The following is a 72,089-nucleotide window of genomic DNA, read 5'->3' on the forward strand; positions in this document are numbered from 1 at the left end:
GCTCCATCTTTACCAACGAAACTACTCTTTTAGGAATTACTCCTTTTCAAGTTAAATGGCATAATAAGTCAAGGAGAAGAAAAAACTGGCTTGAGAGTCAAGATGTTGAAAATCACTGTAAGTTGCCTAACCAGGAATACAACAAAAGGAAAGATTATTTTACTAAAACAATGTTTGAAAATATATTTCATGTCTCAAAACAAAACAACATTAGGTGGATGTGTTTCTGGAAACTTGCAACAAGCTTGTATGTAACTGTAAAGTGTAGTAAAATACAATCTAGTTAGGACACAGGTATCCTATCATAATACTTATTTTTGTTCAAACTCAATCGTGACAAAATGACTGTCAGTTATCTCTATTTGGGAAGGTTCTAAAGGCAATCTTTGTGGGCAGGAAGTTGGTGGTGGGATAGAGTCTTGACTTATTGGGAAAGACCCAGTGGGATGTGCGTAACTGATATTCTATTACCAGGATTTGACAGGAGCAGAAGTCTGCTCTGGAGGGTGATGCACACTTCACTCCATCACTCGACTCCTTGTTATAGTTCAAATTCAAATTCCCCAACATCCTATATTTAGACCAATAGTGACAGGTGCAAAGAATTCAGGTAAAGGCAGAATAAAAAGAGGACTAGATGGGGCACCTGGCTGGCTCAGTTTAGGTAGAGCATGTAACTCTTGATCTTGGGGTTGAGCGTTTGAGCTCCACATTGGGTGTAGAGATTACTTGAAAAAAAAAAAAAAAGAGGACTAAAAATAGTTTGTTCAGAGTGCAGTAAGATTCCTGGAGATCTAAACACTTGAAAGAGGTCAATATTACTCTCTTTGTCTATGTTTACTTCATAGTATCAAAATAAGTACACACTCATATTACACTAGCAAATATTGCTACTTCATAGTAATTTTTTTCTTCAACATTGTGCACTTATGGAAGTCAAATGTCTGATGGTGCTTAATTAATATTAATCTTTGTCTCTTGCGGTTTTATTAGGAGCTAGTTTTTTCCTTACCCTTACAAATTTTCTCATTTTCAGTTTCTACTCCGAAGTTCCCATGTTGGGGGAGTATCACAATCAAATTAAACAGGTGTCTCCAAAACCAAAATAGATCACTACAGGAAGCAGTTAGAGACGCTAATCAAGTCTGACCAAGAGGAAGAGTTCATATTAAAGAAGAGAGGAGAAAGAATTTTGAAGTGCAAACATTGACGAAGAGATCTATCGGATGCTTTCCCTTTTTTCTCTTGCTGGTTGAGAATTTATTTCCCAGAATTATCAGATCCAAGAAAGAAAGAGAAAAAGAAAGAGAAAAAAGAAAACCCCGTAAGGCATTAGATCTCCCAGACAAGAGTTTGGATTAGATATCCAATTAGATTTAATTTTTGAAAAAGTAAAGATATAAAGGGAAGTACTGAAGAAGATGAAAAGGAATAGAGAAAGTGGATTGGAACAGGAAAAAAAAAGGAAAAGTAATCTGTGTAGAAAGAGACAGAAGAAAGCTTTTTCAGGAAGAAGAGAATATATTTTATGCATTGTTTTAGAGAGTTAGTTCCAAATGCTATAAACTAAAATTGCACACAGATGTTTGGTTTCCTCTCCAGGGGTCCTCATTGGGAAGATGAACATTGTCTAGTGGCCAGAGGGCCTTGCACAGTTGATTCTTTTTTTTTTTTTTCCCCCTTTTTAAAGTAAGCTCCACACCCATCATGGGGCATGTACTTACAATGGGGAGATCCAGAATTGTATGCTTTACTGACTGAGCCAGCCAGGTGCCCCATCAGTTGATTCTATTTCTGAGGTGAGTTCAGAGTGTTTACAGATTTCTATGCATGTTTCTTACATTTTACCAGATTCCAATTTTTTTTTTTTAAGATTTTATTTATTTATTTGACAGAGAGAGACACAGTGAGAGAGGGAACACAAGCAGGGGGAGTGGGAGAGGGAGAAGCAGGCTTCCCACCTAGCAGGGAGCCTGATGTGGGGCTCCATCCCAGGGTCCTGGGATCATGACCTGAGCGGAAGGCAGACGCTTAACCAACTGAGCCCCCCAGGTGCCCCAACCAGATTCCAATTCTTATATGCTTAATCAAAGAGGAGAGTTGAAACACCACTAGACTCAATGTCAGAGCAATGGGGATTTTTTCAACTAGAATTGTATAGAAGAAAGAGCACTTGATTGAGTATAAGGAGATTCAGGTTTTGATTTTAGCTTTTCCACTAATTAGATGAGTTAGTTTGAGAAAGCTGATTAATCTCTGATTCTCATTTGTAAAATGAGTGGGGTTGAAGTGGATAATTTCTAGTACGTCTTTCCAGTTCTTATTTACCTATCAGACAACGTTTTAAGTTCTTCAACCAAAAGTATACCAATTTGCTAATCTTTAGAGCAACATTAAAAAAAAACTTAACAATGAAAGAATAGTTTAGAAAAAAAAAATAGAAGCAAGACAAACACAACAAAGTCTTTGAGAAGCTGTAACTTTTCTATAAAATAAAAAAAAAGGAAACAATCAGGTTTTTTTAAACCTGCTTTTTAAATTTCTCAGTAATTGCTTCTCCTCTCTCAGCAGTCTCAGATCTAGAGGTGCAGTGTTTTCCAAATCCTAAATCCAGTCTCGCATAGGAGAGGGTTAAGTCACAGTCAATCCCCTACCCTACCCTTAGTTCTCTTAATGAAAAGGAAGACAGCCTAGACTACATCCTCACCTTGGTATGACGATATATGTTTAAAGAGTTGTATGTCTGCATAAGCAGTGTTGGCAAGGAATGGATATTCTAAATTAACTTCATTTACATGCTGTAGAATTTATCAGTGACATTGTCATAAAACTATTCAGAATCATGGAATTATGACTCATGTAATTTCTTTGGGTATTATATGTCATAGGGAAGCTCAAGTGAGCCGGACAGGTAACCTTATCTTAATGGGTTACCACAGACGGATGTGTGGTTTAGATTTCAAGGCCAGGCATTTTTCACAATGGGCTTGTGGAGAATTATTCAGGTTAAACTTCTTGCCTAGGAGCACCTTAGTTGAAAGAGCATGTGACTCTTGAGCTCAAGGTTGTGAGTTTGAGCCCCACGTTGGGTGTAGAGATTACTAAAAAAAAAAAAAAAAAAAAAAAAGCTTAAAAAAATTAAACTTCTCCTTGTCTAGAAGATTTGTACGACTCGATCCGGTAGCCGCTACCCACACTGAGCACTTTAAATGTGGCAAGTCCAATGAGAGGTGCTGTAAGTTTAAAATACACACCAGAGTTTAAAAACAGTATCAAAAGAAAAAAAATAATGTAAAATAGATAATAACTTTATATTGGTTAAATGTTGAAATGATAATACATATTTTGGACATATCAGGTTAAGGAAAATGTATTAAAATCAGTTTAATCTGTTTCTTTTAACTTGTTTATTGTGGCTGGCAGAAATTTTAAAATTACATATATGTCTCCTATTTGGGGCTCAAGTTATATTTCAGTTATGCAGTGCTGGTCTGGACCAATAGCTCCTTTAATACAGGGAACATTCTGGTCTTGATTTGCATGATATCCTTAGCACCTAATGTGAATGGCCAATAAATGTGTTGAATGCATTATTAGTGAATGCCAAACAGAGACTTATAGTCAGGCTATCTCCTCCCCTGAAGGAGAAGAACATTGCTGGAGACCATGACAAATCTTTTGCTTATTCCTCTACTTTTTTATTCCAAACAGACCATTTTTCCCCCGTCCGTTGTTTTAGCATCAATTAGGTTTAGAAGAGCACTGTTTTTCAGTCTCAGATATGCTAATATACCAATGCTTACATACTTTGAAGCTCTAGTTTCTTGAATGGCTTAAACTCTCCTTAATCTCCTTTAGTCAATTGTTATTTTCCGCCCTAGGGTGATATGCTGCATAGTCTCTGGCAACTCAGCATCATCCTTAGCCTCCTCAAAGGCAGCACTATATTTCCCAGAATTTCCTTCCCTGTATGGTTCCAGGTTGGAATCTGTCAGTGAGACTGGTTCAAGATTTAGTTCAAGATTTAGAAGGCAGAAGAGAAGGATGTCATTGTTTTCCAGTTAGTTACAGGAAGATGCATGGACAGATGGAGGTTCAACGCTGCTTACAGATAAACTTCTTGAGGAACTCTAGCATCTATGTTGCTGATTAAGATAGCTGGTATGGGGTGGACACATGTGGACACATGTAAGCTAAGGGAGTTTAGACTTAAGGGGCTTCTTTCTTGCATGGGCCCTTTCAAGACTGCGAGAGCGGCATTAGTAATTTTGTATTCATTATTTTTTTCTTAAAGAGAGGCGTCTAAATTGCATAAGCCTTAAGTCTTCCCAAACGCGGCTGTAGCCCAGAATGGTTGAGTCTCCTAGAGATCCTGTAACTCTAGTGGCTTTGGGAGGGTTCTCAAGAACCACTGGCTGGATTTGTTATCTTCAATGGAGCTTCTTGGATTTTCTCTCTCACCCCCCCCAACCCCCCAGCCTTTCCGGAAGTTGTGGAAGCTCTAAGTCCCTTCATACTAGGAACAGAGTGGCTTTTATTTTCATGATCGAGTCAGTCATTGCTTAAAAATGTTTGCTGCCAACAATTAGATTACAATTCGTTTTTTGTTTGTTCCACTTAATCTCAAATTTAAGAAGTGACATTTTCTTTTCTTTTTTTTTAGAAATGACATTTTCTTACAAAGGAAATGATAGTGAAAAAAATTATTTAACATCACATGAAAAAAAAAAAAACCCAAAAACGTTAGTGCAAACTTCATTTTGGTCCACATTGGGAACTCATAGTGTAGCACTTTGTCTGGTACATAGTGTGTGCTTAGTAAATACATGCTAAGTGAGTGTGTGAATTAATGAGTGAAGGAAGGGAAGACTTTATGTGTATCTGTATCCAAGTTACTCTCTAGTTATGATAAATAAAACAACATAGATCTCGGGGCGCCTGGGTGGCTCAGTCGCTTAAACGTCCAACTCTTGATTTCGGCTCTGGTCATGATCTCAGGGTCATGAGATAGAGCCCTAGTTTGGGCTCCGTGCTCAGTGCGGAGTCTGCTTGAGATTCTCTCTCTCTCTCTCCCTCTGCCCCTCCTGCTTTTGCACGCACACTCTCTCTAAAATAAATAAAAATCTTAAAAAAAACAAAACAAAACATAGATCTTGTTTGTTCTAAATAATTCTCTCTAGATTTATTTAGCACAATACCAAGAATTACAAGCTGCTCACTGCTTTTTCTTGGATGAAAATGAAGAGTAGTTTTGGGAGCCATTCCAGCACAAAATTCTAGGAAATTCCAGGATGCATCTGTAAGTATTTTAGGATATTCCAGAGGTTGGAGACCCCACCTGTTAATTAGGAATTATTTTCCAAGGGTAAATATGTATACAGGTTTCCCCCGCTATTGTTATGTAGAGTGTTTCCATGAACCCGAAATGTCATAAAAACACAACTACCAATTATTTATACGGAAAAAGTTTTGAGCATTCCCAGACCCAAAAAATAACCTCTCTTGGGCTCTTATGATACCTTAGGACACATCTTGCTAACAGATGCACAAAATAAATCAAGATAAAATGCAGATGCTCACAGAAACAGTTCAAGGCTATGGCAGCTTGAGACTGAGATGCTTGAGTGTGGCTCCTGGGGAAGGAGCCTGGCAGGGCCATGCTCGCTGCTCAGGGTGCACTTTTCTCTATAATGACTTGCCACAAAGCAAATGCTGAACACTATCTTCACTTTTCGTCTTTTTTTTCATAGAAGCGAAATCCTCTTTGGATTTCTTTCTGTTAGTTGAAAACAGGTACTAATGGAGGTCTTTTGTGAAAGTGAAATGGCTTAACATGAATTTTTGAAAAGCGGGGTATACCTGCATATATTTTTAAAAAGGGCTTGACTATTAGAACAGGGTTTGAAGAGTTCAAGCCCTCTCTTTTCTTGCAATCCAATTCTACATGGTAAACAGCACTGGTAATAATTTTGTTGGATACGAAAGTCAATGGCCAGTCCTTGCCAGAATCAATCATGCTTATCATGTAAAGACTAGCATCTTTAAAATTAAGAAATACTTTATTTTTTTTATTTTTTTTTTTAAAGATTTTTTATTTATTTATTTGAGAGAGAGAGAATGAGAGAGAGAGCACATGAGAGGGGGGAGGGTCAGAGGGAGAAGCAGACTCCCTGCCGAGCAGGGAGCCCGATGCGGGACTCGATCCAGGGACTCGATCCAGGGACTCGATCCAGGGACTCGATCCAGGGACTCCGGGATCATGACCTGAGCCGAAGGCAGTCGCTTAACCAACTGAGCCACCCAGGCGCCCAGAAATACTTTAATCATTCTAAGTATTTGACCAGGATTTTAAAAAATACCCACATTAACATTACCACATGCTCCATATTAAAGTCAAACTAAAATATGAATTTAACATTTAGGTGTTTGTAATTTTTAAAACATAGAAGTACATGGGAAAGTAAAAAAAAAATTGCATATTTTGCTATTTTTTTCTAAGAATTTATTTTCTTTAATTTGTATTTTTTCATCAGTGGAGTAAGAAAGTAATAAAGCTGGATAATTAACACTTGATAATGAGTGTGTTGATAAGTTTGGAAAATTTTGGTCTTTTTGTTCATTTGTTTTCATTTAGTAAACATTTACTGTGTTCTAGCTCTATGCTAGGTACTGTGTTAGCCAGTGAGGAAACAATGGTGAATTACACTTGATAGCAGCCCTCTTGATGTAGCCACAAAACAGACAATTCCAGGGGAAAACAATAGGTAAATGATTCAGGAGACTAGGAAATGAAGAAAATGAGCTTTTGTTGGACAAAAGCTGGAGTTAACATATGATAATCTCATCTCCTTTCCACGGTGCCTTTGAGAAACTTTAAAAGGAGGAAACACCTTCTGTGACACTGCACACCATTGAACTCTCTCAATAAAGAGCAAAACTAGAATTTATACCTAGGTCTGTCTGGACCCTATAGGTAAAGAACACCACATACCCCTAAATTCCAAATAGGCGCTGGGTACAGGTCATACATAGTCCCTCTGGCCATGTGTCTAGCATAATCCAGGGCCTTCTCTAAAGGCCATGTGAACACTTCAAACTGGGAATATGTTTACTGGGTGATCTGTTTCTCTGCACCTCCCATCCCTGAAGCTAAGCGGGCTCAGTTGCTTAAGCTTTCACCAGCAGTGAGATACAATTGGAGCAGAAGGTAGGATGTGAATTTATTCTCTGACGTTTCCACTTCAATTTCCTTACCTGTGGGTTATAGATAAAATTATCCGTAAGTTATCGCTTAGGAATAAGCAGCCAAGTAGAGTTAAGATTTTGTTTCATTCTTAATTGTTTTGTCAGAAATAGTTTCTGGCACTTCATAAACGTTGAATGAATAAATATAAAGGGCTTAAAAACAGTGCTTGGGAGAGAAGCCCCGCGTAATTTGGATCCCCTATTTTACTTCGCCCAAAGGTCAGTTTCAAGGTGTCAAGATGTCGCGAGGAAGGGGCCCCGCTACCCCGCTCCAACAAAGGGCCAGCAGCGCGTGCTCCTCAGCAAACTCCAGACTGCAATGCAAAGCTTCCCCGGGCTTCCCCCTGACTCTCCAACTCGGCCCCTGCGCTCCAGTCTAGGGCGGCTTGGTGGCTTGGAAAGGGCATCGGGCGCCTTTAAATGCTAATGAGAGTCGTGCCCAGCTCGGAAGCCAAGTTTCCCCACCCTCTTCCCTCGCCCGCCCTTCCCTCCCCGGCCGGTGCGCCGCCTAGAAAAACTTGTGCGGGGCCATTTTTGGGGCAGTAAGATCGAGCGAGGAGCCCAAGAGCGAGCGCGCAGCCCGAGAGCTCGAGCCGCCTCCGCCGCGAGACCCCCACCTCGGCCGCCGCCGCCGCCTGCGCCGCGAGATCCGCACCGGCCTCCCCGAGAGCGAGCCCCGGCCGCCGCGACCACCAGCCGCGCTAACCGCCGACCAACCGCCACCGAGGTGCCCGACTGAGAGCAGAGGAGGCGGCATGAGCGAGGCGGGCGAGGCCACCACCACCACCACCACCGTCACCCTCCCGCAGGCTCCGGCGGAGGCGGCCGCCGCGGTCCCCCAGGACCCCGCGCCCAAGAGCCCGGTGGGCAGCGGCGCGTCCCAGGCCGCGGCTCCGGCGCCCGCCGCCCTCGTCGCAGGAAACCCCGGTGGGGACGCGGCCCCCGCAGCCACCGGCACCGCGGCCCCCGCCTCTTCAGCCCACGCCGGCAGTGAAGACGCGGAGAAAAAAGTTCTCGGTGAGTCAGGCCGCGGAGGGTGGGGGCTGCTCCGAGTGGGGCCGGCGGCCGCGGGCGGCAGAGCACGTGCGGGCAGCTCCGGCTGCATTTCCCACCGCGGCGGCGGAGTGACAGTAGGAGTCCCCAGCGCTGGTGGCCGCAGCCGGTCGGCCCTGCAGAGGCTCCCGCGTGAGCGCGCGGCGCCCTGCGCACCTGGCTGTCCCGTGCGCGCCTCTCCCGGTCCCGGGCCAGCAAGTTGGGGTCTTAACTTTTGTCACTTAGGCGCGAGCACTGTCACCCATTCCCGTAGTGGCGAATACTTCGGTCCAAAGAGGAAAGGAGCGACGGTCTGGGAGGGGGGACCCAGGGTAGGGATGGATGTGGATGTAGGGGAGGGACAGACACGTGGGACGGGGACTGTGGAGTCCTCGCTTGGGATCTGGGTGAGGTGAGGATTTCCCTCCGGGAAAGGTGGGGGCTAGGGGCCCACGGAGGGCAAGGTGGAAAGGCTTCTTGCTGAGAAGGCTCAGGTGTCTGTCCCGGACGCCCTTCCCACATGGGCACGGGAAAGACGCCATGCTTCTGTCGGCCACATGCCGGCTAAGAGGTGTTGCAATCCTCTGCGGGAAACTTGGGTCTCGGTCCCACGTCCTCCTCCCTCCCTCTGCCCACTGCTGAAAAGAACCATTCAGTGTTTACCAATCGCTTACGCGTTTTCTTCTTCCCGGACTGTGGGAATGCACTTGGTGCAGCAGCTGAAAAAACTTCGTCCATAGGGTGGGTATGACGTTTGTTCAAAACATCCTTATCTTGGGACTTGTAACTTACGAAAACAGATGGGAAGATGAGACGTTCAGGTTGGTGGGGCAGAGCAGTAGAAAGGGTTTCTGTTGTCATTGTTGGTTTTGTCGCCTATTTCAGCGTTCTCGAGGCTGAAGGAATGCCCTGTGTGAGGCTTTAAGCGGGTTTACAAAGCAGGTGGGTGGTGAATAAACTCTGAAGGGTGTGTGCATATGTCATGCACTCTTTTTAAACGGGAAAGTTAGGAGACGGTGTAGGATGCTTCAGAGCAATTTCCAATATTTGGGGTGGGGCCTGTTTGATCTCTCTGAGCCTTGCCTACTCAATTTCCTAGGAAGAAAATTGAAGGAATAAGGTGAAGAAAGTAATACAATTCCATGTCTCCCCCCCCCCCCCAAAGGCCTGTTTTCTTGTTCTTCCAGAGCTTTTACTCAGTTACTGGGGGACAACATGCTAAATGTAACCTGTGTAGGTTAAGAAACAAAATTGCCCTCATTTTGCTGGACTAAAAGTTACTTCAGTCTAGTCACTGTTGTATTGGGATATTGTTTCCAACAAGTGTTTCTTGGAACATTTCCATGCAAAATGTCTGAGAGAGACAACCTTGTCTTAACCAAAGCAGTGTTAAGGTATATTCTTAATACTCATTTTTGTATACAGGAAAGTTTTCAGGTTTTCACTTGATCCTTGTACCCTTCTGGATCTAAACTAAACTGCTGGATTTTAAACTGAAGCAGAGGGGTACCTGGGTGGCTCAGTCGATAAGCGTCTGCCTTTGGCTCAGGTCATGATCCCAGGACCCTGGGATCAAGCCCCGCATCTGGCTCCCTGCTCAGCGGGAAGCCTGCTTTTCTCTCTCCCACTCCCCCTACTTGTGTTCCCTCTCTCACTGTGTCTCTCTCTGTCAAATAAATGAATAAATAAAAATCTTTAAAAAAAAATAGAATCTTAAATTAAAAAAAAAATAAACTGAAGCAGATATCTTTAAAGATGAAAGGAACAGATAAACTAACTTTTCACCAACTGCTGTTAAGCCTCTACCACATCCCAGGTGATGATTCTGGAGGTCTTTCATCTTTCCACTGTAACTCCAACTCTTAAAATGAAGGACAGCCTTCTACATGACATTTCGACACTGTTTGTCCCTGTCCAGTGTGTTCTGCCATCTTCTTTCCTTTGCCAGGCAAACACATGGGTGCCTAAAATGTGCAAGGCACAGTGCTGACTGAAGTGGAATTCTGGTTTTGGATTCTCCCATTCTGGTTCCTGCGAACAGTCTTTAACTTCAGTGGATAACCATAGGCCACAGATAGTTTACCTGAGTGAAAGAAAACTTTCCTAATAAACATCCTAGAAGCCATATGGTCTTCCTCTGAACTACCCCATCCCCTTCCTCCTTTGTGTATGTGAAGTGAGTTTATGGTTTTAAAGCAAGAGCTGTGCATGAAAATTCGATCCTGTAACATTGTTGGAGATGTTTGTGGAATTAGGACATTTTAAAAAACTACTTTGGGGAGTAAAAATGGCCTTCAGCCTGGATTGAAGTTAGACTTAAAAATTTCATCTTTTTTCCTAGAAGTGTTGCCTTTCTAATCAAGATTATTCCTTTGACAGTGCTAGACGTTAACTGTATGGAAATGAATCAAAGAGTTCCTATCTTTATATTTTCCCAGGTCATTAATTTTGGGTCAAATGAAAGGAGGCACAAAAAGCCTATCATTTGAAATAATGTTTGACTAAAAAGCATATGATTTATCAAAAATGAGCCTCTTCTGTGTACATTTAGATCTAATACAGGTTTTTTTTTTTTCTTCTTTGACCTGTTGCTCTGATTAGAATGGCCTAAAACTGAAGATTCCAATGGTTCAATCTCTTCATTGGAGAGATCTTTGTTACTTGGACATAGAGCTGGAGATTGCTTAGTCAGTGGTGGGCTGAATGACTTTAGAGGCATAATGAGTTCTTTTTTTTTTCTTTTTTTTCTTTTTACAGAGAGCTAAAATACTTCCTTAGGCATATCAGTATAGCAAAACAGTGGAAAGCATCTGCCCACAACCAAGCAAGTGTTAATTACTATTTTAGTCTTGAATTTAAAAACTGAATCCTTATTGTTTATCCTTGAAGTTATCAACTTTGTATCTCATAGAGAGGCAGCATGGATTAATGTGTTACTTTCATTCTCTACTAAGCCTTTTTTTTTTTTTAACCTTACTCTTATTGTCATATTTCCTGTTTCATTGAGTCTTGATAATTGCTTTATGTGTTTCCTGAATTTAGATGTAGGCGTTTCCTAGAGGTTCTGAATTTAGCATTCACAATTGATTCAAAGGAGTCTTCTCAAATCATGCTTAATGGCTGACATATGAATCTCTGAAGTGCAAGTAATATGACCATATTATGTAGATTCCTTCTCTTGAATTCTGTTGAAGTCTGGTGTTGTACAGAAATTGTCCTACTCATGATGGAAAGTTGAGACAATCAGGTTAAAGAGGGGGATTTTGTAAAAAATGCTGAGTTTGACTCTCACCAACTGCAGGGAGTAGGATAAACAATGAAACAGAAGCCCAAATTCATCACTACGGTTTGGAAAGGCCTGTTACATCATGCCTAGGGGTGGTGAGTACAAACTGGGATTGAGACAGCATCAGTTCTATTATTACTCTTTGACTCCTCTGATAGGCCCCCATCTGGCAACTAGACAAGTTACTTTATGTCTTTGTAGATTAGCTACAAAACAGTAGCTTTGTAGGAGCTACTATTTCACTTACTAAAGTTTGCCTTATATGTCAGAGTGTGAAAGTGATGTGTTAGGGTCATTGGTACTTTGTTCATCTATCTACCTTCTCTTTCATTGTGACCCTTCTTTTGTACTTAGAAAATTTTTTAGCATTAAAATTTTGATCTTAAAGAGTATTTTTTGTTTGTTTTTTTCCTTAGTGTTTCCCAATTTTAATTACTGCAGAATTGTATAGACTTACGACCACTCCTTTTCTTATGACTTTACTGAAAAGTTTAACAAGGAAGAGAGGTTTTGTCTTCTGAAAAGTATTTTCCTATGATATCTTCCCTTGCTCCATTTTCTTTTCCGAATATATTTTAGAATTAAGCCTTTAATGGTTTCCTCAGGTATGTTTAGGCTTTATATAATGCTATCAAGACCTTATTGATATGAGCTTTATCTCTTTGTACGTCAGATACTAATTTATCTGCTTAATCTTATTTTAGCCACCAAAGTCCTTGGCACTGTCAAATGGTTCAACGTTAGAAATGGATATGGATTTATAAATCGGTATGTGTGTGTATCTCCGTATATGTTTTAAATGCATGCTTACTTTACGGCACCAGAAGTTTGTAAATCCTTTACCATACTTTTTAAATGGCTTATGTAAGTTTTTTGTTTGTTTGTTTTGTTTTTAATTGATGTCTGGAGTAAGTTTTAAGATTTGTAAGCACTGTCAACATTCTCATTTCTAAGCTCCTGGTGTTAAATATTAATTAAAATACATTTCCAGAATACTGATAAATAACGTATTTTATAAAATTCAGTCATTAAAAGAGAAAAGGTGAGGGAGATGAATGAGAAATGGGAAGGGCCTTAGGATAATTGGGACCATATCCCTAATTTCACAGATGGAGAAATGGAATCTTAGACTGGTTAAGCAACTTTCCTAAGGTCACACAACTAGTGAGTAATTGAGCTGGATCTGTAACCCAGGTCTGTCCCAAGACCTGTGTAGAAAGTGTAGTGTTTTCTTTAAAAATGGTAACTTCGGGACGCCTGGGTGGCTCAGTCGTTAAGCGGCTGCCTTCGGCTCAGGTCATAACCCCCAGGGTCCTGGGATCGAGTCCCACATCCGGCTCCTTGCTCAGTGGGGAGCCTGCTTCTCCCTCTTCTGCTCCCCCTGCTTGTGCTCTCTCTCTTTGACAAATAAATAAAATCTCAAAAAAATAAAAATAAACAATGGTAACTTCTAGCCATGTAAAAGCAAGAACACAACTGTAGGCTGTTGGGAGTATGATGAAGTTTTTACATGATGTTGTCATTTTCTTTGCCCCCCGCCCCCTTAAAAATTCCTTAATTTCTTCCTTATCTGATTTGGTGGGGTGGGGGGTGAGTTAGGGCAGGAAGGAATGGGGGGGGTGGTGGTGCTGTTTTAGGTTTCAGTGTAAGGAGAGCCTAGTTCACAGCTGTGCCCTGTCCTTTTAACTGTCTTACTTTGCTTTTACTGGGAGGGAAATCTCAGGCTCTGATTACATTCCACATGATTTAGGAGGAGATGAGAGGGAAGGGATATTTCTGTAGAATCTGTACACTTGGATCTAAGCACTCTGGTAATATGGAGGGGTAAGACAGGTATCTTGCAGGTTTGGAAGTTTTTCACAAGGACTGATTCCAGGCATCTGAATTAAGTTGAGAGGATAAACAAAAATTTATGTTGTCTTTTTAAAGTCTTGGGATCTAAACTCATAAAAGCATCTGTTCTTTTAACTTTTTCCATATACCTAGTACTTTTATTTATGAACTTTTTTGTCTCCCAACAGAAATGACACCAAAGAAGATGTATTTGTACATCAGGTAAGAGGGATAATAAATGTTACATTTCTTATGTGAGGAGGGGGGTGTCTGTAATCTGCTGTTGTCTCTTTTCGAAAATGAAGTCCTATATACTATTATTCTACTCTGAACTCTTACTGTGGTTTTTATTTTTGCAAGGGCGCTCACGTCCACATTTTAAGATTGGCAGATAAACTCTTCTGTCCCATCATATTAACTGTTTTGAGTTTTTATGTTTGCAGTAATATTCAAATGGAGTAATAATCAGTTAGACCAGGTTCTAATTTTTAAAGCCTTTGAAGCCTTAACAAAATTTTGTTTCCATGTTAGCATCTTATTTTCCTGACTTTGTGGTTCCTCCTTAGTGTTTGGCTGGAACTGATCTGGCTTTTGCCTGGGTGGGTCTTGGTTAAAGCCCTTCTACCAGAGTAACTCTGACTTGAGGTAAATAAAGCACAGAGAAGCAGATGGTTAAGAGTCTGTGTATCCAAGACATGAGAAAACTCCCCAATTCCCAGGATAGTCCTCACTCCTGTTAAAATGAGGCATGGTTAGCACATGTCCAGGTCAAAAGGTCCACGTTCCCTTGGATTCGAAGGAAATGTAGAAAACGGGTAAAATATGGGAAACACAGGCTTGTCTGCTCCTGGGATCTCTGTCTTCACTTTCCTGGCCTGGGATGCTATTTATTTCATTGTGTATCCTGGACTTGTTTTACAATATTGGTTAAAAGAAGAAATGCTTCCCCTTGTTATTTTTGTGTATTTAAGTTTCAGTGAGTTGTCTCAAATATGTGGGGAGCTCTTAGTGCACAGCAGGGAAGTATGGAGCCAGGTCCTAACACCAGTACGTTTACCTGCAGGGCTCTGTCAAGCCTCTGGTTTTCTGCGTTTTTGTCTCCTCCTGGTTAGGATTGTGAATTTGAGGTGGGTGTGGTGACTGGAGCTGGTGATGTCTAGGATTAAGCTCTGTAGTTGTGGTTTCTCTTGTTTACATTTCTGCTTGACTGGATATGTATCAGTTGTACCTAGATACTCTGAATAGATTTTTTTGTCGTTGTTGAGATACAATGACTTTTAAAGTCGTAACAGACTGAAAGAAAGTGTTGCTTATAATACCTAGAAGTTAATAGACCTTTTGGGTAAAGAACTCTGTTTGGTGACAGCTGCAGTGAAAGGACCTCACAAGTTTCTGTACTGGTCGCCAGCATCACTAGCCTGCAAGCATATGACCTGATTCCAGTCCCTATGAGGTTGTGTGGTGAGTCACCTCAATGTGTTGAGGCCTGCCCAGTTCAACAGGAAAAAGGGAACGAGCCGGCAGGGAGGGGCTGCTTTTGGAATGGCTGACTGTTATAACTGCGGGAGCATATATCCTGTCCTGAGCTGCCTTTCTTCCTCTGTGGGTGCGGTCTCTGTGCTATTGGCTCATTCTTTTCCCTCCTCCCTCCCACTCAGAGTAAGGGAAGGGCTGGATTACACATGCTTAATCGCTTTATAAAATAAGGTTGACCTAGTTCCACAGAAACTCGGAGCCCCTTTAACTATTTAGAGATACCAACTAAAGAAATGGAAATTCATTGCAGAAATTATTGTTTCCCTTCCACTGACTGAGAAAGGGAAGCTTTTTCATAGGTAGATATTTAGGTGCACGTGTCTCATGCAGCATAATATCTTCTCAACCTTTTAGTGCATCATCAGGGAATGTGTAGGGAAGAGTGAGATATGAATGGTGTGATGGGGAAAATATTAAATAAATATCATAGACACAGTGCAGGGGTATGAATTTCTCCTACCCACTCCCTGTACTTTTCCCCACCAGGCTGTATCTTTAGGTCTTCAGCTAAATCACTAATCAGCCTCATGTTTCCTTATGCATAAAATGGGGGGAGGTGGGGAAGAGGCCAGATTATGATTATCAGTAATGTTTCATTCCTGAGATAATTTTGTGTATTTCATCAGAAAATATCCTTCTTGGGGTGGCTGGGTGATAGACATTGGGGAGGGTATGTGCTATGGTGAGCGCTGTGAATTGTGTAAGACTGTTGAATCACAGACCTGTACCTCTGAAACAAATAATACGTTATATGTTAAAAAAAAAAAAAAAAAGATAGTAGGAAGGGAGAAATGAAGGGGGGGAAATCGGTGGGGGAGACGAACCATGAGAGACTGTGGACTCTGAGAAACAAACTGAGGGTTCTAGAGGGGAGGGGGTTGGGGGGTGAGTGGGCCCGATGATGGGTATTAAAGAGGGCAGGTACTGAATGGAGCACTGGGTGTTATATGCAAACGATGAATCATGGAACACTACATCAAAAACTAATGATGTAATGTGTGGTGATTAGCATAACATAATAAAAAAGTATCTTTCTGGCACTTTTAAATTCCTTTTTTTTTGTTCTTCATCATCCTTCCACTCCTTCATATATTTTACAATTCCTCTTGAGGTTAGCAGTTTCTCTTGTCCATAGAATCCTCTCTATGTGAAATGTGTATTTGTGTATTTACGTAAGATTTCATGAAGGCATTGCCCTCCCACCACTGATGGAGGTCCAGTCTGAATCTTAGGTACTTAATAGTTTGAGGGAACTAATAGTATCCAATATTATGATCAGGTTGTAACAAAACTGTGTATTAACTAAACATTCTGTTTAATCCACCTATCAAGAAGAATTGCAAAAGATAACATGAATCAAGAAAATAATGTGGAACATAGTTTTACAGTGTTTTTGTTTGTTTTGGAAATCCAGGTTAGTGGGAGAATGATACTTTTAAAAAGTAATATGTACAATAAACTTGAAAGATGAAATCTGTGGCCAATATTGATGTATACTTCATTTAGAATTTTCTGTTCTCTCAACAGACTGCCATCAAGAAGAATAACCCACGGAAATATCTGCGCAGTGTAGGAGATGGAGAAACTGTAGAGTTTGATGTGGTTGAAGGAGAGAAGGTGAGAGACTGTTGTGGTTGGGTATCAAAGTGTGCAGGCACATGGTTTTCTTGCATAATAAATGGTTTCTCGGCCCCTTTTGAATTAATGTTACTTTGGATTTTTGACAGGAAGAAGTGATTTTTTTTAAGGAGAAAATTTTTGATTATTGAATATCATTATAAACATTCTTTGATTTGTTATAAAAGGGCATTTTAATTTCTCAATAAATGCTGAACCCTGTTCAACTATGGAGGGAGAAGCTAATTTTTCAAAATTTAAAGGAGATACTTTATTTTGGTACCAAATATATATTCAAGTGTAGATTAAAATTTAACTTTTGTAGTATTTTTTTTTTTTAATCAAGAGTTGGCTGCTCAACAGACTGAGCCACCCAGGGGCCCACAGTTGCCTTATACTGTTTATTTTATTTATTTATTTATTTTTAAAGGTTTTATTTATTCATTTGACAGAGAGAGAGAGATAGTGAGAGCAGGAACACAAGCGGGGGAGTGGGAGAGAGAGAAGCAGGCTTCCCATAGAGCAGGGAGCCTGACGCGGGGCTCGATCCCAGGACCCTGGGATCATGACCTGAGCCGAAGGCAGACGCCCAACGACTGAGCCACCAAGGCGCCCCTGTAGTTTTTTTTTTAAAGTAATCTCTGTGTCCAACATGGGGCTCGAACTCACGACCCCAAGATCAAGAGTTACATGCTTTACCAGCTGAGCCAGCCAGGCACCCATGACTTTCATAGTATTAAAAATAGATAAAAGTTGCTTTGGGGAAGATTTCCTTTTTATAAGCATAAAATTTTCATGCTGTGATTTGTAAGCACTTCTGCACAAATAATATACGTTAAAGAATGTTTTAACCTCAATAAAGGATTCAAAATTCTTTTTTTTTTTTTTAAAGATTTTATTTATTTATTTGAGAGAGAGAGCATGAGAGGGGGGAGGGTCAGAGGGAGAAGCAGACTCCCTGCAGAGCGGGGAGCCCGATGTAGGACCCGATCCAGGGACTCCAGCATCATGAACTGAGCCGAAGGCAGTCGCTTAACCAACTGAGCCACCCAGGCGCCCCAAAATTCTTTTTAAAAGATTTATTTAGGGGCGCCTGGGTGGCTCAGTCGTTAAGCGTCTGCCTTCAGCTCAGGTCATGATCCCAGGGTCCTGGGATTGAGTCCCACATCGGGCTCCCTGCTCGGCGGGAAGCCTGCTTCTCCCTCTCCCACTCCCCCTGCTTGTGTTCCTGCTCTCGCTGTCTCTCTCTCTGTCAAATAAATAAATAAAATCTTTAAAAAAATAAAAAGATAAAAGATTTATTTATTTGAGAGAGAAAGAGAGTGCACATGAACACACAGAGGGAGAGGGAGAAGCAGACTCCCCACTGAGCAGGGAGCTTGATACAGGGTTTGATCCTAGGACCCTGGGATCATGACCTGAGCCGAAGGAAGATGCTTAACCAACTGAGCCACACAGGCGCCCCAAGAAGATTCAAATTTTTTAAAGATTTTTTTTTTTTTTTTTTATTTATTTGAGAGAGAGAGAATGAGAGACAGAGAGCATGAGAGGGAGGAGGGTCAGAGGGAGAAGCAGACTCCCTGCCGAGCAGGGAGCCCGATGCGGGACTCGATCCCGGGACTCCAGGATCATGACCTGAGCCGAAGGCAGTCGCTTAACCAACTGAGCCACCCAGGTGCCCCGGAGATTCAAATTTTTTAAAAAGATTTATTTATTTATTTGAGAGAAAGAGCGCGTGTGTGTGCACGCACTCGGGGGGGGGGCGGGGGCAAGGCAGCGGGAGGGGGGAGGAGAGAATCTCAGAGACTCCCTGCTGAGCATGGAGCCCATTGCGGGGCTCAGTCTCATACCCTGAGATTGTGTCCTGAGCCGAAATCAATGGTCAGACTCTTGACCAACTGAGCCACCCAGGCACCCCAAAAGAAGATTCAAATTTAACGTAATCATTGTATTTTCTCCTTGGCTTGGATTTTGGAAAGCCAGGGGCATCTTCGTAGACTGCATAACAGCTTTGTTCAGATGAAGAACAATACAAGAAGCTAATGGATCATCTTGTAATATATCTACAGAACTTTTGTTTTATACTGTTATATATTTATTCCAACATTAGTAATGTCCTTTATGCTTTGTTTTTAATCAATAGTCTGTTATAGATATCAATAAAACAATCTAGAATAAGAATAAAAACATTTTATTTATTTTTATTTATTTATTTATTTATTTAAAAGATTTTATTTATTTATTTGAGAGAGAGAGAATGAGAGAGAACACATGAGAGGGGGGAGGGTCAGAGGGAGAAGCAGACTCCCCGCCGAGCAGGGAGCCCGACGTGGGACTCGATCCAGGGACTCCAGGATCATGACCTGAGCCGAAGGCAGTCGCTTAACCAACTGAGCCACCCAGGCGCCCAAGAATAAAAACATTTTAAAACCATATATGATATAACTGCTGTAGAAGCTGTGGCAGCTGAACTAGAAACTGAGTGCATGACTGACTACTGTGCATGTGCTCTTGGCACATACGTGCACACCATTCCGTGGTCCACGTTCTTGATAGCTCTCAAGCTGTTCTGTTAAAAGAGAAAAAGTCACTGCATTCAATATAAAAATTTAAATGATTTCTTTATCAATGTGGTCCCTAGGCTGTCTTGCAAATCTGGAGTTTGAAATCATCCACCAGCAAATGCTGACCTGTAATGGTTTCTGTTATCCCATTGAACCCTTTAAATTTTGTGTTGCCAGGTTATTTTTACCTCTGTATGTTTTCAGAACTTGAGGTTTTACAAATTGGTGTAGAGTGTGATATAGACTCTTGAATATCTTGTCTGAATTTTCATATTTTTGAAGCATTATTTTACCTCTCCACATGAGAATAAGAATGGTAAGTCTGTTTCAAGGATAATAAGAAGGTCTAAAGTGGCACTACATTTGTGGAAACCTATGTCTTGCTAAATCAAGGACCTTCTTTTCTGTTGTTGCCAAGTTGGGAGGTTTCCCTCTCAATAACTCTGTGCTGGACGGAGCCACTTGAGTCTGTGAATAGCTCTTCTCTTAGTGTCCCTTAGAATCATACAGGTTTCAACATTTTTCTTTTTTTCCTTTTTTATTTGTTTATTTATTTTTTATTATTATGTTAATCACCATACATTACATCATTGGTTTTTGATGTAGTGTTCCATGATTCATTGTTTGTGCATAACACCCAGTGCTCCATGCAGAACGTGCCCTCTTTTTTTTTTTTTTTTTTAAGATTTTATTTATTTGACAGAGACACAGCGAAGAGAGGGAACACAAGCAGGGGGAGTGGGCGAGGGAGAAGCAGGCTTCCCGCTGAGCCAGGGAGCCTGATGCGGGGCTCGATCCCAGGGCCATGGGACCATGACCTGAGCCGAAGGCAGACGCTTAACCAACTGAGCCACCCAGGTGCCCCAGAACATGCCCTCTTTAATACCCATCGCCAGGCTAACCCATCCTCCCACCCCCCTCCCGTCTAGAACCCTCACTTTGTTTTTCAGAGTCCATCGTCTCTCATGGTTCATCTCCCCCTCTGATTTTCCCCCTTCATTCTTCCTTTTTTAAATAAAGATTTTATTTGAGACAGAGAGAGAGAGAGCACAAGCAGGGGGAGGGGCAGAGAGAGAGGGAGAAGCAGGCGCCCCCACTGAGCAGGGAGCCAGACTCAGGCTCAACCCCAGAACCCTGGGATCATGACCTGAGCTGAAGGCAGACACTTAACTGACTGAGCCACCCAGGCATCCAGTTTCAACATTATTCTAAGAAGATAACGTCTCAGTTATTTTCCACTGAGGAACATTCTTCCTGGTCTAGCATTATTTCTTTTATAATCGCATATTTACCAGTTTATGTTCTTAAAGAGGTACATCCTGCTCTTGAACTTAGTATAACCAAACAAGAAGGAAAAGTTTAGGTTGTATGAGCAAAGAAACTACATTCTAATCAGTACACCAAGCACCTCGCTCACCTTATTAATATCTGGGTGTATCTTTGAGGTCACGAAAGGAATTGTGAGTACATTCTGCCAGTCTTTAACATTCTGACTGTCCAAGACTGGTTTTTTTGGGGGCGGGGTGGGGGGTTAGTTCAGCTTCTTTTAATTTTGAGGCCATCTTTGTTCATTTTCTTTTCCAGGGTGCAGAAGCAGCCAATGTGACTGGACCAGATGGAGTCCCAGTAGAAGGGAGCCGTTATGCTGCTGATCGGCGCCGTTACAGACGTGGCTATTATGGCAGACGCCGTGGACCGCCCCGTAATGTATGTTGTCTCTCTTCCTAAACAGCGATTGAAAAAAATTGTCATGTCTAAAATTAAGTGTACATACTTGGAGCAGATAGATGTATCTTCTCTTGGAGGCACAAGATGATTTTTTTTTTGGATGGAAAATTTTTAGTGTCCAGCATTTTTCTATTGCTAAAAGTCTCTGTGGACACTTGCCATTCAGAAGTTGTATCAGTTTGTACAAATTTGGCTGCAAGTAACAGACAATTATCTTTCAACAAGAAGGCTTAATTAAGATAGGCTGTGCCAGGGTTGTCAAAAGGGCTTTCTCTTTATTTGGCTCTTTTATCTGGCCAGAACCTAGTCATGTGGCATTCACTGGCAAAGGGGACTGGGATTTCCATGATTGGTATAAACCTGTTGTTCATCTCTTGGCACTAGCACTGTTGACCTCTAAGAAAATAAGGGTTTGGTTGGCAAGGGAGAATGAGGAATAGCTTGGGAATAGGCAAAAAATAGTACTGACCACAGAAATATTAATTTGCCTTGACTAAGTAACTGTTTTATTTAGCATAGCATTTTCCCATTATTTTAAAGTAAAGAAGCAGTAAGTAATTCTCCAGATTTTTAGTTTTTTAGATTGGTAGCAATCCAGGTGGAAGGGTTTACAACCAAGTCTGTCTTACAGCTTACTTAGAAGGCTCAATTTAAAGTACTCTCAAGGCACCTAAAAAGAATCCCATTCATTTGCGGTCATGACGATCCCATTAAATTTGAGTCATTTTTTGATGTTTCTAGAATTAGTACTTGGGATTGGCACCATAGAATAAAACTGAAGATGCTTTGTGAGCACTAGATTGTGGTTATGTATATTATGCAAGGAAACCTTTTGAAAAATCTCACCAGAATAAAATGTCTGCAGAATGAGAATGATTTATCCCTATGCTTTGGTAGGTTTATATCTTTCTGCTTACCTTAATGCTTTCCCTCTTCATTCTGTCATCTTAATACCCTGCCCAAATTGGTTTTTATCAGATACCTGTTGACATTTTATTTTTGTTTCTGTATTTTTCTTTTCTCTCTTTTTTTAAATTTTATTGGTCTCTATTTTATTTTTATTTTTTAAAAGTTTTTAATTCCCGGTTAGTTAACATACAGTGTTATGTAAGTTTCAGGTGTATAATACAGTAATTCAACACTTCCATACATCACCCAGTGCTCAACATGACAAGTGCAATCCTTAATCCCCATCGTCTATTTCATCCATCCTCCCCACCCCCCTCCCCTAGTTCTATTATTTTTTACCCATATTTTGCTTATCCTATTCGATTTTTAATAAAAACCTGTGCGGGGGGGGGGGAGTAGGAATGAGCTACTATAACATTTATTATATCAAGTTAATGTTGTCAAATTCATCACATTCACAGAACTCTAGTTTTGATGGCAGTTGACTCTTGGATAATATATGTTTGAATTGTGTGGGTGCCCTTAACCTGCAGATTTTTTTGGTGAATACAGTGCAGTAATGTAAATATATTTCCCTTATGATTTTCTTAAAAACATTATCTTTTCCATAGCTTACTTTACTGTAAGAAGGTAGTATATCATATATATAACATATAAAGTGGATGTTGATTGACTCTGTGTTATTGTTAGGCTTCCAGGCAACCATAGGCCTTTAGTTAAGTTTTTGGGAAGTTAAAAATTACACATGGATTTTTGACTGCATGGGGGTTGGCACCCCTAACCTTCACATTGTTCAAGGGCCAACTGTATTTTGATTACTAGGTTAATTCAGAAGTAAAAGTGGTAGAAAAACTTTAGTGAGAAATTTTTCTTTTTTCTTTTTTTTTTAAGATTTTATTTATTTATTTGTCAGAGAGAGATAGAGAGCGAACACACACACAGGGGGACCGGCAGGCAGAGGGAGAAGCAGGATCCCCGCTGAGTAAGGAGCCCGATGTCCAGGACTCTGGGATCATGACCTGAGCTGAAGGCAGACACTTAACTGACTGAGCCACCCAGGCGCCCCAAGAAATTTTTCTTTAAAGACTTTTCTCCTTAGCTGGAAAGAGCATGTTTGACAATGGCAGTGCCATTATTCTTATTTTATAAAACTCTTAATGATTTGGCTGTATAAAACTCAAAAAAGATACAGAAAAGCCTAATAAGAATAATTTATGCAGTCTCACACTTACTATTTTGGTGTATATTTTCTATGCTAGTATGTTTTTATATAGTTGGACATTGTGTCTGATGCAGGTTTTATGAAGTGTAGAATGGTTTGATTGTTCTGAAATTAGACTAGTTGAGGCTATAGTTGAAACTTTTCCTCTTTTGGGAATTTAGTTGCCCATGTGGTTGGTTCTGGAGGGTTCTAAATCTTAAATATCCTCACTTCCAAAAGAAATAGGTCATTATTTTATTAGTTTTTAATTCATTCATTTTTGAAAACTATAGTTACTTCTCTTGACTACCTTTGGCATTTGCATATCTACATCCTTTAAAATTTGATATAAATTCTTTGAGGGATGTTTGGATGTTTGTTTTTTAATATAAAATATTAGTATGTGATATGGTAGCTAAAATATAGGAAAAAATCTAAGGCCGGTAGTTTCCTTTGTTAATAAGGCCTATATTTAGAAACTGCCTGTATCTATAACTTACTACTATAAAAGTGCAATTAAAACTTTATTCCAAAACATATGAGAAGAATCATGCCATAAGTCAGTGGTTCTCAAACTTTTGGTTTTTGGACCCATTGATATGCTTAAATTTTTTTAAAAAAGGTTTTATTTATTTATTTATTTGACAGAGCGAGAGAAGAAGCAGGGGGAGAGGCAGAGGGAGAGGGAGAAGCTGGCTCCCCACTGAGCAGGGAGCCCCACATGGGGCTCGATCCCAGGACCCTGGGATCATGACCCGAGCGAGAGGCAGAGGCTTAACTGACTGAGCCACCCAGGTGTCCCTATATGCTTAAATGTTATTGACGATCCCAGAGTTTTTGTTTATGTGTGTTTATATCTATTAATATTATATTAGCCATGAGAGCAGCCATTTAAAAGGTATTTAATTGATTTAAAATAAGCTCATTACACAAATATAAGTAATGTTTTTTAATGAAAACTGTGTTTTTAAATTGAGTGAGAAGAGATGTTGCTTTATATTTTTGCAAATCTCTGATATTTGGTTTAATAGAAGCCAGCTGGATTTTCATATCTCATTCTGCATTTAGTCATCTAAGAGGCTACGTGTCCTTGTAGCTTTTGGCGCCCCTCCACATACCCATGAGAGAATAAGAGGGAAAAAAGGCAAATATTATCTTAGTAACGCTACAAGAATGTTTGAATTTCAGTACCAGCCCCCCACTCGGAAAGGTTTTCCAAGACCCTGTGCACACTTTGAGAACTGCTCCTGGAAGGTTGAACTCTTAGGACAAACATGTTGAGAACACCACAAAGTATTTTTTTTTCTTGTTTTGTCCTGACTTTGCTCCCAGTGGATGGCAAATGTTGGGAGATACACATTTGGCGGAGCTAACTAATACCAACCTTGTATTTGGGTTTTTTGGGTGGTTGATCAACAGATAGTCACCAGTTCTAATTAGATGACTGCTAAATTCATTATAGATTGATTGCTCTTGCTTCTCTGCTTCTTGATATTTTATCTGCACAGATCTACTTTGATCTTAATGTAGTTTATCCCAGGTAATCACATGATAACCTGGGTTAAATGCATTCTGTCTGTATAATAGAAGGGATTATTCTTTTGGGGGAGGTTTTTTTGTTTTTTTTTTCTTTTCTTTTGGTGATACTCATCCTAAGCGGTATTCTTTGGTTCTGTCCTTGCTGAAACTTCTTCTGAATCTCTGTTTCTTTGCTTGCTAGTACGCTGGGGAGGAGGAGGAGGAAGGGAGCGGCAGCAGTGAAGGATTTGAGCCCCCTGCCACTGACGGGCAGTTCTCTGGGGCCCGGAGTCAGCTGCGCCGCCCCCAGTATCGCCCTCAGTACCGGAGGCGGTTCCCGCCTTACCACGTGGGACAGACCTTTGACCGCCGCTCACGGGTCTTTCCCCATCCCAACAGAATGCAGGTAAAATTGCACCTGGGACTTGTCTTCAGCAGTCCTCACCCCTCCGTCCTTCCTCTGCCTTCTCTTCCTCCTCCTCCTCCAACACCAGCCGCCGGGAGTCAAACCTTGCTTGTGGCTTCCTGATGCTACAGAAGCTGAGGCAAGGCCTTTAGGATGCTTTTTCTGAGCAGCCATTCTCATAACAGAACCAAAAGCATAACCACAGGAGCCATGCCTGTAATTGGGCACCCTGGTGAATAGCGTACCATTTAAAGCAGAGAGACAGATGGTTATGCATTAAGAGCTAGAACTCTGAAGTCAGCAGACCTGGATTTGAATCTTGCCTCTGCTACTTGAATCTGTGAGCTTTCGAGAAAACCAATTTAATCCTCATCCATTAACTGGGGGATAATAGGAAGGTATCTCACCCATGGATTTATGATGATTAAATTGAGGGTGAAGATTTTAGCACGCTCCTCAGGATAGATAAAATCTCTATTAAGTCTTTAATTTTTATGAGATGGCAACGATTATTCAGAAAACCTAATGTAGACGTGGTGATGGTTGATTAGTTACTGATTCTCCTTTTTTCCTGAAAAATACTGATATAGCTATTGTGAACTTGACCTATAATTAATAAACTTGTACCAACTTCACAATTCCCAGGAAACTTGGAAGACTTGGGATAGGATATCAGTTTTGTTGTCACTAGCTATAAATTTTTCCTCTTCGTGTCCTTGGTTTTTGTTTTCTGTTTTTCCACTAAGTGTTTTGACTGAACACTATGTTCAGTCTGTTCGTTGCTACCCATCTCCTATCCCATCACGCATGACTGTGTTCTTTCTACATTGCTTCTTGTTATTTCCCTTCCACTCTTTAACAGCTGTCCCTGACGAATGTGCTAAAAATAACAAGAAGACTTGCATATATAGAGAGATTGGGTCTATGAGGCATAGTAGGTTTCTTTAGGGCAGCATTCTGGGCTTCTAGGAAATGAGAGCAGGAAGAATCAGTGAGATTGTAATACACATTTATTTTTAGGGCATTAGTTGTACTTTCCTGAAATAGTCTTTCTTAGTATTTATTTAGCATGTCCATACGTATCATTTTTTTAGAACATGATGATTCTTTTTTCTATGTTTTTAAAATAAATTCTATTTCATCTTAGGAATTGAAGGTTCAGAGCAAAATGATTCTTCAGTGCTCTGTAGAGCGGCATTTGCACAAGCTGGTTGAAAGCTAATTTTGAGAAACATATGCTTATTCTGATAATTGCATGGAGTTGTTTTAACTTGAGCTGAATCTCTTACCCATTCCATATATGAAATAAAAGGTGTCCTTAGATTCCTTCAACATTTTTTCCTTACAATCTTTCTAATACATACCATGTTTGGATGTCCAGTGACTAAAGAAATCTGCTTAAGGCAATCAAGAGCATCAAATGAAAATCCCTAAGACTCATCCTTCATACAGCTAGGCTACTTCAAGGTTGTTAGTGTAATGGCTTAAAAGTATAGAGAGATCTCTAGGATGTTAAAATTACTGAGGTCAAATAGAGAAGTCTTTGCAAACATTTTCTACTACATAAATACTAAAATTTATTGAACACAACAGGGAAAAAATTATAAGATACAGGACAATAGTATTTCCCTTATGTACAAGGGACATATATAGCATGATACGTCAGTGACCAAGTGGTTTCTATTTTTTTAAAGATAATATTCTAGCTTAATTTTAATTTAATTTTCACTTGCAAATTAAGTAGAACTGGTTACTGAGCTAATAGCCACTATTTGCATTCTTTGAGAAAAGAGGTATATGATAGAGAAGAGGGAGTATAAAATATTTGGCACTGACCAAGTGGCAGATGTTTGAAATCAGTGCTCATCCAGTCTTCCCTGTAGCTTTAGAAAATTGGCAGTGATTTCCATATTTTTGTTGGTGTTACAAATGAAGAGATTTGAGTATTTTTAAAAACTGGCAAACTTTTACCTGAGGTTGCGTGGGCAGGAAGTTGTGGAGCTTGATTTAAACTCAATCTCTTGCCGATGCTCTTCCCCTCTTACCATTCTAGTAAATTCTCATCCTTCATACATGTCAATTGATGTTTCTCTCTGCTTTTTGTGAATCAAAGGTCCTGGGGAAGAGGCAGCTTGGCTTGTTTAGAGCACTAAAGGGAGGCTTGTGTGGTTGGGACGGCTGTGAGCGAGGCTGCAAGGGGCCGGAGGTGCGATTAGGGTGGTATCTTAGAGCAGATCCAACCTGCCTGGTAGACTGGTAAGGACTGCTGACCTGCTCTAAATGTGACAAAAAGCCAGTAAAGGGATATAAACAGGGAAGACACATATTTAAGAGCTCATGGGACTGTTTATGGAAGCTAGACCACAGGAGGCAGGGGTGGAAGTAGGGAGACCAGCTGCTGTAATCTCCCCATGTGGAGCTGGTCATGACGTGGATGAGAATGCTAGCAGTGGAGGTGTGCTAAGTGGCCAGATTTAAAAAATGTTTTAAACCTAGAAGTGATGGCATTTGATAATGGAGTGAATGTGTGGTGTGAGGAGTAAAGGATACCTCTGTGGTTTTTTATTTAAACAAATACAGTAAGACTGAAGAAAGATCGGGTTTGGGGGAAAGGTGGAAATCATCTGGAAATCTTCCCCCCCCCCCATTAAATTTTACCTGGAGATGTGAAGTAGGCAGAAAAATAAAGCACAGTTGAGAGGGAGAACATGGCTTGAGTTAGGAAGGTGTCATTTTAGGTAAGGTGGTTGACAAAGTCTTTGGGGTCATATTTGAAAAGATACCTAAATGAAGTGAGGGAGAGAATCTTTCAGGCACTGGGAAAGGCCAGGAACAGCAGAGGGAATGGCAGGGACAGAGACCCAAGGGAGTCTGGGGAGGTGGGGGGTGGGGATGAGACTAGGTGGAACTTTGGGGTCATAAGGACAAATTAAAAGGCCTGGCAGGGGATGGGATTAACTATAAAATGAGTGTAGGTTGAAAATTGATCCTAGGACTGAGTCCTGGGGCACACTGACAATGCAAGATGAAGAAGGACCAGATAGGGAGAAGGTATTTCAAGAAGGAAATGCTGTGTTAAATGCTGTTAAGCACAGGAAGTTGGGCTGAGAATTGATTACCGGGTTTGATAACTTGGAGGTTAGCGGTCTGGTAAGGGCAAAAGTCTGGTTAGAATGAATTCAAGAGAGCAAAGGGTGAGGAAGAAAAGGTATTATATTCTCCCTTAAGGTTTCTGTGGTGGTAGTGGTGGTGGTTTTCTTTTATATGTATGTCTGTAGAGGAACTCAAATGGGGCAGTAGCTGGAGGAGGATATGGGGTCAGGGCAAGGTTTTTGTTTGCTTTGATTTTGTTTTGACATTTAGTGAATTCTCTCCTGGCCTCCCTAACCTTTCCCTCCCCAACAACTTTACTCCTAAAGGCATTATGGAGGGGCAAGTCAAATGTGCTCTCCATTCAGACCCCCATAGGCACATGTATATATGTGTAACTCATACTGTAGATGTATAGATATATATTAGCGTGTGTGTGTGTGTGTGCCTTATTTCTGTCTACAGAAATGGCCTGGAAACAGAGACTCCTTAATAACATTGAGCATACCTGGTCCCCAATTTTTCATTCCTAAATACCATGCTCCAATAAAAAGAAGCTCTCTTGGAGAAATGGCTGATTTCAGAGCTGGGCCAGAGAAAGTACAATATGAGCCTGGAACATCTTGTTGTGCCAAAAAGCAAGAAAGTACTCAAAGAATGTTAGAGACATGTCAGGGACACAAGCCAGCTTGAAAGGGTTCCCATTGGCCAGTAATGATAGTAACAGATTATAACTCATTGAATAAAATAGAAAACCATGAGTCTGTACAGATACAAATACATAAATGAATATATTGAGAATTTGATGAGAAGAGAAATATTTACAGACTTTGAAAGTATTCTCAAGATCCTCATTAATGACAAAGAGGGAAAGAGTAAATTTACAGCGAAGTAGCCTTGGCAGAGACCACCTTAACTACTGACAGTGCACATTGTCAGTAACAATACAAACTGAAACCATATGCCATCCGACAGGATGCGATGAGAAGAATGCAGTGTGACTTTTGTGGCTTCTTTGCCAAAGATGCATAAGCTAAATCATGAGGAAACACCAAACAGCCCCAAATTGAATAAAATAACTGGCCCGTAATCTTTAAAAGTGTCAAGGTCATGAAAACCAAGTAAAGATCGAAGAACCGTTCTGGGCAAAGAGACAGCTAAATTCAGTGCATGTTCTGCATGGGTCTTTTTGCTGTCAAGGACATTATTGAACAACTGGTGAAGCTTGAACGGGGCCTGAGGATTAGGTTCTGTCCTTCCAACTTTTCTGTAAGTAAAGGATGGGTGCTATTTCAGCCTGTTTGTATGCCTGGATGGAAACAAAGGTATAGAGAAGAGGGAAAACTACAATGAAGGGGAGGAGGGATCGCAAGTCAGTGTTTGAGGAGGTGACAGAGGAGTTGGCTTTGGATGTGAGCATGGACCACTCACCCAAGGTTAGGAGAGAGGAGAAAATTAGAGCAAACGGAGGTATCTGGGCAGATTTGAGTGTGAAAGAACGTGGAAATTCTTTGCTGGCTGCTTCTCTTTTCTTAGTGAAATAGGGAGAAGTAAGTAAGGGTTGTTAGTGTTGAGGAAAAGAAAGTTGAGATGTGGCTGTATTATAAAGAATTTTGGAGATGTGTCTTGTGGGTTTTGTTACTAGTTTTTAGTCACTTCTTTCTCTGGAAGTTCCACAATAAATGAATTTTATATCCCCAACTTAAAATAAATTTATCATCAGGAAAGTGTAATTTTATTATTTTTTAAAGGTTATACTTAAATAATGCAAAGAGATGAAAGGAAGACACCAGAGGTGAAGGTGTAGTTAGGAGGTGTGGGAAAATCTTTGAATGTAGAAACCATTAATGGTTGAAGGGATACCCTGTTCGTAGATTGAATCAGTGGGTCTGAGTTTGAAATGTGGAAAAGATTCTCATTGCTCAAATGTAATATATCATCGTATTTCCTTTTACAATGTAGGGTTTTTTTTTGGTAAGAGATGAGTGGAACACTTCAAAATGTTAAGTTAGTATTATAAAATAAGGTGCTCTGTGATAGGCAAAAGACTGTTCTAGTGGAAATAAGTTTTTCTTTGCTATCACTCATGAAGACCTGTATCAGTACACAGTTCCCTGTTAAAGTTGATGGTTCTTGGCTTTATAATGAAGCATCTTTTTACTTAAAAATTCTGAATGCAACTATGGGCTCTATGTCTCTTATATCTGGTAGTATGACATTCATTTTCAGCTCTCACTGCCTTCTTGTAGGCTGGTGAGATTGGAGAGATGAAGGAGGGAGTCCCAGAGGGGGCACAACTTCAGGGACCGGTTCATCGAAATCCAACTTACCGCCCAAGGTACCGGAGGTAGGTGACATTTTTCACTAACGACCACTTGAAGCACTTGTGAGCAATAGTACAGTGGATGAGACTATTGTGGGCCTGTTTTATGGATCTGTAATAATAATTAGAAGAAGTGGCTGCATCCTAAGTTTTGGGGGACCTCTGCAGTATGCTTTCAGATGGCCGTGGGATATTTTCCTCCCACCTAACAAAATATTTAGGTATCTCTGTACCAAACTATTATTTGTATTTATTAACTGTCATATGGTGTGAATTAATATTTAATTTTTTATTATATTTAATGAAATAAACAGTAAATTAATTGATGGGTAATTCAGTGGTAGAGCAACAAACGGAGGAAGAAGTGAGTGCCAAGAAGGTATTTGGGATACTGAATTGCGAAAACCAAAGGCAGTGTAGGTGGTAAGTCAGGCTACAGATCAGATTGTGTTTAAATTCCCACCTTGTACCTGTGTCTCCTTTTGGAGGTTCCTGGACTGTCAGACTTAAGTTACTAGGTCTCTAAGATGGACACTGAAGAGTATTTTACAATTTTTAAAAGTACTAATGAATCTAAGATAATGGTACCTGGTATAGTCTGCCCTCAGTAAACACGAGACATTATTACTACCAGTGATGTTCATATTAGTGAAGGAATAGGTTATTTGTGCTTTATCCCTTGTGAAGACTGAATTGGGCTAGACTCCATAAGATCCTTTTAAAGCTCTTGATATCATAAGCCTTTCTGTTCCTCTTCCTGGTCCTTGATGTAAGTGAAAAAAGTAGACCTTCACTATTGAAAGGAGGGTAAGTCTATTATTTTGGGAAAGGATTTGTACCACTTTGTGTCCTTTTTCCTCACGAGATTCATTCCAGTTTTAGACATAATCACTCCTAATGATTAATTACTAAGGACTTTCAAAAATAAGACACTTCATAGAAATGTCTTAATGAAAACAGAAAGGGGAGAGTGGTATATGTAGATTCCAGCTCTGTCAATCCCTGGCTGCACGATCATGGGAAAATTATATTTGATCTTTGTTGACCTGTAAAAAGCAGAGTTCCCCGTGGTTCAACCAAATACTTAGCCTCTCTACACTACTCTTGGTTTTCTCACTATAAATCTGACTTCCAGAGTTAGCATGGAAATGAAATGTTTGACACAAAAACATCCCGGCACAGGCTCTGGCACATAGTAATGTTAGTTTTCCCCTATGTTTAATCCCCCTGCCCCCACTAAACTGCTTGAGGAGAGCAGATACCAGACAAGACTTTTCTTTTTAAATCTTCCTCTCCTTGGTGCCTGGCAGGTGCCTAGCAGGATCATGCTATGTGTCCAGTGTATGTTTGTTCACTACAAATAGGTATTCAGCTGGAGAGGGGAAAATAGTGGAAAGATAAGTTTGTTGGTTGGTTGGTTTTTCACAAAAATCTCTCTTCCATTTGCTGCATTAGCCTGTGTGTAATTCTAGCGATCAATACCAATCGCTTGATCTTAAAAAATAAAGATTATTCTGAGGCCCCCTGGCCTGTTGCACTTGTGCTCTTTTCTTTCATCGCGTTCTCTGCTCTAGAGGCCCTCCTCGCCCCCGACCTGCCCCAGCTGTTGGCGAGGCTGAAGACAAAGAGAACCAACAAGCGGCCAGCGGTCCAAACCAGCCACCTGCTCGCCGCGGGTACCGGCGACCATACAACTATCGGCGTCGCCCCCGTCCTCCGAATGCTCCTTCACAGGACGGCAAAGAGGTAAATTCAGACACAGAGCGGGATGTTGCCAGATCACCCTTAATCATGTCAGACCCTGTTTAGTGTTCCATCCTGAGAGTGCTTAGATAACCTGGTAACGGACAGTGATAGAGCATTTTATATAAAACGTTATTTATAATGACCTCCATAGCTATTTTATATCTAATACGACGTATTTCATATAAATGATAATATGTTTTTAATATATAATATTTTGCTTAAGATCTATATCTATATATGTTATGGAGAGAGAGAATCCCCTGTACATAACACAAACCCAGTATTTGAATTCAACTAATTAACATTCTCTGAAAGAATTATGCATACTAACGGAGATTCAGAATTAAAATGTTTAGGGCTCTCTGAACAAAGGACGGCATTTAGAGGGGAGCCTCTCTAAGCGCGTATTGAAAGCAGTTGGGTATCAGAGACTTTTTGTTATGGAGAGTGGTGCTGTTTAGTTGCCATTTATGGGCCTTTCTTCTGTGGTACTAAATTTTGACTCCTACTTAAGAATAGTTAATTTTGCACAGTGATTTACCTTCATAAGCAGCAAGTTCTGACTTTTGAGACCTTTTAGTCTTGAACTTTCCATTGTCATCTGGATCAGTTTCTGATTTGTGGTTTTCTTTCGTGTTTTAGACCAAGGCAGGCGACGCGCCATCTGAGAACCCCGCTCCAGCCACCGAGCAGAGCGGTGCTGAGTAACACCAGGCTCCCCAGGCACCTTCACCATCACCAGGTAAGAGCTCCCCAGGCTTGAGTTGATATTTTAAGTATCGTTGACTTCTAACCTGAACTAGTTCTGTGGTTCCTCTGGGCCGACCTTTCATCTCTTTTCGGATCCTCGAGAGAGAGTAGTTTTAGTGCTTAAGTCTGGGATTTGACCTTATTTTGCTAGGCTTTTGGGGGCGTAAACATCAGATTTTTTTCTAGACAATTTTTAATACTAATACCTCTTAAGAAAACTTTGAAAGTTTTACTTTTGTGACACCTAGTGGCCAGTTTGAACGAGATTGCTGTACAGAATAAACTTATATAAGAGAGTTTTTTTCTTCCCTTTGATAACCAACAGAATTTATTTTGAGGCAGTGCAGCATAATGTGTGAGAGCCAAGAGGTTTCTGTACTCAGTGCAGGATCTCCTACTCATTTGCTGGATGCTATCGAGTGGTTTGTTTATCCTCTACTTCAGCAATGGCTGCTGTTGATAAAACAGGGATACCAACTAGACTACCTCACTAGGGTTGGTGTAGAGATTTATGAGAGAACAGGTATGGTAAAGCACAACCTCTGGGTAAAGGTCAGCTTGCTGTCTTTATTGGTGTTGGAAAATTTATGTAGGTAAAACATAACTAGAAGGACTGACCTAATTGTGAAGCCACTTATATAGGAATTTAGAAGCCATAGTTGTTTTCATTCTGGGTTTTTTAGCTAGTAACTCCTGGGACTTAAATTTTTGAGTATTTCTTGGTTGTTGCCCTTTTCATTAAAGAATTAGCTTTTCGTTAAAAGAGTTTGTTAAACCCATAGCCTTCGGTCAGGTAGACATTTGCTATGCTGGGAATATTGTATTTTATCTCTGGGTTTTGTGGACAATATATCATAGAATTAAGCTCCCTATTTAAATTTGCCTGCATTAACTGAGAATTGTTTCAATCATTTGGCTGTAACCTTCTACTTAGTAACATTATTTCAAGGTCTCCTAAGGAAATAATCCAAAATACAGGGAAACAAATATTTCTACTATCTATAATCTAACATTGGGAAAGGGGGTATATTCATGTTAGGAAATATTGTACAGCCACTAACATGATTATGAAGAATTAGTGATGCTGTAGTATCATTTATTTGAGAAGGCGTCACGATGGTAATTTTATATAGTTTTATAAAATTTTTACTACCACGTACTGAATGTTCTGGTTTATAATAAAAATGTTTTATTAAATGTATAGTTTACAAATCTATGGATGCAAGGATAGATTCCGTTTCGAGCTTCTGAAATACTGTATTTTGAATTAACATTTTTGCCTTTTTATTCTTTAACTTTTGGTCATTTTGTCACTCTTGGTTTTAATTTTTTTCCAGGTGACCTAAAGAATTAATGACCATTAAAAAAAATAAAGCGTAAAGCAGACCATGACCTTAACCAACACCAAAGAAACATCCAAGCAATAATGTGGAAGACTCATAACCAAGATGTGGACATTAGAATGTTTACTATTATTCTTTATGAAACAGACAACTGCAAAAGGAAAAAGTCAGCCAATTTTTCTAGCAAGCTGAGATCCCGGGAATGCCTGCACAAAAGACAAGAGAGCAGCCTCCCCAGTTTCAGCAACCACTAGGTTTATATTTTTTTCCTGGTTTTTACTGTTTTGGTAATATGAATTGAAAGAAGAAATATTAATACCACATGGGGAGAACCCCAACCAAAGAAATCTGAAATATATAGTAAATGCTTTTTTTTCCTTTTTTGTTCATTTTGGATGCTGGTGCTAAACTTCCAAGTGTCGTGATTTAAAAAGAAATTTTATGCCCTTATTTATTTCTAGGATGAGGGGAGGATAACATTTTTGCTTTCTTATGTGACTCTTTAAAAATGTGCAGTATGAAGTTCCTCAAAAATAAAATTTTTACCCTTGAAAGGAAAAGGTGTATGACTGGAGTATGTTTTCCTATCTTAGCATATGTTTTGTCTTTTCACACCACTTTATTCACAAAATAGTAAACTCAGAGCCAATGTAAAGGTGCATTAGTGCTATTTGATAAATGTAGGCATATGAGCTTGAGACCATGGGATTCCTCCTGGAAGGAACAAGTTCTTGTCTGAGTTCGGCAGTAGGCATGCTTCGTTCCTACTCTCTATCTCTCGAATAATCTTCGTTGAGGTGATATGATGGCATTTAGATTAGTTTTCTTTATATAAATGAAGGAGTTAAGAGTTCTGACCTTCTTGAATCTCCAACCTGAGGTTTTCAACACCAACTGCCATGTTGTATATTTACATGTGTGTCTTTCAGAAAAGAGGAAGAGGAGGGGCCCCTTTCCAACCGCACTTAGAAATTTCTTACCCCCCGGGAAGCTGGTGCCTTCAAATTGAGAAATGTTACAGTAGATGTCAATGCTATGTAGTTACTTCTCAGATACACTGCACCTTTCAAATTTATCCTTTAAATCAGGTACATGTTGAGCCCTAGGTTTGTGCCAAGCATTATTCTGGTGGCTAGGAGGGAACAAACCAACAAAAGACTCTAGTCCCAGTGAGCTTGCATTTTAGTGAGTGAATATGGAGAATAAACAAATATGTAAACAAGTGTGAAATGTAATGTCAGAGGGCAATAAATATTATAAAAGAAAAAACATGGTAAAGGGATAAAGATTGGCATAATTGCAGGAGGTACATTTATTTTAAATGGGGGGGCGGTCTCTAAATGATAACAGAATATATAAATGGATTCATGAGGTGGGAGATCAATAACCGTTTGAATTTCTAGAGAGAAGAACATTCAAAGCAGGGAGAGCAGATGCAAAGACTGCAGGGAGGGAACGTGCATACTTGGCCTGTTTAAGAAATGGCAAGCAAGGGGAAGGATTGTTCAAGAACTTGTATTGCCTTGCAAGTTCAAAAAAAACCAAAGTTGCACAAGGCAAAAAATATTCAAAGGTATAAAGTATTTTATGAAGAAATGTCATCTTAGCTCTGATTCCCTTAAGGCAACCAGGTAGTATGTTTTTTTAAAAAAAGATCTATTTCAGATCTTTTATGTTCATGGGGGTGTGTGTGTGTTTGGCAAACTGATGCAACTCAGGGAGGGGGAAGGGGTTTTAATTGTTATTCTAACAACAAACATTAGATCCGTTTTTAAAATGCCATGGGTAAGTTTACTGCCCAGCTGGTGTTCTAACTGCCCCCCACCCCTTCCTGCTCATTTTAAACAATTTTATTGTGGAGTCTTTCAAACTTTTTTTGAATGTCTTAACACTATACACTGGCATTGACATTTTTTGCCCATCTAATTATCTTTATTGTTACTCCATTATCAAGCATAGGTAGAGTCCTCTCATCATTTGTACCGGCTGCACAACATTTCAATTATATAGCTGTCCATAATTTTGTCAGCCCACTTACTGGATATTGAGGCTTTTTTAAAAATTGCAATTATAAACACTTTATGTCATAGTTCCAACATCCTTACCTCTAAATACTATCCATCTGTTTCCAGGTTTACTGTTAATCTATTTCTAGAGAAAAAAACAATGTAAATGCATGCAAAGAGTTGGGGGGAAAATCTTTGGTAGTGGGTATAAGTATAATCCTAAAACACTGGTTTGAAGGTACAGAAGAAAGAATTGGATTTGATGTGAGGATGGGCCCGAAATAAGTTTTTTGTTGTTGTTTTCCTTTTACAGCAAGGGATCAGGGACTTGAATTGCTTTATCAAGATACAGAGGCTATCTGGGTGGGAACATAGCTGGAGATTAACTAGAAGGCTGTCATCCGCTGATCACACATTAGCTCTGATTGGTTAGTAAGCTCGTGAATTTTGCATGTGTGATGGAACAGCACCTGTAGAGAAAACCTACACAACTCGAAATATTTGCATGCCTACTATTTGCCAAGAGGGATGCTTGGTGCTTTTGTATCACAAATAGCTCAACTGACAACAGTATTCTAAGGGGCTCCTGCATTGCAAAGGTGCAATTTTTGAAAGTACTTTAGCTCTTGGTGGAATGGAAAAATGTATTTAAACACGAATACTTTGAGATTTTGAAGTAATAAAGTTCTTTAAATCTTAGAGCTGATGCAGATTGAAACTTCTGGGAAGCTAGTACTTGGTTTCAGTTGAAAAGAGGAGAAAATAAATGTAATCTTTTGACTCCAGAGGAGTGATTTGGTATATCACGGCACAGATGTCTTTCTTGTTTAATAGAAGTCTAGAAAGGAAACAGGCTGTTACAAATCTCTAAAAGCTAGGTAGTCTTGTTCAGCAAAGGTGATACTATATTAGTTTTGTCATTTTCTTAGGGTGAAAGCATTTCATCTGACAGTCTAGCTCCAGAACCACCCAGATTTTCACAAAGGGATGGCAAGCTGTAATGGAGCTGAAATCCACACTGGTAACGTGACAGAGGTTGCTTAGCTTGTCGATCCCTCCCCACACTTCTGTGTTTTGCTCAGTATTCTGTTAAGAGGGCTGTAGAATGGAGGCGTGTGATAGAAGAGATGAGAAATCACTCTATGTTATTACCATAGTTTTTTTTCGTGCATTGATCTCACTGTTTAATTCAAAGGGGACTTCACATGTGGGGTTCAAAATGACTCTTGAGCCTACTGCATGGACATGGCACCATGGGTAAAAGTCCCTTTGATCAGTTGAGAACAGAACTTCTCAACCAATAAAATTATTGGGAATTGTGTGTGTGTGTGTGTGTGTGTGTGATTATGAAATTCCTAAACCATTTTCTAAAATGGCTGTTATGGCTGAATTGTGTCCCTCCTAAATTCACGTTAAAGTCCTAACCCCCACTACCTCAGAATGTTAACCATATTTGGAGATTAGGTCTTTGAGGAAGTGATTAAGTTAAAATGAGGCCCTGATCCGATAGAACTGCTACTGTTACAAAATGAGGGAGATGCAGACACTGGGGGCTCACATGCACAGAGGGATGACCACATGAAGAGGCAGCGAGAGGGCAGCCGTCCGCAAGCCACAAGAGGCCTCAGGAGAAGCCAGAACTGCCACCTTGATCTTGGACTTCCGGCTCCAGAACTGTAAGAAAATAAATTTCTGTTGTTTAAGCCACTCAGTCTGTGGTGTTTTGTTGCGGCAACCTTAGCAAACTAATACATATCATTTTAATTTGCAGCGGCAATGTATGAGCGTCCCTACATCCTTGTGAGCATTTGTTATTGTCACTTTCAAAATTTGAGCTCTTCTGTGTCTGGTGATATTTATTGTGGTTTTAATCCACATTTCCCTAATAGCTGATGATGTTGAATATATTTTCCCATGCCTGTTTGCTGTGTATTTTTCCTTTCTGGTAAAATGTCCATTCATGTCTTTTATAATTTTTTTATTGGACTTCATTTTGTTTTTGGCTTCAACTATTTAAATTTTGAGCATTCTTTATGTAATCTTGATATGAGTCTTTTGTCAACTATTTGCAAATACTCTTTCTTCAGTTTGTGAGGTGTCTTTTCATCCTCTTTAACACTGCCTTTTTTAGAGTGAAAGTTTTTCATTCTGATGATGTCTAATTTATTATTTTTTCTTTAGGGATTGTGGTATTGGTTTCATGTCTAAGAACTCTTCACCTAGCCTAAATCTTAAAGATTTTCTTCTGTTTTCCTCTCAGATAATTTTTGTATGAGATGTAAGATTTAGGGTGGGTTTCAATTTTTTGCCTATGGATTTCCAGTCATCCTAGAACCATTTCTTGAAAAGACTATTATTCTTACTTAATTGCACTGCTTTTATACCTTTGCTAAAATCCAGTTGGCTGTACTCAATGTGGGTTTATTTCTGGGGTCTTCATTCTGTTCCATTGGTCTAGTTTGTCTATCGCTCCACCAATAACACATTGTCTTGAGTACTGTAAGTCTTAAAATCAGGTAGAATGATTCCTCCCACTTTATTTTTTCAAAATTATTTTAGCTATTCTAGTTTTTTTGCCTTTTCATGTACATTTTGGGATAAGCTTGTTGATTTCTACAAAAAGTCTTGCTGGGATTTTGATAGGAAATGTATTAAATCCGCAGATCAATTTGAAGAGGATTGACATAGAGTCTTCTAATCCATGAACATGGTATGTGTCTATTTCTTCAAATCTTTGATTTTTTTCATCAGTATTTTGGTTTTTAGCATACAAGTCCTGTACATGTTTTGTTAGATCAATACCAAAGTATTTCATTTTGTTTTTAGGAATTGCAAATGGTATTGTTTTTAATATCAGCTTCCTCTTGCTCATCACTAGTATATAGAAATACAATAGATTTTTATATGTAGACCTTGTATCCTACAAATGCAATGAACTTATTTGTTAGTTCCAGGATTGATTGATTGATTGATTGATTGATTGTAGATTCTTTGGGATTTTCTATGTTGTTAGGAACAGGATTTTCATTATATTATTTGCAAATATAGGCATTTTACTTCTTCCTTTCTAATGTGTGTCCCCTTTATTTACTTTTTTTTGCCTTACTGTGCTGGCTTGCTAGGACCTCCCATACTATACTGACTAAGAATGGTGAGAGTGAATATTCTTGCCTTGTTTCCAATATTAGAGGGGGAGAGCGTTCAGTCTTTGAACATTAAGTATCATATTAGCTGTAGGTATTTTTTTAGATGCTCTCTATCAAGTTGAGGAAGATCACTCTATTCCTAGTTTGCTGGGAGTTTTTATTCTGACTGGGTGTTGAATTTTGTCTAATACTTTTTCTGCATCAGTTGATCATGATTTTTTTCCCTTTAGCCCGTTAGTATGGTGGATTACACTGGTTGCTTTTCAAATACTGAACCAGCCTAGTATCCCTGGAATAAATGCACTCAGTCATGGCTGTGTTCTGAATGTTTGTATCCCTCCAAAAGTAATACATTGAAATTCTAATGCCAGTGTGATGGTATCAGGAGGTGGGGACTTTGGGAGCTGCTTAGATCATGACGGTGGAGCGTTTTTCTAAAAGAGACATCACAGAGATCTCTAGCCCATTACCTTGTATGAGGATGCAGTGGGAATAAGACACTGGCCAAAAGCCAGGAAGAGGGCCTTCACCAGAACTTGACCCTGCAGGCACCTTAATCTTGAACTCTCAACCTCCAGAACTATTGGAAATCAATTCCTAACCTACCCAGCTTGGGGTATTTTGTTATAGGATCCTGAACAGACTAAGACTCTCATACTGTATAAATTTTTAAATATAATATTAGATTTAATTTGCTAATATTTTGTTCAGGATTTTTACATTTCTGTGCATGAGGGATATTGGTATGTAGTTTTCTTTTTGTACTATTCTTCTGGTTGTGCTATCAGGGTAATACTGGCCTTATAAAATGAGCCGGGAAAGTCTCCTTCCTCTTTTATTTTCTGGAAGACAGTGTAGAGTTGTTAATTTTTCTTCAAACATTTGGTAGAATTCTTCAGTGAAACCATCTGAGTCTAGAGATTTCTTTTTTGAGAAATTTTAACTCCGAATTTAATGTAGTAGTAATGGGCCTATCCAAATTCTTTCATATTGGATGAGTTGTGGTAGTTTGTGTTTTTTGAAGAATTGGTCCGTTTTATCTAAGTCATCAAATGTATGTGTGAAGAGTTATTAAGGTATTTCTTTATTGTCCTATGTCTCCAGAAATGGTAGTGATATGTTTCATTCCTGATATTTATAGTTTTCTTCTTTTTTCTTTTTTTGTTAGTCTCACCAGAGGCTTTCAACTTTTTTTTTTTTAAGATTTATTTATTTATTTGAGAGAGAGAGAGAGACAGAGATAGTGAAAGAGAGCAGCAGGAGTGTGGAGGAGAGGGAGAAGCAGGCTCCCTACTGAGCAGGGAGCCCAATGTGTGGCTTGATCCCAGGACCCTAGGATCATGACCTGAGCCAAAGGCAGATGCTTAACTGACTGAGCTACCCAGGTGCCCCAGGTTTTCAACTTTAATGATCTTTTCAAAAACTAGCTTTTTGTTTTATTGATTTTTTTCCCCTGGTTTTCTATTTTTTTATTTCATTGACTTCTCTTTATTATTTTCTTCTTTTGGCTTGCTTTGGGTTTATTTTGTTCTTATTTTTCTAACTTCTTCAGATTATTGATTTGAGACTTTTCTCATATTTTTTTTTTTCATGTAGGCTCCACACCCAGTGTGGAGACCAATGAGGGGCTTGAACTCATGACTCTGAGATCAAGACCTGAGCTGAGATTGAGTCACATGCTTAACGGACTGAGCCACCACAGGCATCTGCTCTCCTATTCTAATATAAGCATTTAATGCTATAAATTTCCCTCTCAGCACTGCTTTACCTGTACCTCACAAATTTCAAATGTATTTACATTTTCATACAGTTTAATGTATTTTTAAATTTCTCTTGAGACTTTCTCATTGACCCATTTAGAAGTGTGATGTTTAATTTCCAAGTTCTTAGTGATTTCTTTCTGTTATCTTTCTGATATTAATTTCTAATTTTATCCATTACAGTCAGAGTACGTACTGTGTGATTTTAATACTTTAAAATTTGTTGAGTATTATTTTGGTTTACGGCCTAAGATATAGCCTATCTTAGTGAATGTTTTATGGCTTTCTAAAAAGAATTTTGTTATTTTTGGGTAGAGTGTTCTATAAATGTCAACTAGATCCTGTTGATTGATGGTGTCGTTAAGTTTTTCTATATACTTGCACGGTTGGGGGCTAGCTAACTGTCTGGGCCCAGTGGTCTCTGTTCCATGAACATGATACTGCTAAGTTTTGGGGGAGACAAGAGAAATCTGGGGCCTTATACTGCCTGAGTTTGTTGAAAGACCTAGTTTGAGCCAGCCCATGTGAAGCAAGGGCAAGATCTTAGCACCTCTCCCATTTTGAAACCTCTTTTGTAGACTCCTATAGACCTAACTTAAACCTATCTTAACTCCTTCAAACGTTTAAGGAATTGGGTAGGACAAAATACAAGGTTATAAAAATTTTGTGGAAAAAAAAACGTAAGAAATTATCATTAACTTAGAAACTTTAAAGTTTCTTGTACAAAGGAAGAATACATTAAGTACCAATGTGGTTTTTTTTTTGTTTTTTTTTTTTGACAAAGCAGTGAGAGGGGCACCTGGGTGGCTCAGTCTGTTGAGCGTCTGCCTTCGGCTCGGGTCATGGTTCCAGGGTCCTGGGATCGAGCCCCGCATCAGGCTCCCTGCTCAGCGGGGAGCCCGCTTCTCCCTCCCCCTCTGCTGTTCCCCCTGCTTGTGTGCTCTCTCTCTGTCATATAAATAAATAAAAAATATATATATATATAAAAAAAGACAGTGAGAGAGGGAACACAAGCAGCGGGGAGCTGGAGAGGGAGAAGCAGGCTTCCCACTGAGCAGGGAGCCCGACACGGGACTCGATCCCAGGACCCTCGGATCATGACCGGACTGAAGGCAGGTGCTTAACGACTGAGCCACCCAGGTGCCCCTGAGTACCAATGTTCTTATTGTTTTAGATCTTCACAACAATCATGGCTAGTTTTTTTGTTGTTGTTGTTTTGTTTTGGTTTGGTTTTTTTAAGTAGGCTCCATGCCTAAGGTGGGTCTTGAACTCTTGAGCCTGAGATCAAGAGTGACATGCTCTACCGACTGAACCAGTCAGATGCCCCCTGGCTAGCACATTTTGTTGCCATTTACTAAGTAAGGGCATTGTGGATCCAGGTAACACAAGTTTATTATAAGGCTCAAACCCACAGAAATAGAGGCCATAGGGAGAAAAGCCTGGAAATGAGTAGATCTAGGTTCAAGTCCAAATCTTTCACAATTTTTAACCTCAAGATACTCAACATCATGGTCTCAATGTCTTTGCCTGAAAGGAAAGGATTGTAGCAATTATTTTTTTTAAAGATTTTATTTATTTATTAGAGAGAGAGAGATTGAGAGAACAGGTGGGAGGAGGGGCAGAGAGAGAAGCAGACTCCCTGCGAGCCCAACGTGGGATTCAACCCCAGGACCCTGGGATCATGACCTGAGCTGAAGGCAGACGCTTAGCTGACTGAGCCACCCAGGTGCCCTGAATCAGTGGTTTTCAACTGGTGGTCAGAGTGAAGTCATTTCAGAATTATCCTCAGCCTTCCCTCCACTCTAATATGCCATTGTCCTTTGTGTGTTACTCTGTCAAGGTCACACCTAGGCATGGCACCATAATTTCTTACGTTTTTTTTTTTTCTGGAGCTAATTTATATAGCTCTCACTAAAGTAACCTTGGTACCAAGCATTGTAAATATATTATCTTCTACCTTTACTGCAAGACATACTACTTCCCTTTTACTGATGTGGAAACCAGTGGCTCTGAAAAATTAGTATGCTTGCATTCCTCAGGGTAATTAATGTGAGCTGCTGTAACAACCAATCTTAAATTTCTGTGGCTTAATAGAATACTTTTTTTTTTTTTTTTTTTTTTTTACAGACATGTTTGGTTAGGTAGCTCCCCTGGGCAGTTTTCCTCCCAGGGGCTACTTAGGAATAATCTTCCATTCTGTGGCTCTGTCATCTTGAATGTGTGCTTTCAGCTTGTCCTGCTGCCATCCAGCCAGTAGATGGGGCAATGAGACAGCAAGTCTGTTTCAGACTATGAGGGACGTATCACTAATGCTCATAGTCCATGGGCAAGAGATAGTTACATGGCAGTACCTAGATTTAAGGGGGGCGAGCAAGCCCTTAATTGCACCTGGAGAGAAGAAATAAGTTAAGTGAGCAGAGTCTGCCACAGTCTGCCCACAGTCTGCCACAATTCCAAAGCATGAAGTGTTAAGAAGTGAATCTGGGTTTCATTCATGGTCTGATTGGCTATAGGATCTATGTTTTTCTCTTTATGCCACATTGTAGTGCAAGGCAAAGGAAGGACCTACAAAAAGACTAGTCCGTTCTTCATGCTGCACTTGGTAGGGGCATGGTCATGATGAAACCAGGTCCTCAGCTTTGCTCACTTATAAACTTTCTATTTGTTAGCTCACCAAGGATTGTTTATTGCTATGTTTACAAAATATGATTGGTTAGAAATGACATCTTAATAATATAAACTTGAACTCACAACCCCAAGATCAAGAGTCGCACACTCTACCAACTGAGCCAGCCAGGTGCCTTATGAGGTATGTAGAAATTTTTTAATAGTTTTTTTTTTTAAATCAACTTGTAGTTGACCATGTCTCAATAATATAGCCAGAAAAGTGTAAGTCAGAGATTGATTCAGGATTATCTTTAATGTTTTGCCTGAAGAGGGCTGAAATAAATAAGATATAATTAAAAAAAATAAGTGTACAACCCATCACAGATTGCACAAATAGAGGTTAATAATAATCTAGATTGTTATTATCAATAGTATCAGATAATAATATGGCAGTTAACAGTTATATAGTGCTTTTGATTTTTGAATACTTTCAAGTATATTTTCTTACATGAACTACTCAACAACCTGATGAGATAGATATTTTTCACCTCCATTTTACAAATAAATTGCAGGTTAGTGAAGCTAACTTAGTATGAGGAATAATTTTCTAGTTAGCAGAGCTGTTATGGATGGAATGAGGGGCCTGGTAGCAGCTCCTCATATTGAGGAAGTTTAGACAGAACTGGATGAATACCTGCCAGAGATGCCCTGTGGGAAAGGCATCAGTGGGCAAGAATTTGGAGCAGAGGAGTTTTTTGTGTTCAAGGGTTAGGGAATCATGGGATGCAAAACTTGACAAAAACTTGGAGCTAATTTACTCCATCCTCTTCATTTCACGAATGAGAAAACTGAGACCCAGAAAAGTCAACCTGTCCTAGTTGGCATAAGCTGCGGAAACTAGCTGTAGGTCACTGATCTCTAAACTACACTGAATGATTCTATGAGAATCTTGGGAATCTTGGGAGAAAAAGGCAAGGAAGAAATGAGTGGAGCATATGGTTGGCATAATGCCTCAAATCATTACTTTTTTCCCCATGGGGAATATGAATACTCTTTCCCAGAAAAAAAGTAGTTGGCAAGTGAGATACTCCTTTTGTGGTCAACAACACTTAGGATCTCTCACTACTTGCAGAAAACAGTACAAAGAGGTATGAGATATGGACCTTATGCTAAAGTCTCGTCCAAGCAATGTGTGGTAGGCATAAAAACTGCCCCCCCCCCCCTGCCCAGAGTTCATAATCTAATCCTCAGAAGCTGTGATTATGTCATCTTCCACAACAGAAGGGACTCTACAGATGTGACTAAGATTATAGACTTTTTAGATGGGAAATTGTCCTGTGGGCCCAATCTAAACAAAACATGAGTCCTTACAAGTAAAGAACTTTCTTAATTGTGGTCAGAGACAGAGAGATAATGATAGAATAGGGGTCAGAGAAACACACATGTGATGTGGGAAGGACTAGACTGGCCATTGCTGGCTCAACTGAGAAATGTGGGAGGTCTAGAAGTTGGGAAAGCCAAGGAAACAGATTTTCTGTAAAAGCCTCCAGAAAGGAACACAGCCCTGCCAATACCTTGATTTTAGCCTAGAGAGATGAGTGTTCCACTTCTGGCCTAGAGAACTGTAAAATAATAATTTTGTATTGTGTTAGCCACTGGGTTTGTGGTAATTTGCTGCCTCAGCAACAGAAAAAGAAACAATGTATACATGCAAAGTTAAATACCCATAATCCACATTCCCTAGGACACACCAACCTGGGTTAAACATGAGGTCATACTGATATGTTCTTTTGTCTTTGTCTTTTGTTAGTTGCAGGACCTCAGAATTATTTCAAAAACCAGTTCCTCAACTGGCCCTGGGAGTCCTCAGGGCAGTGGAATACCTTGTAAATTTTCGCCAATCCAAATCCCGGCTCCTACGTGGAGTCTACCAGTTTCCTTCTCTGCCTTAGATTCACTCTGCTGATGTCTACTGTCCTCTCGAGCCCTGAGAAGACTCAGTTAGGTGCCAGGCATTGCTGCAGAGACTCTATTGCTGACTCCATTTACAGCCTCCCGTTAGGATCGCTCTGTTTCTCTGTGCGGCCAAGCCTTCCAGGTAGGCTTCAGCATCCCGCTGCCCTCCCATGGTGAAGCTGGGCTGCATTTTCAGATAAAGTCAGAGAATCTGTCTGCCTCACTTCTGTGTTAAATGCCTTTGAAACAGTTCCAAAGCAACACTACCCAGGGTCTAATATAGTTTGTTGATGTTGTTGCTTTGTGAAATAACTCTACCAGTTACAGTTACAGTCTCCTTTCCTTAGGACTCAGTTGTAAGTCCTGCCCCGACTCTCTTTTTTCCTATAATTAATGATTTCCCAGGGGTTTCTCCAGGCCTCACGTAAATAGATTTCAGGAGTATCCACCGCACCAGATTCCAAGCAGGGATCTCTCACAAGTGCAGGAATCGCACAAGAGAGAATGTGCTAAGTAACACATGAACGGATGGCTGTTGCAGGAGGTCGGAGGAGAGCAGAATATAGCGAAGGCACGTCTGGAGTAAACTGCAGAATGAAGTCTCCGGTGGATATTTCAGTGTGAATTCCTACAGTTCAACACTTCACATGAGCAGAGCAGATAATGAGCACTCAAACCAACGCTTAATGAATTAATTGTGAGGCAGAAATAACCACCTGGCAGGAATGGTGGGACGGAAGCATTGCTGAAAATGAGTCAGAGGGCCAGACATTTGAGAAAGAGGCAATAATTGAAATTATAAGGGAATGAACACTTGGAGAGAAAAAAAGAAGTAACAGATATCTAGCCACTATTCATGAGTATAAACGTAAGACCTTCTGTTTATACCTTGTTTAGCTAGCACTGTATCTAGTATGTACTTAGGTGTTTCTGTGTCTGAGCATTGCTATTTCCAGAATTTTCTCTATCTCAGAAATTTAAAAAATTTTCATCTTTTATGAATTGCTCAATAAAATTGGAGAGTAAATTCTGGCCTCTTCCTCTTTATTATATTTTGCTTTTTAAAAAAATCCCTATGTCCTAGAGGTTATAACTTCTATCACTGTAATAGTTCCTTCACAGTAATGAGATTTTTAAACAAAATTCTGTAAATTAGAATGGGGATGGAGCAGTCTAATAGGGGTGCTGCACGAATTACAAATATGAGTAAGCTACAGCCTCTGCCTCAGGAGATTCTGATGCTTGGGAAAGCAGAGCAGGAGATTGCATAATATGAGGCTCAGATCAGTTCACTCGGCTTTTATTAATCAATCATGACCTAAAAGATGGGAAGAACAGTTGGCTGATGAGATTTCATCCTTTTTAAAAAAAATTAATGTAATATTCATATAACATAAAGTTACCCATTAACCATTTTAAATGTGCAATTCAGTGACATTTAGTATAGTTCATCTAATTTTTAAAAAAAGATTTTATTTATTTATTTGACAGAGAGAGGGAGAGACAGAGAGAGCACAAGCAGGGGGGAAACAGCAGAGGGAGAGGGAGAGGGAGAAGCAGGCTCCCCGCTGAGCAGAGGGAGCCCGACTCGGGACTCGATCCCAAGACCCCAGGATCATGACCTGAGCCGAAGGCAGTCACTTAACCAACTGACCCAACCAGGTGCCCCAGTTCATCCAATTTTAAAAGAGCTCTGAAGGAAGAAAAATTTCAATAGAGAAGCCTCTAGAGAATTAAAGTACCTCAGTCTCTAAATACTCCGCATTACACTGTGCCCCAATTCTTTCTGTTCTAAATAGGTGCTTCTTTGGTATGCTATCAGTGCTGAGCAAACTGGTCCCCTATTTAAGTTATCTGTGACCCGCATTTCTTTAATAGAACTTGTATTAAGTGTTAGTATCTAATATGGAGTTCTTTCAGCCCTGTATTTTCTTCCGTGTTTCCTCTGATTGTAAAGTCCATGTGGGCAGGTAATAGACCTACTTTTGTTTATGCTATATCCCTAGAGGAGAGCCCAGAATGTATTTAGAAAGCATATGCTAATTACTGATTACCTACTACTGATACTTTTATTTCCATTTATTCCTTAGCGATTCCCCAGCAAAGCCTGGAGGTTGCGATTGTCCCAGGAGAGGACTCATCAAGCTAAATCCTGATCAAATCCGGACCTTTTAGAGCACCGATGAAGGCTGCTGCTATAAGGTCGGGCATGAGGTGGCGCTGTTGCGCTTTATAATGACTTTCCATTTTTCACTTGAACTCAAGTCTCCTTTATACCTGACCATGTAGCAATCACTAGAGGAGGAACTCAGTAAGTAGATCAGTAACAAGTGCAGCTTTTACAGTTTCAGCAGAGGTTTCCTGCTGGCTAGTGTGTGGTGAGTCCCGGAAACCTCCGTGTCCACAGACTTCCCTTTGTGGGGAGCCCGCCCAAACTCCATCCTTTGCTGGCAGCCACGCCCCACCAGTGGGAAGGAGGGACTGAAAAGCATTTCCTTGAGGCTAGCTCGCCTTGTCGTATCCAAAGCGATCATTTTTTACCCTCTGGCTGAGCCAGTTGCACCTGAAATCAGAGTGGCCGGAGGAGGGACACGGTAGTGAACTGGGGTTGGGGGGCAGGAAGGGTGGGCGCCGGATGGCAGTGATGCAGCTAGGTGTGGACCTGGACGTTTGGGAAGAAAAGAGTGAGGACCAGAGTGGGACGGTTGTGAGCGGCGGTTCGAATTTTATGTGAACGAACAATAATCACCAGGTGAATGAACCTGTATTTCTTTGGAAGGAACATCTTACGGGTTTTGTCTTTTATATGTTTATGACTGTACAGTGTGATATGCCATTCCTTCGTGACCGAATTTCTGTTTTCTTCTTAATTTGTCTTCTCTTTTTCTGTGCCTCTTTCCCTTCTCCCTGTCAACCTCGTCCCCATTTTGTCTGCTTTCTTTCCCTTTCATTTAGGTGACCGTGGCCTCTTTCTGTTAGGAATCCTCTTGCCATCTGAGTTTCTCATACATTTCAGACCAAGCTTTCTTCCTGCTACTTAGTGAGAGCCATCAGCGGTTGTGGAAATCAAGCACTCAATCTCCTGTAAGATGCAGCACGCACACACTGAAATGCACCTGAGAACCGTGCCCTCCACCTGACTGACCCTCCTCAGTACTCCTCCCCCCCCCCCCCCCCCCCCCCCCCCCCCCCCCCCCCCCGCCTCCCCCCTCCACCCCCGGGAGGGGCCAGCCTGGTCTTTTAGTGAGAGATACAGTTGCCCCAGGAACAACCCGGGTTTGAGTTGTGTGGGTCTACTTATACATGGATTTTTAAAAATAAATTCAGAACAGTGCTGTAAATGTAGTTTCTCTTCCTTATGATTTTTAAGTGCTTTCTGTAGCTTACTTTATTATAAGAGTACAGTATATAATACATATAATCTACAAAATAAGTGTTGCTCGATTGTTTATGTTAATGGTAAGACTTCCAGTCAACAGGCTAGTAGTAGTTCAGTTTTTGGGGAATCAAAAGGTATGTGCTTATTTGCTGCTGCTCAGGGGGTCGGTGTCCCTAAACCCTGCATTGTTCAAGGGCCAACTGTTGGGGCAGACTTCAGAGATATTGCGGGTTTGGTTTCAGACCACTGCAATAAAGCGAACATTGTAATGAAGGGAGTCAAATGAAATGTTTGATTCCAGTACAAATAAAAGTTATGTTTACACTGTACTGTAGTCCATTAAATGTGCAATAGCATTATGTGTAAAAAAACAATGTGCATACCTTGATTAGAAGTACTTTATTGCTCAGGAGCCTGGGTGGTGCGGTTCGTTAAAGTGCCAGGCTCTTGCTTTCTGCTCAGGTTGTGATCTCAGGGTCTTGAGATAGAGCCCAGCACCAGGCTCCATGTTCAGTGTGGAGTCTGCTTAAGACTCTCTTTCCTGGACGCCTGGGTGGCTCCGTTGGTTAAGGGTCTGCCTTCGGCTCAGGTCATGATCCTGGGATCGAGACCCACATCGGACTCCCTGCTCAGTGGGGAGCCTGCTTCTCCCTCTGCCTGCCGCTCCCCCTGCTTGTGCTCTTTCTCTCTCTTTGACAAATAAATAAATAAAATCTTAAAAAAAAGTTATCAGGGGCATCTGGGTGGGTCAAGCGGTTGCGCATCTGCCTTCGGATCGGTCATGATCCCGGGGTCCTAGGATCCAGCCCCACGCTGGGCTCCCTGCTCAGCGGGGAACCTGCTTCTCCCTCTCCTCCTCACCTGTGCTCTCTCTCACTATCTCTGTCACTATCTCTGTCTCTCTCTCTCAAATAAATAAATAAAATCTTAGAAAAAAATTATCATTTTTTTTTTTAAAAGACTCTCCCTAGGGGTGTCTGGGTAGCTCAGTGGGTTAATCATCTGCCGTGGGCTCAGGTTGTGATCCTGGGGTCCTTTGATGGGGATCCAGCCCTGCCTCGGGCTCCCTGCCAAGCGGGGAGTCTGTTTGTCCCTCTCCCTTTGCCCCTCCCACAGCTCCTGCTCGCTCTCTCTCATGCACATGCCTTCTCTCTCTCAAAGAAATAAATAAGATCTTGGGGTGCCTGGGTGGTTCAGTCAGTTAAGCATCTGCCTTAGACTCAGGTCATGATCCCAGGGTCCTAGGATTGAGTCCTGCATTCGGCTCCTTGCTCATCGGGGAGCCTGTTTCTCCCTCTGCCTGCAGCTCTCCCTGTTTGTGCTCTCTCTCTCTGACAAACAAATAAAATCTTAAAAATAAATAAATAAATAAAATCTTTAAAAAAAAGTTGCTGGAGTGGGGGGTGGGGGGGAGGGATGGGGTGACTGGGTGATGGACACTGGGGAGGGTATGTGCTCTGGTAAGCGCTGTGAATTGTGCAAGACTGTTGAATCTCAGATCTGTACCTCTGAAACAAACAATGCAATATATGTTAAGAAAGAAAAAAAAAAGAAGAAGAATGTAGCAGGAGGGGAAGAATGAAGGAAATCAGAGGGGTAGACGAACCATGAGAGACGATGGACTCTGAAAAACAAACAGGGTTCTAGAGGGGAGGGGGGTGGGAGGATGGGTTAGCCTGGTGGTGGGTATTGAGGAGGGCACGTTCTGCATGGAGCACTGGGTGTTATGCACAAACAATGAATCATGGAACACTACATCTAAAACTAATGATGTAATGTATGGGAATTAACATAACAATAAAAAAATAAAAAAAAAAGACTCTTTCCCTCCCCCCCCAATATAAATAAATAAATCCTTTAAAAAAACTTCATTGCTAAAAGCATGTTAACTGTTACCTGAGCTTTCAGCGAGTCATAATCACTGAATGCAGACCACGGTAACAAATAAAATAATAATTTAAAAAGTTTGAAATATTGTGAGAATAACCAAAATGTGACACAGAGACACAAAGTGAGCAAATGTTGTTGAAAAAATGCAAGGTTGCCACAGACCTGCAGTTTGTAAAAAACACAGTATCTGTGAACCTCAAGAAAGCAAAATTCAATAGGACCGCACACCTGTTTTGCTTCAGTGAAAATCGAACACCCTTTCTTCAGTGCCTTTATCACGGTGTTAGTTTGCTGGGGCTGCTCTAACCAACCACAAGCTGAGTGGCTTGAGCAATAGGAATTTAGTGTCTCATAGTTCTGGAGGCTAGAAGTCTGAAGTCAAGCTGTTGGCAGTGTTGGTTCTTTCTGAGTGCTGGGAGGGAAAGATTTGTCCCAGGCCTTTTTCTTTGGCTTGTAGATAGATGGCCGTCTTTATGTTCATACGGCACCCTTCCTGCATATGTGTCTTCAAATTTCCCCCTTTTAAGAGGACACCAGTTGGGGCGCCTGGGTGGCTCAGTCGTTAAGCGTCTGCCTTTGGCTCAGGTCATGATCCCAGGGTCCCGGGATCGAGCCCCGCATCTGGCTCCCTGCTCTGCAGGAAGCCTGCTTCTCCCTCTACCTCTCACCCTGCTTGTGTTCCCTCTCTCACTGTCTCTCTCTGTCAAATAAATAAATAAAATCTTTAAAAATAAATAAATAAAAGGACACCAGTTATATTGGATTAGGGCCCACTTTAATGACCTCCTTTTAGCTCAATTACCTCTGTAATGACAATTTCCAAATAAGGTCACATTCTGTGGTAGTGGAAGCTAGGACTTCAACATGTGAATTTTGGGGTGCCACACTTCAACCCGTAACAGTTCCTTGTTCTTGAATTATGTACACACTCAAAGTTAGTTGAGCACATGTATTTCAGTTGTCTTCTGCAGAAACTTTGTTTTCCCACCTTTTCCAACTCTTGGCAACCAGCTCCTGTGAGCATGTGCTCCAAACTCCTACAGGGAGTTTTGTGATTCTGCAGTTCTGTTTTAAATTGAGTGTGTTGGTTTCCTTTTTTATTTTATTTTATTTTTTTAAAGAAGAGAGAGAGGGAGAGAGTATGTGCGTTGAGCAGGGGGTGGGTGGTGAGGGTAGGGGCAGGGGCAGAGGGAGAGGGAGAGAGAGAATCTTAAGCAGGCTCCGAGCTCAGTGCAGAGCCTGACACGGGGCTCGATCCCACAACCCTGAGAGCATGACCTGAGCCTAGATTAAGAGTCAGACGCTTAACCAACTGAGCGCCCCAGGTGCCCCGAGTGTGTTAGTTTCCTACTGCTTCTGTAACAAATCAGCACACATTTGGTGGTTTAAACCAACACAGATTTTTATCTTACAGTTCTGGAAGTCGGAAGTCTAAGATGGGTAGACAGGTCTGCATTGCTTCTGGAGGCTCTAGGGGAGCATCCTTTTCCTTGCCTTTTTTCAGCTTCTAAAGACTGCTTGCATTCCTCGGCTTGTGACTCTTCCATCTGCAAAGCCATGTCGTTTTTCTCACACTCCTCATGCCGGCAGTGATACTCGGGCCTTTTTCTTCCACATTCAGGGTCTTTGTGATTACATCAGACTCGCAGGATAATCCAGAATAATCTCCCTGTTTTAAGGTCAGTTGCTTAATTCCATCTGCAATCTTTATTCCCTTTTGCTATGTTAACACTATTAAAAACTAACATATTCGTAGTTCTGGAGATTTGGACATAGATGTCTTTGAGGGGCCGTTATCTGCCAGCCACACTGAGCTTTCAATGACTGGGTTTTCTTTATTGGGTTTATTGTCCTATTTTCACTCTGATGGATCAATGTTTTGCTTGCTATGTGTAACAAAGAACTTTATATCCCTTTTATAGAGAAAACCAGTGTCCTGCCTAATGATAGAACTAAAAATGTGTTCCCACTGAGCAGAGAGCTGGGTACCCTGATACTTCCTATCTAACACTGTTAGAAACGATTTCCCAGCCCTATTTGTACTTTTAGCATTACAATTAAATTCTTTATACCCAGTTTATTTGTAGTGGTTATTTTTCTATAAAAATTTCTTTTGGATCCAATGCTATTTTTATGTTTTAATTTTTTAAAGATTTATTTATTTATTTTAGAGAGAGAGAGAGAATGGGAGGGGAGGTGCTGAGGGAGAGGGAGAGAATTTCAGGTGCACTCTCTGCCAAGTGGGGAGCCTGATGAGGGACTTGATCCCACAACCCAGAGATCATGACCTGAGCTGAAATCAGGAGTCAGATGCTTAACTGACTGCACCACCCAGGCGTCCCTCAATGTTATAGGTGAAGTTAGCTATTTTTTTATTGAGCAAACATATGATTTTGGTATGTGTCAGACACTGGTCTAGTGGAAGGGATACAGTAATGAAGAAAGAAAGTAGACGAAGTCCTGAAATTCTTGTTCTCATGAAGGTGTCTGTCTCTCTCACTTCATTCTTGTCCTTCCCACCAGGCTAGGTTTAGTCAGTCTCAATTGCCCACCGTACTTCTGACTTTAGATGTGGCTACTGCCCTCTGCCTACTTCTGGGCTGTGCTAATGAAGGACCTAAAGAAGCTGACCAGGCCCTCCAGGAGATTAACATCTGGTTGGGAAGAGCCAGATAATAACAGATGAATCAATTAAGCACTAAGTAAGCAGGTTGAGTATTCGATGCTCTATATTAGCATATCATCTCTTGGACCCAGTTTCTAACAGGGAAAATGAAAGTAGAAGGGGATGAGTGCACACACCCACCCACAAAGCAGCTCCTTGCACAAACATCCGTGTAGAGTGGAAAGAGTCCAGTCCTGAGTGCAGGGACCTGAAATCTGTTTTAAGCTCTGGCACTTTTTTTGTGCTCACTCTTTTATTATGATTTACCTCAATGTCCTTCATTATCTCATATGTTTCCCCCTCTCTTAGCGAATGAAGGGTTGAGGTAGCCTGGGAAACCTCAGGGGAATCTTCCCAGGTTAAAAAAAAATGAGTCTTTTATTTTTTAATTTCTCACAATTTCTCTGAGTTTCCTAACTAGGAAAATAATGAGGGGATAGGTTAGAATTTAGCTGGGGTGACAGTCACCTCTGGGCAAGAAAGGAAAGTGGGGATGGGGTGAAGGGGTTCCCACCGGTCCCTTGACTTCAGCCTCTTTTCTTGAAGTTACTACTCTTACCCCCTCAGCTCAGATGCCCTTCTCTACTTTCTCCTGCTTAGAACGCCAGCTGAGTTGGGCACTGTAGATTCCAGCTATATCATGTTGTGAATGCGACTTGTAAGGGTGAGTTTTCAGGGAACGGAAGAATCTCCCGATGCTCCTGCCTTCTTTAGCCCTCATCAGTCTCTGTCGCGTCCCAACTTCTAAGAACTGTCTCCACCTGCAACTCAGTCTGTGGCCTCAGTTATAATTGCAATCTTTCTGGCGGTAGCCACCTATCCATATAGCTAATTCTTCATAATGGCCGTGATCAAATCAACTTGAAGATAGTGATTACATTTTTCAAACCTGCACTTGCAGATTGTTATGGACTAAATTATTGGCAAGAATTATAAATGAAAAGAAAGCCTGTTTTAATTTTCCTGCTATGGCTGTTAACATCGTATAGCCTCAGCCACAGTAAACGGCAGTGGTGCTTAATGTCAGGTTACAAAAAACAGAAATGTGGTGCTATTTCTAGGACACTGGCCTAAATTAAAATTATTATATGTATATAGTTCTAGGCTATGTTAGAATTCTACTAAGAACAAATCGTAGCAGATTCTAAAGGTTAAGAAAAAACTGTTTCAAAGTATATGTTATGGCCATAGGTCAATCTCAATAATGAACATATAATGCTCATATTTTAAGCCAATTTGCTTTCTGGAGAAACCTTCAAAATTATTAGCTTTTGTCTCATCAGTTTTGAATGATTTAACCAAATGTACTGTGTTGGGTAAATGCAGAGTTTTGTGTTGAAGAACTCCAGGAGACACTATGTATGTTATATTCATATTATGCTATCAACTGAATGATGAAAAACATTTGTGAAAGGTGATAACTTGGAGTTTGGAGAAATTGATCCTAAGCATATTTTTCTTTTCTCTTTTTTTAAAAGATTTTTAAAAATTTATTTATTTCAGAGAGAGAGCATGAGCGGGCGGAGGGGGGCGGTGCAGAGAAAGAGGGAGAAGCAGGCTCCCCGCTGAGCAGGGAGTCCGATGCGGGACTCGATCCCAGACCCTGGGATCATGACCTGAGCTGAAGGCAGACGGTTAACTGACTGAGCCACCCCAGCACCCCCTAAGGACGTTTTTCTGATAGTACTCAACCATCAGGGCCAGTTGTATGTCAAAGCCACCCCTAGTTTGTATCCTTTGGGTCAACTTCTCCAAAGTCCCTCTTAAGCCAGATGGGACTGGCTTGGCCCAGGCAAGAAAAGCTCCTGTTGGCCCTTGCCCACGTGCTCAGTCTGGGCCCCAACGTAGTGTTCCTTCTGGCTGGTTAGAGGCTAAGGCAGCAGGAAAGGGCTTGTTTATCTGAGTAGTAGAAGTGACAGGCTTGCTTGTGGTTCAAGGAAAGAGGAGGAAGGCTAAAAGAATGCTAAATATTTATCTCCATTGCCTTATTTTCCATCAGATTTATAAGCAGTTTCCACAAATCAAGCCAGTCTGGCCTGCAGCTGCCCTGCCTCCTACCTCTGTGGTCTTTACCCACAGGTCTCAACGCCTGATCCCTTTAGTGTTCTGGGGGGGCTGCTATCTTAGTATGAGTCAAAATGAGTTCTGGCAGAGGAAGAAGAAGGAAATACAGTATCCACTAGAGTATTCTGAAAGCCCTGCAGTGCCCGCAATGAAAACACAACTGGAATGCGAAGTCTCTAGTCTTCAACCTTGGAGATGTATGGGGTAGATTTTCTGAGCCTGGTCCAGACACTAAACAGCCCAAAGATCCAGCAGGCAGAAGAAACCATGAAAGTATATTGCATTAGGAATTCTAGAAACTAGGATCCTTTTCCTTATCCTCACTGCTACAAAACTTAACTGAATAACTACAAGGGGTCAAATCTCCAGCCAGCCTTATGCATGGTGGAGAATGGTAGTGAAAGAGCACGAGGCGGAGATTCAAGACACACAATGGTAGCCCTAGCTTGAGTGCTAGCTGTTGGAAGATGCCTCTCTTGTGTGCCCGAGTTTCCTCACTGGTAGGCTGTGGACGTGGGGTTTTCCCGTGGCTTTCAGAGGGCTCGGCTGGTTGTTCAGGATTCTGCGCATTTGTGGAGAGTGTGTTGCACCTCACAGCCGGCTCAGCAGGCAGAGTAAGAGATGGAAGGCAGGGCTGCTCTTTGCATTGTTTCTTTAGCAGGGAGGTGTGGCTATAGCAGGCCAGAAGGCACCGCAGTGGTTACTACATTTACAGCACGGGAATAGAATGGCTTTTGGATATTGAGAGTTGAACCTGTCATACCTGCATCCGTTCTTGAAGCCCAAGCATCTCCCGTATCACCGGGTGACTTGGGTTTCACTCCCTGTCCTTCTTGTCGTCACCCACATTCCATTCTTAGGACGGTCTAATCTGGAATTCTAGATCGGGAGCTTTCACATCTGATTAGATCTTCTGACCTTGCCAGGTCACCTGATCACTCAGACCTTAGTTTCCACGTATGAAGTTGTTAAGACAGCCGTGGAGTATTCTGAAGTGGCTTTCTATTATAAAAATGAAGATAGCTTTGAGGAATATTCCAATTCTGTAGGACTGGGAAAAAAGAAATATAAATAAATCAAATGTGATCTTATAATTATCTATCAAGCACCACCCCTTTACCACCACATTTATCTTTCCAGGTCTGCTCTTCTTGGGCTGATATTAAAATTGATTATTTTTAATCCACTGAGTTAGCATTGACTGGGAAATGGAGGCAAGCTGACTTAAAAACGGAAGTATGAGCTTACCTTAACTACAAACAGATGGCCAATAAAGATTTGATAGTATCCGCAAGGCCACAGATTGTGGGTTTATAGATATTCAGATAGAGTGTGAGATAATTCACTCACAAAAAGAAGTGCATTGAACCCTGGGATAGAACTCTCTGTGCTAGATGGAAATCCTTATATTTTTACACCTGAGTTATAATTTAACAGTGATATTGGGGGCTGCTCCTTTGTGGCTTTTATTTAAACCTCAATCAAACATATTTTGGGTGCCCAGGGAGCAGTGTTCTCCGTAGGTTAGATATGAAGAAGTATTTATGTTGATAGAAATTTAGAGATGTCATTCTTTGGATACCATCTCTAATCCTACCAATTTGTGGCAACCTGAGAAATCAGACGAACTCAGGCTCATCCAAGAAAATACACTGGGTTCTGACACTAAGAGCTGCACAATATGGTGCTCTATGGTCTGTGCATTTATCCAAATATGAGAAGGATCAGTAGTGGCCTTTTAGTATGCTATGGTATTAGATATAGATAGCATGTCTGGCCAGCCTCTAAGAGGCATGTATTGACCAACCTGTTCTAGAATGGATTTTCTCAGAGACAGAACATTCTGTGATATCACCAAGTCATACACAAATTCTGGCTTAACCTTTAGAGGCCACAGAACTGTAAATGTTAGCATCGACAACAAATGAGGGTTGCCCGCTGAAAACTACAAAATATCATTGAAAAAAATTAAAGATCTAAATAGATCAAAAGACATGCTGTGTTCTCAGGTAGGAAGACTTAATATTGTTAAGATGGCAGTACTCCCCAGGTTGATCTATCTATATAGTCAGTGTAATCTCTACTCAAGTTCCAGATGGCTTTTTTTTACAGGAATGATCAAGCTGATTCTAAAATTCACATTGGAATGTAAGGGTCTTAAAATATCCAAAGCAATCATCAAAAAGAGAACAAAGTTGGAGGACTCATATTTAATGATTTTAAAACTCACTGCAAAGCTAAGTAATTAAGCCTGTGTTCTGTTGGCATAAGGATAGCCATATAGACCAGTGGAACAGAGTTGAGAGTCTCCAACTCATACCTGTGGCCATTTGATTTTCCACACAGTGTCAAAACAATTAATTGTTTGGACACACTGGATATTCACATACAATGCAGAAACACTGAAATTGTGCTGAAACAATGGATAGTCACATGCAAAAGAATGAAATTGAATGCTTACCTCACAACATATGCAGAAATTAACTCAAAATAGGTCAAAAACTTAAATTTAAGAATTAAAACCATTATTCAGCCACAAAAAAGAATGAAGTACTGATTTATGCTACAACATGGAGGTGATGGTTAGGAGGCAGAGTTCAGATGGTGGAGAAGTAGGGGGACCTGGGGCTTTCCTCGACCCTCAACACAGCTGTACTGAGGTCAGGTCACTTGGAACACCCAGGAAATCGATCTGAGGATTGGAAGAAGGATTTCCACAGTTAAGGGAGACAACGTGGCAGGTGTGAGGTGCGTGGAAGTGAACTGGGGGAGAGAAAAGGGAGAGAGGGAGAGACAGGTTGAGAGAGCGTGGCATCAGTTTGCACAAAAAGAAAACTGCTCGGACCACAGACTGTGCTGGTTAATTTTATGTGTCAATTTGACTGAGCTGAGGAATGCCTAGATAGCTGGGAAACATTATTTCTGGGTGTCTCTGTGAAGACGTTTCTGGAAAGGATTAGCATTTGAATCAATGGACTGAATAAAGACCTGCCCTCACCAGTGTGGGTTGGCATCATCTATCCTGCCAAGGGCCTGAATAGAGCAAAAAAGGTGGAGGAAGGGTGACTTTCTCTCTTGAGATGGGACATCTATCTTTTCCTGCCCTCCAACATTGGAGCTCCTGATCCTCTGGCCTTCAGACTGTGGGACTTACACCAGTGGTCCTCAGTTCTCAGGGATTCAGCCTCACACTGAATTGTACCACCAGCTTTCCTGACTTTCCAGCTTGCCGACAGCGGACTGTGGAACTTCTTGGCCTCCATAAATTCATGAGCCAATTCCTGTAATAAATCTCCTCTTACATATCGGCATATTTTATTGGTTCTATTTCTCTAGAGAACCCTAATATAATCGGTGACCTTAAAAACATGCTAAGTGAAAGGAACCAGACACAAAGCTACAGATTGTATGATTCGATTCATATAAAATGTTCAAAATGGGCACATCCATAGAGACAGCGAATAGGTTAGTGATTGCCAGGGGCTGGGGGGAGTGGGCATTGGGGAGCGACTGCTATTGGTACAGATTTCTTTTGGGGGATGATGGAAATATTCTATTTTTTTTTAAAGATTTTATTTATTTATTTGACAGAGAGAGACACAGCAAGAGAGGGAACACAAGCAGGGGGAGAGGGAGAGGAAGAAGCAGGCTTCCCACTGAGCAGGGAGCCCGATGCGGGGCTCAATCCCAGGACCCTGGGATCATGACCTGAGCGGAAGGCAGACGCTTAACGACTGAGCCACCCAGGCGCCCCATGATGGAAATATTCTAAAATTAGATAGCAGTGATGGTTGTACAACTTTGTGAATATAAAAACCACTGAATTATACACTTTAAAAAGGATGAGTTTTATGGTATGTGAATTATATCTTGGTCAAAAAGAAAGCAATATTGAAGGTAATTCTGATTTTGCAAGAAAAAAAAGAAAAGAAAGGAAAAAAGAAAAGAAAAGAGAAAATATTTTCAAGAATCTGCTAGGAAGATGGTATAACGTAAGAAAACGGATTCCGAAGCCACACAACCTGGGAATTCCAAATCCCTGTTACTAGCTGTGTGATCTGGAGCAAGTTACTTAATCTCTCTGTGGCCCAGTTTCTTCATCTATATGTAAAGTGCTTAGAACAGTGCCTAACACATGGGGAGCACAATTTGAATGTTTGTCATTGTAACTACATGCCATAAAATGTGCTAGGATATAGCGGGAAGGAAAAACCAGTATTAAGGAAGCTATGCTACCCATAAATGACAGTTAAGGAGGAGCAGAGCAGGGCAGAGTACAAAACAGATTGCTTCACTTGGTTTATTGTCTGAACTCTGCTCCATGTTGACTCACGGAAAGAAACTGAGTTTGTGGGAAAGGAGGGAGAGATAATATGGGTCCAGGATACAATATCTATATTTAACCTTTCCTGGGTCCTGAAAAGATCTAAAACTGTGTTAGGAGAGACATATAGAGGAGGGAACCAGAGCAAGGGATGGTGAAAAGTACTTAATAAATTTTTGTTGTTCAATTTAAATAAATATTAGGCAAAAATTTTGAGGGTTTTCCTCTGGATTTAGATAATAAAGTTACGATCTTTGTTCTCTTCCTATCTCTATTGGGATCTTGTTACCTCTTTCATTTCAAAATAAAATCAAACAAATCTTTAAAGATTTTATTCATTCATTTATTTATTTAGAGAGCATGAGTGGGGGGAGGGGCAGAGAGAGAGGGAGAGAGAAGCTCAAGCAGACTCTGCACTGAGCGCAGAGCCTGTCGTGGGACTCGATTTCACAACCCTAAGATCATGATCTGAGCTGAAATCATGAGTCGGATGCTTAGCCGACTGAACCACCCAGGCACCCCCAAGCAAATCTTTAAAGTTCATGTCACTGCCACATTTTTATTCCCAAGACAAATCAAGAAGCCAGGACGGTGGCAGGTATTTCTAACAATATTCACATCCCTTTGTTTTAAACTGCTTTCTGCATCCTTGTAGGGTGCATTTACTATTCCTAACTTTTCTGTAGATCTGATTCTTTCTGTCAACATGTAGCAAAGAAGGACTAGATTACATAGCCATTTTGAGGGGATGGTAGAAGGTATTACATGTCTTACTTAAAAGGATAGAGACAAACTCTGTTGTCCACCTTTCCTCTGGTTTTACACTTCTGAATTCTCTTCTAAGTGAATGTATGTTATATAGCTTTGGTTTTATCATAGTTTTGCTTTCTTGGATACTAAATAAAAATAATTATAATGCCTTATATTTTTACTCTGTATATTTCATGATGCTTTATATACAAACCTTTGACAAAGATATGTTAATTGGCTTACTTAAGGTCACACACAAGGTTGTGCTAACCCAGGGACATAACTGAGATCTCATATCCCCTTTGCCTGTATTAGGAGAGAATTTTTTAAAAAATATTTTTATTCATTTATTTGAGAGAAAGAGAGCACGTGCACACAGACGCAGAGGGAGAGGGAGAAGCAGAATCCCTGCTGAGCAGAGAGCTTGATGTGGGGCTGGATCCCAGGACCCTGGGATCATTACCTGAGCTGAAGGCAGACGCTTAACTGACTGAGCCACCCAGGCACCCTGAGATTCTTTTCATTCTTCATTTCTCCTAGAACTTTCTATTAAATAATCTAGGTGAGGAAAATATGACCAATTCTAGGGCAGAAGGCAGCTGAAGCCAAAGTAAAGATTAATGCCAGAGCCTCATTATACTTGAATCCATGCTAGTATAGAAATAGTATTATTTAACGTTCATTTGATCTCAGGTTTTTCTCCTAGTGCATCTCGTATCTGTATCAATCTGTCTTCCTAAAAATTATTGGTATTGATATATGAGAGGAGAAAACATATGATCAAAAAATGATGGAATAATGAGTAGAATTGGCCTGAAATTCTCTGAAATACCAAAGCCTTAACAGCAGCTTAACAGATCTTCAAATCATTTACTATTGAAAAGCTTTAACTGTGGGCAGCAAGGATACTTCAGAAGAGAGGGCAGTAGGCATGCGGGGGCAGGGGAAAGGGGGAACATGATAATTCTACCTTGGATTTCTGAAATCCATAAAATTCTTTTAGTCTAAAATTTTAAAGTCCTGTCATATGTTATTTGTCTTGCCAGAACGTCTCTGACTAGGCAGTTGAAGGATTATGATCCGTTATTTTATGACTTAGGAATTAAAACCCAGGGATGTGATAAAACTTGCCCAAAATGACAGTCAGAAAGAGAGAAACAGATATAATGTTAAACCATGGCTGCCAATATAGACCTTTATTAAACTAGAGCCTGATGAATTTTAAATCTGACTATATTACTTTACCTACTAACATAAAAAAATTATTAAAAACTTTAACTGAATATAAAATTGAACATAAAATTAATGAACTTGAACATAAAATTAATATATCTATAGTATTCCATTGCATAGCTGTATAAAAATTTGACATCCCTCTTTGTATTAGTTAGGATTTTCCAGAAAAATAGAGCCAACAGAATGTTTGTTTGTCTATGTATCTATGTATCCATTGAGATTTATTTTAAAGAATCTGTGGATAGTTGGGAAGTCCAAAATCTTCAGGGTAGGCAAGCAGGCTGGAGACCCGGTTTAAGTCCAATATGCTGGCAGAATTTCCTCTTCTTCTGGGGACGTCAGTCTTTTTCTATTAAGACTGTCAACTGATTGGATGAGGTATACCCACATTATGGAGGGTAATCTGCTTTACTCAGAGTTCACTGACTTAGATGTTAATCTCATAAAAAAAAGTCCTTCACAGAAACATCTAGAATAACATTTGATCAATTATATTGGTACCATGGCCTAGCCAAGTTGACGCATAAAATTAACCATCCCACTTTTCCTGATGAAAATTTATTTCCACTTTTAATTTTTTTATTGTAGAGAATTTCAAGTATATACAAAAGCAGGCAAATAGGTAGGATGGTAGGTTGACTACCTATGTATTAATAACCCAAATTTAACAATTTTCAACACATGGCCAATCGTGTTTCATTTATATCCTCCACACAATTCCATTGCTCAAGTCCTGGGATTATTTTGAAGCACATGCCTATTTCTGCTTTCAAAAGAAATAAATAACAGTATAATAAAATTTTTTACATGTTCAGAAACATCTTTTATTAAAAAAATCCTTTTATGGGATGCTGGCTCAATTGGTGGTGTGTGTGACTCTTGGTGTCAGGATTGTGAGTTTGAGCCCCACGTTAGGTGTAGAGATTACTTAAAAATAAAATCTTTAAAAAAAAATCCTTTTATAATTGACTCCTGGGAGAGAAATTACTGGGTCAAAATTATGAATGTCATTAAGGCTCTTTTCTTACATGCCAAATTTGTTTCCATAAATGTAGAAATTTAGATTTCCTGTTAATATGTTAGAGTGGGCTATTTAAATAGGGTTCTTCAGAGCATCATAATTCTTTCACTTTTTTCTTCTTATATGGATAGACAAAAAAATTTGCATCTTGTTTTTACTTGAATGTGTATTATTTAATTACTAGTTAAGGTAAACATCTTTAATCTTACATTACCCTTCTTCCATATTTGTTAAACATTTTGGTTTGGTGTATTGGCTTTCTTTTGTTTTTCACTTTTCATGACCATTTATTTATTGTCATTTTAGTAATTTTCTTACTATGTTACTAAGTTATATAGAATATCTATGTTTTTATTTATTGGTTGATCCTTTCTTTGTGATTTTTTTTTCCCTATTGGAAGGAGTCTTCTCTCTCTCTCTTTAAAGATTTTATTTATTTATTTGACAGAGAGAGAACACACATGCAGGGGAAGGGAGAGAAGCAAGTAGACTCTGAGCTAAGCGTGGGGCCTGCTGCTTCTGTTTTAAACTTACCAAGTCCTCACCAATCCAATATAACTTACACTGTTATTTTTTGTTTCTTAAAACACATAATTATTTTTACAACTAAAATTTAATTTTGCATAAGAATGAAGCAAGGATGGAAATTATTTTTGCCAAACGAGTAATCATAATATGCATAATCCACATAATAATAATCAATCTCAATAGTTCTCAACTTAGCTATAATTTAGTCTCTCCTGGGAAATAGTCCTTTTTTTTCAATGCTGATAGGTGAAATCATAATTATGGGATTCATAATCATCACAATCTCTTCCAAGGTGGGAGGCAGTGAACCCTAGGATTGGTATTTTTTAGAAAGTTCCCTACAAGATTCTTAATGTGTAACCAAGCTTGAGAATCTGCTTGTTTTGTTTCATGCTGACTTCTTTATATTAAATTCCTAAATATGTATTTTATTTCTGGGATATTTATTTGTTCTATTAATCTTACTCTCTGTTTTTCAATGTCATTTTGTGTGTTAGGCCTTGTAACATATTCAGGCCTAGGACATGCCCCTTCCCCCAAATTTTGTTTTGTTTTTAGAGCGAGAGATTACCGCATGTTGAGATGTCACCAGTTCTTTCCCTCATCTTGCTGGAGCCCTAAGTTTCCAAACAACTCTACTGTATGAGCCCTCCTTGAACTTCTCAACTTAGTTCTCTCATTCATACTTAAACATCTTAGGAAAGCTACCTAAACTTTCTCCTCATTTTCTGTTTATTCCCTGAACCACCCCACTCTCTGGCTCTGCTACTGCCTTACAACTATTCTTTTTATGACCATGAGTGATCTCCATTCTGCCTATATCCACTGGGTGACTTTTCTTACCTCTCACCAGCTTCAGGGTCACTTGTCTGAGAGTGATTTGAGATAAACTAACTAGGTTATGGAGGTAAATTCTAGGTAAAGGTGGACAGTTCGGTTATAGACTCAAATGTAGGCAAAAATAAGCAACTTGGGTTTATAGGATGTGAGCAGAACCGTGGGGGCAAGAGTTTCAGGGGTGTGTGGGTGGGCATGAAGCATAGTGGGGATGAGGTGATGGCCATACTCAAGCGCCAAGCCAGCAGGGTATCTATCAGGGTGCATGTGTGGGGGTCCCTTCCATTTGTAACCAGACTATAGTGTGAAGTTCTTATCTAATGAAAGAAAATTGATTGAAGCCGGAAGAACAGGAAGAGCCTATGCACCTGTGAGACGTTCAGGACAGGACTCCAGATTTGACAGTGCTTGGGTATTAACTATGAATAACTGGTTACCCCTTGTGAAAAATGATCAACTTTATGTCTTCTCAGATTGGGGAGTATGGTAAGAAGAATAGGGAGAAGGAGCTGAGACTATTGCTCTCCTTACTGCCTCCATCAAGATTGGTTCAGGAACTGGATAAAAATGTAGCCAGCAGATAGGTGGTATCAATGGAATCAGCTAGAAGGAGTTGAGAAATTTAGGACAGGAGGTGAATTAATTAACTAACTAATTAATAATATATCACTATCTAGCATTCTATCTGTTTTATACCTTAGTTTACAGCATTACGGTCTTTGATCCATCTTGTTTAAATCTCCCTTCCTCAACATGATTGTCCAATTCAGAGACTGCCTAGCAGGTGTAATACTTAGACTGTCAAAACATATCTAGTTGATATGAAGAGATTTAAAACCCACATTAACTTTATGATTACTTTAACTTCCTCTTCACACACAGGGCTAAATATAGTTAGATCCACAAATATAAATATCTTTTTTTTTTAAAGATTTTATTTATTTATTGGACAGAGAGAGACATAGTGAGAGCAGGAACACAAGCAGGGGGAGTGGTAGAGGGAGAAGCAGGCTTCCCGTGGAGCAGGGAACCCGATGTGGGACTCGATCCCAGGACCCTGAGATCATGACCTGAGCCGAAGGCAGATGCTTAACAGCTGAGCCACCCAGGTGCCCCCACAAATATAAATATCTTGATAATAGGTGTTTTGTTTTCTTATTCGGAGTTACAGATGCTTACTGATTGGTACAGCTATGTGACTACCTCCCAGCCTGGGAGATAGGTGAAGGAGGGAAGGAGGAAGGGAGGAAGGGAGAGAATACTACATATTGATTGTCTGTAATGGGCCTGACACTATACTAGGTATTTTACATCAAGTATCCTATAGAACTTTCAACTGCCTTGACAGGTAGATATTGTTGTCTTAACTTACAGGTGGGAAAACAGAGGCTCAGAAAAGTGAGAATGACTTATACGCAGTCATGATGAATGGTGGACCTGAGATTCAAATAGAAGTCTGACTCCAAATCTCCTTCTCTTACCACTATCCCATAGGAAATTACAGGCAGGGTAGGGATAGGAATGAAACTGGAGAGTTTCTGGGGCTGCCGTGATAAGGGTCAGAAGATGCCGGTCTGAAGGAACCTTCAGAATTTGAGAGGCAAGGTGGTATAGCTGGTTGAGGGGTCTTGCTGGTTGCCCGGCCCCTTTTCCGATGTGATTCATTTCTTGCTGCTCTCTGTGGTTCTTCACTGCCCTCAGGAGAGAAAGAGGTGTCCTGCTCCCTAAACTAGGAAGAGAAGGCATGGCAAGGTCAGGTGTTATATAAACCTCTGGATGCTTGATGAATCACCTGTCAAACCAGAGCTAGAACTCAAACCTCTGACTCTATTATCATAGCACCAGCTCCGTGCTGATTCCACGTCTCCCAACTTCCAGACTGCTCAGCTCTGAAGCACGCTGACCCATTCCTAATGAGGGAATCTGCTGTTTGCTCCTTGCTGTGCAGAATGACGTTCCCAGAAGCGTCTTTTTCGTCTTGCCAGGCGTTTGTTGCTGTTTACCTAGGATTACCTTCTATGTATAGAATCTTTACAGGGACACACCCTGTATGACATAGCACTGAGGTAAACGGCATTTGAGCTGATTTCCTGATTGTGAAATCCCCTGTCCATTTGTCTCTCTGCCTGCCTGGGTCTGGGACTCATTTATCAGAGTATGAGAAAGTGTGTGTGTGTGTGTGTGTGTGTGTGTGTTCGTTCCTGCAATCTTTCACAAAATGTCTTCCTTCTGTTCTTTTCAGTGTGGCTCCCCTCTCCACAAGAGGGCAGTGTGCTAGGATAGGCTGGAGAAGCGGCAGAGCAACAAGGGGCTCCTCATTTTGGGGGAAACTTCCAAGATTTTTAAGTACCAGAAGTCTCCCCACCACCCCTGAATGAAAAGTCTAGCAGAATGAGTAGCAAAGAGGGGGACTGATCCTTGGAAACACATTGTAAGTGACAACGTAGCAGCGAGGTGTTTGAGAGAAGCCCCCAGCAGGCGTCTTCTGTTATGTCCATCAGGTAGGACAAAGGGGACGCAGATGGATCAGAAGCTATTCTGTGTTTAAAGGTGGGAGGTAGCTGCGTGTCCTTGGCTTTTCCCTGATTGAGAATCCTTATTCTGGGCTGGGGAAATTGATGTTCACTAGTGATCTTGGGAAGAGAAAACAATCAGTGGGAGAATATCTAATTTGAGATACATATACGATTTCTGGGCGTTTGAGGTTCGAATGTGGTAGGTGGAGAATTATGGAATCAAGAACACGAGAAATAGAATGATAATTATAATAAAAATAAAATGTCTTGAATTTGTGTAACACCTCAAAGGAAATAAAATGTAATCTCTGTAATCATATTTAAATCTGACGGGGCGTGCAGTGTTACTGCAATTCTTACCTAGATGTTAGGGGGCCTGTCTTGCAATCACGTTGCTCCTCTATAAAGGAAACTTTTCGGGAGCTACCAGGATAGAAGTTAAGCTTCTTCATCTCTACCGTGTAGCACATGCTTTAGGAATTCCTATAGGTACGTAAAAATAAGAAGCAAGAAAAGCTGATAACACTCAGTCTCACTGTTAAAAGACCTTTGTTTAAACAAGGTCCGGATTCCCAGGCACCACAGGAGACTCTCTTCCAACCATTTCAAAGTGCGTTTCAAGCTCTGGGTTTCTAGGAAGGTGGGGGAGGGTGAAGATCAGAACCACCATAATCCTTCAATATCTGAGAAGAACAGGAGGACAAGGGATTCCCTCTGGGTAACCTCCCCTTCTCTTTGCCTCATCCTCACTAGGCGATACCACGCTGCACAAGGCAAGTTATCTACACTAGTCAGGTTTTCTGGATTGAAAGAGGGTCACCTCTTCAGTGTACTTTCCCTTTACTCTTTGTCCTCTGACAAGTGTACTTCAGGAGGAAGGTGGAGCCTTGGGTGCTGCACGGTGATTCTACATCTTAGGCCAGTGCCCTGTCTCCTGGGAGTTCTAGCACCTTTCTGACCCTCAGGCTCACAATGAAAGCTTGCTAGTCCTGGAAACTAGATCCTTTCCCTCCAAAAGCAGAAGGTAGAAAAAGGATTGCGATCAGATCCAGGAAAATGAGCAAACAAAGAAAATGACCCAAGATTCCATGATCTGGTGAGTACTAGGAAAAGTTTCTGATGCTACGTTTATTTTCTGAAGAAATTTCGAAGACAGACATGCAGACATTGTCTGTGCCCCTGTAAGATCTTGGAGAACACACTTAAAGGCAGATTCTACTCACCTGCCCTTCCCAAATTATGTCGTATTTGTTGGTGAAGTTTGATTTCAGCATTATGCTTTCTATGATTCTTTTGGATTCTGACATAATTCCTTCTTGACACTATTGGTCTTGTCCATTTGAGTGACAGATGTGTAGTAAAGTAGTTTAAGGAATATTGGGTTTGTAACTAAAAGACTGGGGTTTGAAACCTTGCTGTGTCATTTACTTGCTTTTTTATGCTTTAATTTTTTAAAGATTTTATTTATTTAGCAGAGAGAGAGAGAGCACAGGTTAGCGCACAACCAGGGGGAGCAACAGGCAGAGGGAGAAGCAGGCTCCCCGCTGAGCAGGGAGCCCCATACGGGAATGGATCCCAGGACCCTGGGATCATGACCTGAGCCAAAGGCAGACATTTAACTGACTGAGCCACCCAGGAGCCCCTGTTTTAATTTTTTTTTAGCCCTGGCTTATTCAGAACGTAATCTTTCTGAGCCACAGTTTCCTCTATGTTAAAGTGCCTAGCATAATACCTGGCACATTGTAGTTGCTCAACGTGTTTATTGGAGCTGAAAATAGGAAGAACAGCTTGCTTTTCAGAATGTTAAAGCTTAAGTAATTTTGGAATCCTGTAGATAGATCTGAGCAGTTCTTTTCTATCTCATTTCCAATTTAACATGTTCATCCCAGTAAATGGTTTTTGGTTTTTGTTTTGTTTTACTAGACAGCTCAAGGATAAGGATGAAGGTGGAGGGGAAGAGAAGGTGAGTGAGGTAGAGGGTGGACTGCCTCAGTCTGGGGGCTGCTACCTCCATATATTTTACCCTCCTCACCTGAACTCTTTGAGTCCTCTACCTCATAGTTCATAGCTATTAGTAACTCCCTTACCCAATGTGGCATCCATGTGGGCGAATGGGCCACTTGTCTTCATAAAAAGAACATGGCCGGCGGACCCACTTGTGTTGATACACAGGTGGTAAGGTTGAGGGTGAGGCTGGTGTAACATTTAATCGTATCTTACGGTAACGGCACCAGGTGTTATATGGAGGTCAATCAAGGAATTTCTCACAACACGTAGGCAGATGGAATACAGGAGAATGGATCTAATTTTTAAAGTTCTCTTTGTAAGTGTATTTTGCTAAGAAGAATTTCTTCTGGATACTCCTGAGTAAATTGTTGACTATATCTGGGAGATTACACTGTGCTCACTGGACAGAAGTGTTGCTAGTAGGAGTTGTGTTATTCTTGCAAATAGAACTGTGTTTGTGTATAATGAAACAGATATAAAGATGTGGCATGGTGTTATGCTTGTGTTGTGCCTATGTGTAAGAGTTTGGAGAGTTTATGTTTATAGTTAGCTTAATTTCAGTTATAACCATTCACTTGTGTGGTGTCCGGACTGTAATCTTGCGAAGCTTTGGGCTGAACTTTACCCCTCATTTCACTCTCATTTTCTTCCTATTGTATCTCCTTCTTCATTGTGCTATTTCCTACTCTAGATTCTCAATTCAAGAAGGGAGCTGAACTTTTCAATATGCCAACAGAAAGTCAGAAGTGATTGAGAAGAGAGAAAATAAGGAATGATAACCACAAATGAGGGAATAATATTGTTTTAATTAGAACCCTGCCTGAGGAGATTTGGCACTGTTAGATGTAAGTATTTGTAAACTATAGGCAAGCTGTGTACATATTTTCCAACCATTAAATGGAATTATCAAAATAAACAATTTCCCAACTTTACTGGATCCTTGATTCCAATGGCTTCCAATAATCTAGTAATACATGGCACTAAGGAGAGAACTGTGGGATAATGTTTTATATACGTAAGGACCTTACAGTCTAGGTAAGAGAAGGAGTAGCCAATATACATTTTTTCTTTTTGAAGATTTTATTTTTATGTAATCTCTACACCCAACATGGGCTCAAACTCACAACCCTAAGATCAAGAGTCACATGCTCTACTGACTGAGCCAGCCAGGCGCCCCTACATTTTTGTCTTAACACAGTGAGAAAACTGTCTAGATGTAATCGAAGGGGTAGAGTATTGGTCATATTGTATAGAAATGTTGGTCAAGAACACTGATAGGTTAGAATCTAAGCAATAGGAAGAGTCATCCTAGAAGGTTCTGGCATCAAGGCATGTCTTTTCTCAGGTTGACACAGTGGACAGGCAAAGTCATGTGGTAATTGAATATTTAACTGCAGAGAGAAAAGCAATGTGAGAGGAATATTGTTGCTACAAGTGAGTATGAGCATCTTCTGATATAAGCGCTTTGGTGGGCTCTAAAGGTGGTAAGGTTTCCTGTGTAGGCTTCCATGCCTATGGGGTGGGTATGCCTGGTGTGTTCACCTTAAAAATTCTAGACTCATTTCGTATATTCCACAAGTCTCCAGCCAAGCTCTAATAGTTGGAAAGAGCTTATTGTACAAATGCCTGGAAAGCAATCTACCGAGTGGCCCTCACCATAGCCCTACACGTTTGTTTTCTTGGTCTAGCATCCTATTATTTTGGGTTTCCAGTTGTTAGTAAGCCTAGCTTCTTTAAAGTATCCATGCCCAAATAAAGATACACAAATGAACCTTGTTCAGGAAATGGCATAGAAGGTCATACTGTATCCAAAGGACCACACTGTGCTCTGTAATAAGTGTGATATGTAGGTGCAAGGGTACAAGCATGGATTTGAGTCACTGGGTGTGGGTGGGTATGTTTGGCCATGTGCCTGTAGTTGAGTTTGGCCCACCACGAGCAGTTCTAAGTGAGGACACATGTGCACACAGGACTTTAAATGTCTTCCTTTGGTATGTATTAGTGGGTGTGGAGTTTGGTTTCTGGGCAGAGCTTGCAAGCTGGAGCTGGCTGCTGACTGACTTCTTCTTCCATTTGCACTGTGGTCAAGAGAGATTATGCTCGATGGACTCTGAAAAACAAACTGAGGGTTCTAGAGGGGAGGGGGTGGGGGGATGGGTTAGCCCGGTGATGGGTAATAAGAGGGCACGTTCTGCATGGAGCACTGGGTGTTATGCACAAACAATGAATCATGGAACACTACATCTAAAACTAAAGATGTAATGTATGGGGATTAACATAAGAATAAAAAAAATTAAAAAAAAAAAAAAAGAGAGATTATGCTCACAAAACACTCCCCCGGAGAGCCAAACTCGTTAAACTGGCTGCTCCCTGAATGAACACAATTACATCTGATAGTGCACTGAAAAGGAAGTAAGAGGAAAGGAGAACAAGAATGAGAATGGCAGTGAGACATTTTCAAGCAGCTTTTGAATTCTCTGGACTGTGCTAATGTTTTATTATTTAAGGTCTTCTCCTTCTCTACCATCTCAAGGCTCCCTGATTCTTGCCCTAGCACCAGTGCTTTCCTTCCATGTGGTCTTGTGGAATTGTGGAAACTTTCTCAACTCCCTTTCACCTTGCTTTCTCGACTTATAAACTAGATGAGATGGACTTTGTTATCTTATAATTCATTGACTTCATAGATCCCTTGTTATGTACAAGCCCACAGATAAGAAGGTGACTTTCCTCTCCCCAGTTTTCCTCCTGGCCACTCCTCTGTATACATGGGCTTCTGTCAACCAACCACACACCTGTCTTTCTTCTGAGTTGTAAGAAAATTGTCTAATTCTCATCTCCCAATCATGGAGCTTCAAGAATAGTGAAAAGGGGGTGAGGCTGGAACTGGAAGGTTTCTTTATATATGTGTTTCAGGCGCTAAGGGACTCTGCCTCAATAAGTCACATTGTGGTTATTAGTATCAATAATAAAGCACAACATGTAATAGAAGACCGCATAATATGGTGAATAGCACTTATGTACAACATAGTATTCTGTAATTCTGATTTGTAAAATTTTACCTTGTTATCAAATCACTACAAAACTAGATACATACTTAGGATCACCTAGACAGTGAAAAAAAAATCACCGTTCCCCGCCCCCCCCCACCAGATCCATCAGAATTAATTACAACCAGGGAGGACTTTTGTTTACCAAGGGCAAAATAAAGTTTGTATATATATACAAGTTCTCTTCAGAAAGAAAGGACCAGGTTTGGGGAGGTGTAATTTC

At 40.6% G+C, this 72,089-nt stretch overlaps 2 protein-coding genes and 1 pseudogene across 3 annotated transcripts in view; 2 read left to right on the plus strand and 1 right to left on the minus strand.

Moving 5' to 3' along the window:
- LOC110580787 overlaps window positions 1–1,030 on the minus strand; it is a 1,349-nt pseudogene extending 319 nt beyond the window's left edge.
- A 6,720-nt stretch (window positions 1,031–7,750) lies between these two features.
- YBX3 (Y-box binding protein 3) lies at window positions 7,751–34,676 on the plus strand. Of its 2 annotated transcripts, XM_021690619.1 has the most exons (10): window positions 7,753–8,262; window positions 12,268–12,331; window positions 13,585–13,618; window positions 16,460–16,549; window positions 20,698–20,820; window positions 24,672–24,875; window positions 30,215–30,312; window positions 31,863–32,034; window positions 32,677–32,776; window positions 34,122–34,676. In XM_021690619.1, the coding sequence occupies exons 1-9, from the start codon at window positions 8,001–8,003 to the stop codon at window positions 32,740–32,742; spliced, it is 1,113 nt and encodes a 370-aa protein (XP_021546294.1). In that variant the 5' UTR covers window positions 7,753–8,000; the 3' UTR covers window positions 32,743–32,776; window positions 34,122–34,676. The 2 variants fall into 2 exon arrangements, with proteins under 2 accessions (XP_021546295.1, XP_021546294.1); XM_021690620.2 differs by lacking the exon at window positions 24,672–24,875 and having other exon boundaries at window positions 7,751–8,262.
- A 34,012-nt stretch (window positions 34,677–68,688) lies between these two features.
- Window positions 68,689–72,089, plus strand: part of STYK1 (serine/threonine/tyrosine kinase 1) — an 18,600-nt gene continuing 15,199 nt past the window's right edge. Inside the window, exon 1 of the mRNA XM_021690447.1 lies at window positions 68,689–68,775. Coding sequence (XP_021546122.1) covers window positions 68,689–68,775 — 87 coding nt within the window. The remainder of the gene's footprint in view (window positions 68,776–72,089) is intronic.

This window comes from Neomonachus schauinslandi, chromosome 5 (genome assembly GCF_002201575.2).
Source record: "Neomonachus schauinslandi chromosome 5, ASM220157v2, whole genome shotgun sequence".
NCBI classification, from domain to species: Eukaryota; Metazoa; Chordata; class Mammalia; order Carnivora; family Phocidae; genus Neomonachus; species Neomonachus schauinslandi.

Coding starts and splice junctions, on each gene's coding strand:
- YBX3 (XM_021690619.1), top strand. CDS start 8,001: ATGAGCGAGGCGGGCGAGGCCACCACCACCACCACCACCGTCACCCTC. Junction 16,550..20,697: donor ATGTGGTTGAAGGAGAGAAG/GTGAGAGACTGT, acceptor TTTCTTTTCCAG/GGTGCAGAAGCAGCCAATGT. Junction 32,035..32,676: donor CTTCACAGGACGGCAAAGAG/GTAAATTCAGAC, acceptor TTCGTGTTTTAG/ACCAAGGCAGGCGACGCGCC.